This window comes from Neomonachus schauinslandi, chromosome 10 (genome assembly GCF_002201575.2).
Source record: "Neomonachus schauinslandi chromosome 10, ASM220157v2, whole genome shotgun sequence".
NCBI classification, from domain to species: Eukaryota; Metazoa; Chordata; class Mammalia; order Carnivora; family Phocidae; genus Neomonachus; species Neomonachus schauinslandi.
In genome coordinates this window covers 108,193,417-108,263,640 of record NC_058412.1, presented here as the reverse complement: position 1 = coordinate 108,263,640, position 70,224 = coordinate 108,193,417, and the positions used below count along the sequence as shown (strand labels likewise).

The 70,224-nt window shown below is 51.1% G+C and overlaps 1 protein-coding gene across 6 annotated transcripts; it reads left to right on the top strand.

Annotated features, from left to right (window-relative positions):
* The first annotated feature begins 13,884 nt into the window (after nt 1–13,884).
* On the top strand, nt 13,885–51,592 carry SMOX (spermine oxidase). 6 transcript variants are annotated; one of them, XM_021689148.1, is made up of 8 exons: nt 13,885–14,084; nt 38,583–38,816; nt 42,492–42,718; nt 46,790–46,963; nt 47,114–47,873; nt 48,563–48,723; nt 50,585–50,674; nt 51,114–51,564. In XM_021689148.1, the coding sequence occupies exons 2-8, from the start codon at nt 38,609–38,611 to the stop codon at nt 51,249–51,251; spliced, it is 1,758 nt and encodes a 585-aa protein (XP_021544823.1). In that variant the 5' UTR covers nt 13,885–14,084; nt 38,583–38,608; the 3' UTR covers nt 51,252–51,564. The 6 variants fall into 6 exon arrangements, with proteins under 6 accessions (XP_021544823.1, XP_021544822.1, XP_021544825.1 ...); XM_021689147.1 differs by having other exon boundaries at nt 42,471–42,718; XM_021689150.1 differs by lacking the exon at nt 50,585–50,674 and having other exon boundaries at nt 51,114–51,592.
* Nucleotides 51,593–70,224: the final 18,632 nt, after the last annotated feature.

The window sequence follows — 70,224 nt, the reverse complement described above, 5'->3', positions numbered from 1 at the left end:
CACATAAATCTGTATGCAAATGTTTATAGCAGTTTTATTCATAGTCTCCCAATAAGAAATAACCCACATGTCCTTCAACTAGTGAACAATAAAATCTGGTATATCCATATAATGGAATACTACTCAGCAATCTAAAGGAATGAACTACTAATATACATGACATAGATGAATTTCAAATGCATTAGGCTAAGTGAAAGAAGCCAGACTCAAAAGGCTACATACTGTATGATTCCATGTATTCCAGAAGCAAAATTGTGGGGATAGAAAACAGATCAATGGTTTTCAGAGGCTAGAGAAGGGGGAGGGATTAACTATCAAGGGGCACGAGGGAATATTTTGGGGTGATAGAACTGTTTTATACATCAGTTGTGTTGGTGATAACACAACTTACATGTTTCTCAAAACTTGCAGAACTGTATACTAACAAGGGTAAACATTCCTGGATGTACTTTATACCTTAAAAAAAAAAAAAAAAAGAAGAAAAAATCAAGGCATCCTCAGAGTATTTTACAATCTCACTTTCTTTGACATGGAAGTAAATGTGTTCATTACACACTTGTGTGCGATCCCCCACCCCCAACACAGGCCAAAAACTTTGGTTGTTGTCATGTCAAATTTCCAGAACCATTTCTCCCAGCCTTCTCTCTCCTTTTGGCAGATGACTTTCCCACCTACTTCACCAAGAAGGACTGGATTAGGTGAATACATCTGACCTTTCTCTCCTCCTCCTCAAATGTTCTCTCCTTATTTGTATGAGGATTCAAACAACCTCTAAACACCTCAGGGCATTTGCATTCTAGTATGGAAAGTAATTTTCAAATTATTAAAAAGTACAGGGGCACCTACGTGGCTCAGTTGGTTAAACGTAGGACTCTTGATCTCAGTGTCATGAGTTCAAGCCCTGCATTGGGCTCCATGTTGGGCGTGGAGCCTGCTTAAAAAAAAAAAAAAGAAAGAAAAGTAGAATAAACTCACCAAAAAGTATAGTGATTTGGTGGTATGACCAGACACTGACACCCCTTGATGTTTTGAGACAGTTTGAGGACCAATTAACCATTTAGGTTAAGTGAAAGAAGCCAAACTGAAAAGCTACATACTGTACGATTCCAACTATACGACGTTCCAGAAAAGGCAAAACTCTAGAGACAGTAAAAAGATCCGTGGTTTCCAGGGGATTGGTGGGGAGAGAGAGGGGAAAGTTGAGCACAGGGATTTTTTAGGACAGTGAGACTATTCTGTATGATACCATAATGGTGGATACGTGTCATCTATACATTTGTCAAACCACAAAATGTACAACACCAAGAGAGAACCTTAATGTAAACTATTGGATTTAGTTAATAGTAATGCATCAATATTGGCTCATCAATGAAAACTAATGTACCGCCATAATACAAGATGTTCAAAATAGGGAAAATTGGGAGAGAGGGTGAAGGGCTATATGAAAACTCTGTATGTTTTGCTCAATTTTTCCTTTAAACCCACAACTGTTAAAAAGTCCACTAATTTTTTAAAAAGTGATTCAGAAGAGTGGAACTTTAGATGTGAAATTTTAGGAATACTTAACCAATTTTATGTTCTTGAAAGGATGCGCAAGAGTGATAAGCCATAATTCATCAATCCTAAGATAGTTTTAAAAAGTCTCTGAATCAGGTTGCATCTTAAAATTGATGGTATTTTAGGTTCGAGGAAATATGGTATGATAAAATATATGTCTAAAGAGGTCTAAAGGAGGTCTTTTTTAAAAAAAAATTATTTATCTATTGGACAGAGAGACACATAGAGCAGGAACACAAGCAGGGGGAGTGGGAGAAGGAGAAGCAGGCTTCCTGCTGAGCAGGGAGCCCGACGCGGGGCTCGATCCCAGGACCCTGGGATCATGACCTGAGCCGAAGGCAGACGCTTAACGACTGAGCCACCCAAGCGCCCCTAAAGGAGGTCTTTTAATAAGTATTAAATAAAAATCTAATGCTCAACATCGCTCATCATTAGGGAAATACAAATCAAAACCCAATAAGATACCACCTCATACCTCTCAGAATGATTAAAATTAACACAGGAAACAACAGATGTTGGTGAGGATGTGGAGAAAGGGTAACCCTCTTACACCATTAGTGGGAATGTAAACTGGTGAAACCACTCTGGAGAACAGTGTGGAGGTTCCTCAAAAAGTTAAAAATAGAGCTACCCTACAATCTAGCAATTGCACTACTGGGTATTTACCCAAGGGATACAAAAATACAGATTGGAAGGGGTACATGCACCCTGAAGTTTATAGCAGCATTTATCAACATAAGCCAAATTATGGAAAGAGCTCAAGTGTCCATTTACTGATGAATGGACAAAAAAGATGTGATATACATATATATATATGATATCACACACACACACACACACACACACAATGGAATATTACTCAGCCATCCAAAAGAATGAAATCTTGCCATTCACAATGATATGGATGGAGCTGGAGTGTATGATGCTAAGCGAAATAAGTCAGTCAGAGAAAGACAAATACCATATGATTCCATTCATATGTGGAATTTAGGAAACAAAACAGATGAACATAGAGGAAGGGAAGAAAAAGAGAGAGGGAGACAAGCCATCAGAGACTCTTTTTTTTTTTTTGAGAGAGAGAGGGAGAGAGAGCAAGTATGGGGGGAGGGGCAGAGGGAGAGGGAGAGAGAGAATCTTAAGCAGACTCCACGCTCAGCTGGGAGTCTGACATGGGGCTGAATCCCATGACCCTGAGATCACGACTGAGCTGAAATCAAGAGTCTGACGCTTAATGGACTGAGCCACCCCGGTGCCCCCATAAGAGACTCTTAAGGATAGAGAACAAACTGAGGGTTGATGGAGGGAGATGGGTGGGGGATGGACTATATGGGCGATGGGTATCAAGGTGGGTACTTGTTATGAGCACCGGGTGTTATATATAAGTGATGAATAACTAAAAAATAATAATAAAAACAATAGCTTAGGAAAAATAAAAATCTAAGATTAGAAAGTGTTGTGTCATAGTTTGTCAGTGTTTTTCTTTTTAAGTGGGGCTTAAAATAATAGTGCATCTTACAACTGATGGTGTCTCAGATTAGATATGATATAGATTAAGTGTGCACTATAAAAATTGGCTAGATGATATATATTTATTTATTGTTGCCTCTGATGGGGGGAGTTAAAAGGAGATTACAATTTGAATTATAATGTTTTATTTCTTGTATTTGAAAAGGACAAAGCAACTGACATAAAATGTCAACAAAGATAAATCTGAGAAGTAGGAGCATGGTGTTATGTCTTTTTTGACTATTTTATTTTATATGTTTAAAAATTTTAAATAGCGAGACAAATACCTGAAAAAAAAAATTGAGGAACACCTTGGAAACCTTCTCAGAGCCAGCCAACCTGCAATTTATTTGTTGGGGAGTTTTCTCGGGCAGTTGGGTGATGGCAGAACCTGAGGGAAGAAACAGTCATCTGGCAGACACAAAAAAGATAAATATTCCACTTACACGAGGTACCGACCATAGTCAAATTCATAGGGACAGAAAGCAGAATAGTGGTTACCAGGGGCTGAGGGTGGTGGGGGAGTAATCTTAAACAATATTATTTAATGGGTACAGAGTTTCAGTTTGGGATGATGGAAAAGTTCTAAAAATGAATAGTGGTGATGGTTGCACGATGCTGTGAAGGTACTTAAAGCCACTGAACAGTACACTTAAAAGTGGTAAATTTTCTGTTATATACCCACTTTGGGCAGGGGAAATCAAGAGTTTCGTCTGGGCATGTTGTATTTGAGATGCTCGAAGGTAGTTGGAGAAAATCCAAGCTCAGGGGAGTGATCATGGGTTGTAGATGCAGACTCAGCGGACACCACGTTGAAGCCATGAGGCTAGAGAGAGAGAAGGGGAGGCAGTGAGCTCCAAGACCAGGGCCCTCCAACCCTGGGAGGAGTGGGGCCAAAGAAACCACGAGCAGAAAGTCTTCCCAGCGGGAGGCAGCAGTCAGTGGTCTCGAAGGTTTCTGAGAGACTGACTGAGGCGACGCCCCAGATTCGGCAACGTGGGAGTTGTTGGGGTTGCAGCAGAGCGCTAAGAAAGGGAGGCAGACCGAAGTGGGTTGGAAAGGAGGAAGTGGTGATGGGAAATATCCCCAATATTTTGAAGAAATTTTGCTGTGAATATTAGGTGAGGAAGAAGGGGGATAGCTAGAGGCAGATGAGGTGGTCTAGGGTAGCTCACCCCCTGTTTTCTAAAAAAAAAAAATTATTTATTTTAGAGATAGAGTGAGATTAGGGGGAGGGGCAGAGGGAGAGGGAGAGGGAGAGAATCTCAAGCAGACTCTGCTAAGTATGGAGCCTGACGTGGGGCTCGATCTCGTGGGACTGAGATCATGACCCAAGCCGAAACCAAGAGTCAGAGGCTCACACGACTGAGCCGCCCAAGGTGCTGCTCACCCGCCCACTGCCCCCTTTTTTTTTAGAAGATGAGAGATTCCGGAGAATGTTTGTAGGCTTATGGGAATGATCCACTCTTCCCACAAGAGAGGGGTGAGGAAAGGCAGAGGAGAGAAGAGAGAACCAAAGGAGGACGGCCACGGGCCGTGGGAATGGCCTGAGGTGGGAGCAGACGCCTCCTCCATTTCTGAGGAGCATGGGAGAGAGAGTGGGCAGGTGGGGCTGAAGTTTGGTGGTGGGAAGGCAATGAGGTCTGCTTCCTGAACTGAGCTGGGCACATGAGGGGCTGTTGGGGGCTTGGGGGCAGAGGTGAGAAAGGCAACACCCTCCCTCAGGAAGTGCGATGACTCCGCCAGGCAAGGCAGGGTGCCCTGTGGAGCCCTCCGGCCCTGACATGAGGGGGAGACCAGCAACGACCACGAGGTCGAGTGTGATGTTCCCTGGCAGAGAGCACAGGCAGGTGGGCCTCACTCACTCGTGTTCTCAACGTGTGCTTCACGCACCAGCAGCATGAGCATCACCTGTTAAAATGCAAATGACCGGGCACCACCCCACCCTACTGAATCAGAAACCCTGGGGTGGGGCCCACCCACCTGTGTTTTTCACAAGCTCTCCAGGTGATTCTGAGAGTTTGAGAAGCTCTGAACTAGCATGAAGGAGCCGAGGGGACCTGGGGTTGACCTGTAACTTGCAGGTGAGGACGGGCAGACGTTTCTAGTGCTGTGAGCTCCCTGACATCTGCAAGCAAGCCCTGGAGACTGGGCTTTCTAATGAATGATTATTTCTCAAGACAAACAACATCTTTCAAATGTACTTTTTTTTTTAGTCTAAATTTGAATATTGAGTTTCCTGTCCACGGTGGTTTGAAAGGACCCCAGACTCTCTCTCCCCATGTCACGTCTTCTAGGACCTTCTTGGGGCCTTCTCCATCTTTCCACACGGCTTCATTGCAGTTTTCAATTCTGTGGGGGAGATGACGATGAACCGGCCATTCCCCTATGTGTGAGGCCTTTTCCTTCCCTGACGAAATAGAGACAAGGATGAGTCAGCCTCTCCCAACCTCCAGGATCTCCCAGTTGTCTCAGTGACTCAGAGGATGGTCTGTTTCATGGGTAAGTGCTCCTCCCAGGAAGTTGGCAGCCCTAGCCACCCCCTACCTCAATCACCCACCTTCCCCCGCAGTGCTTCCTTCAAGACACATTGCTAGCAAGACCCGGCAGGGGGTGGGGCAGGCCAAGAAAGGTCAGCAATAAGTGGACCAGGAAAGAGGGTGGGAGTTGAAAGGCTAAGATGCAGGAGGCTAAGTTTGTTCCTTATTTGGGGGTGACCTTGGGTGGACCCACAAAGGGCTCAGTGTTTCTATTTGAAAATGGGAAAAATCGTACATCCTACAACATGAGACTTGGTAGTGGCCCAAAAGGAGAGAAGATGAGCCTCTTAGAATATATCTGGCTGGAGACACGCTTTGGAACTTCTCTGTGCAAAAGAGAGGGAGCCCTGGGGGTGGTTTATCCTTGAGGATTTCTAGGACAAGCTGCAGTCTGAGCAGGGCCTGCAGGAGGGTGCGGAGGCCTCCATGGGAGGGCGGGCGGGAAGTCAGATGTGGGAAGACTGGTCAAGGGCAGGGGAGCTTGGCAAGTAGGGGCACCTTGGGGGGCACAGAGCAGCTGGTAGAAACACAGAAACCCCCAAACCGTGGATTCAGTGCTGCCCGTGTTGCTGGGTCTGTGACTCTTCTCCTTCATTCCTGTGTCCATTGGTTTCTCTCTCTCTGTCTCCTCCCCCTTCTCTCCTCCATCACAGAGATTAGTGAAGTCTCCTCTCCCCACGGGTTCTGTGTTTACTTTCCTGTTTAGATGGTGACTGGCATCTATCTGTTTATGGAGTCAGCAGTCAATCCATCCTGTTTACTTGTCGCTGACACAGTGCGTTGTGGTCAGTGAGGCTGTCCACCGGCCCCCAGGGTGGGGTGGGGACCAGGATGCTGACACACACCCAGGCGTACACACTCAGCCATGACCAGATCAGTCTGCCTCACCAGTGCCAGGAGGTCCTGGGCTGTTCTGCTCTGATGTCTGGGATGCTGTGGGGCAGTCAGCTGGACCAAGGTCACCTCCTCCACTGCTGAGGTCCATGGCCCAGCATGCTTGGCACAAACTCAGGGCTCAGAAAAGATCTCCTGACTGAAGCTGAGTGCCCAGTGCACAGTTCCTCAGGGGTGGGGGTGGGGGTCTGAGAAGCGAGAAGGACAGTGCCCAGAAGAATAATGTCCGAAGGCAGCTTGCTCAGCATACCCATTTCTACACGAGGGAGTTAGGAGCAGAGAAGGCAAAGGACTCGTAAGTGGGTCACCATTTACCGCATCCCCTCTGCTCCCCTCTCCCAGCTGGGCCCTTCCTTCCCAATTCATGTGACTTGAGACACACACTTTAGTTTGTTTTGCTTGGTTTCCCCAAATCCTGTGCAGTGGAATTGGTCAGGGTTAGACTGGAGATCAACAAGGTTTCCTGGGGTTTGTGGTATGAGTGGGGCAAGGGGCAGGAATCAGGCCAGACCTGTGGGGAGACGGGCTGGGGGGCGGTGGTCATGGGCATTTAAGTCGAGGTATGGAGGACCCAAGGCCAAGAAGGTGATGCTCTCTGTTTTCAAGGTGCTTGCCCAGGACCTGACTCCTAAACTCTGAGCATAGGGCCCAAGCACGCAAAGATTGTCAAACAAAAAAACCAAGGAACAAACAAAATCCACAGAAGCCAAGAGTCTAGGCGGATGCCCTTTGATGCTTCCAGAGGATTCTCGGAATTCCTGAGGTCATCTGGAGCTCACCAGGGTCTGCCTCATGGCCTAACTGTACACCTACTGTCATGGTGAAGAACCTGACAGACGTGGGCTTGGGGGGGAGGGGGGCTCAACTGTTCCACTCCCTCTCACTGCGTGTGATTGGGGCCCACGCTTCTGTGAACAAATGATTCATTGTTTGTCTGAGATTCAGATTGCACTGAGTGCCCTGTATTTTTATTTGCTAAATCTGGCAACCCTTCTAAGCCCTCCAAAGTTTGGTCCCCACCCTCAACCCCCACCTAGAGGCCCTCAGTAGCAAACTCTGCATTATTCTGAAGTCTGGGATTTCACCTCAAAAATTCACATAAAGTTTAAGCCCACTTCCGTGTTTCTACCCTTGTTTTGCTCTAAAACAGCTATTAAAGTATCCTAGTTAAAAAACAAACATTTCCCACGTACTCACTCTGGGTTGTGGATTAGTTAAGGCCCCGCTCAGCCTGTCGCCGACTTTCCAGTGGATGGAAGGAGCCCGGGGGGGGGGGGGGCGGTCTGCCCTGGGCAACAGAGAATGAGGAAAAGAAGGGCAGGAGAGTGAGATTTTCAAAAGGTCACATTTGTTCAATTTAAAGGACTCCATTTTTGCCTTCCTTTTTTGCCTCTTTGAGATGTCTTTCTCAACATGGGAATCACTTTAGTTAAAAACATTTGATTCCCTTACCTGGCAGGATAAAGGGTGGGCAAACAGAGACCAGAACCTCCAGAAAAGTGGAGAGGAGGCAAGCCAGGACATGTCCCCTGAAAACAGTGAAGGGTGCTTTTAGAAAGTGGCTACATGCTGGGAGGGCTAGGGTGCCCAGGTGCTCCCCAGGGCCCCTACTTCGGAGCCTTTCAGGGGGGGACCCAGGTGTCAGTGCTTTCAAAGGCTTCCCAGGTTATTCCAGTGTGCGGTTGAGACTCATACCATTGCTTTGGAACTTTGCTACTCAAAGTCGGGCCTGAGGACCAAGGGCATCAGTCGCAGCTGAATCTCAGGCCCCACCCCAGACCTGATAAATCAGAACCTGCATTTTCACGAGGTCTCCAGGTGCTTGGCGTGCTGTCTGAGAAGACCTGCTTGAGCAGACCTGTTGGGAACCTCATCTTGATGGGGGTGGTCACAGAGGCAGCTGGCTTCCTTCAGTGGGGGGACCTGAGGGCCACAGGCGCTAGTCTGTCCATCAGAGCCCGCTGCACTGTCTCCCACTCCTGGGTGTACAGAGTTGTAGGCTTACCCACAGCGATGGAACTTGTATTCGGTGCCTGGGTCTGTTAGTGTCTTTTCATTGATACATCCTTGTTCTATCGGGACCACCATACAGTAGCCAAATATGTTGGCTGAAGAGCAGGGACTCCTGTCCTGGTGGAGAAACCTAAGGACAGCAGTCAGAATTTGTGGAGAGGACAGGCAGAAGTATACAGTGTGGCCTTGACCTCAGACGCAATATTCACGTACTGTATGGCTATGCAGGTCTGGTTTTGAGCCACGTAGTCTCTTGTTTTCTAATTCTTTCTTTGGTCAGATGGAATTGCTGTAACTTATGAGAAGCCTGCGTAGGCAAGGTTGCTCTTTGTCTCTCTCTACCAGTTGGCTATTGCTGCGACAGCGCTGCGTAACAACCATGAGACCTCAGTGGCATACAACAATTAGTATTCCTTTCTCATGGGTATGTGTGTGTTGCCTGGGATGACGCTGCTGATCTCATGCATCTGCAAGTTGGCTGGGCATTCGCTGACCTAGGCTTGGATCAGATAGGTGCTTCAAGATATGGTCCGGGTGAGTTTGGCTCTTGGCTCTGGGTTGAGTGCTGGTCTGCTGTTCGTGTGTTCATTCTGCAGTCCCAGGCTGAAGGGCAGTAGCTATCCAGGGGAATGTTTCTAATGGAGCTGGAGAAAGCACTGCAAGGAAATGGAAACATGCAGGAATTCTTCGAGCTGAGGCTCCAAACAGACACACTACCACTTCTACTTTATTTCATTCAAGCCTGACATCAGTGGGTGGGAAAATACACCCCACCTGAGTTGTGACAAGAATATGGATGCAAAATACTACACAGGGAAGTGAAGAATTGTGGCCAGTAAGTCAACCCACTATATCCTCCATCCCGGAATGATGCTTCCTTGGGGATACATGACCCATCCCTTCTAGAACTTTAGAAAGCTCCCTCATAGCAGAGACTGCTGGCCGTTCACCAAAAATCACTTTCCTACCCTTCCTGGATTCCCAGCTAGAGCGTAATTCCCAGCCTCCCTTGTAGTTAGATGCGACCATGCGAATGGTTTTGGCCAATGGTGTGTGAGTAGAAGTAATGTCAGTTTTCAAGCTAAGGCTTTCTTCTGCTGCTGGCTTTGTGCAGATGACTGCAAGACCCTGATGGTTGCTGGAGGCACATACTGGAATGAGCCTTGATCCCTGAATCACAATGTGGAGGAAAGCCATTATGAAATGGGAATACCTCTTTATTGTGTAGGTAAGATATGAATTTCTATTATGTTTGAACCACTGTATTCTTGGGTCTCTTCCTTATAGAAGCCAGCATTACTTAATAATTAATACACTTCCTAAAGCCCTTCTTTGTTACTCTGACCTCTCCCTGTGGTGGCGGGTGTGGAAGTGCTTTGTAAACTCTAAATTGTGCCACACATGTGAACTCTGACTGTGGTCAATGCTTTCCTAATGTTTCAACACAAAGCAGAGTCTAAATCCGCTGTATGGATGTGGCAGACTGATGCTAATGACATCCGGAAGGGGGCTCTGATGACTTGGACATCAATTTTTATATACTTTGTTCTTTTTAATCCTCACCACAAACCTGAGTGACAGGCTCCTAACATTACCCTCATTTGAAGGACTACAAAAGGGAGTTTGCCTAACTTGCTCAAGGCCTCACAGCTGGTCAGGTGCCTACGCCTGACCTCCTTCCCCTCGTTGTTCTGGGAGGAAACAATGAGGAACCTTCTTAGCTCCAATCCACTTTGTGCCAATCAGGCTCCAAAGATGCCCTTGGTCGGGGAGGGGCGGGGGGATAGGAAAACGGGTTGTACCCAAGGTTGCTGGTGATGGTGGAATTATTTGTAAGGAGCATTTAAAATTCCAGACCCTAATCGAAACCATGTACCCCAGAAATCCATTCTCAAAGGTAAGAGAGAGGTATTCCTTGGGGCTTCTGCTGTAATATGGCTACCAAGGAATCCTTCCATTCCTGTATGCTCATTTGCTACAGGTTGAATTATGTCTCCCTGATAGATATATTGGGTATGTTGGAGTTCTAATCCCCAGTACCTCAGAATATGAACTTATTTGGAGATCGTGTCTTTACAGAGGTAATCAAGTAAAAATGAAGCTATTAGGGTGAGTCTTAATTCACTGGTGTCCTTGTAAGGAGGGGAAATTTGGACACAGAATAGGGACAGGCAACTAGGGGGAACTTGTGTGAAGATGAAGGGATGAGGACAGAGATTAGGGTGATGGATCTGTAAGCCAATGACCACCACAGATTGCCAGCAAAACACCAGAAACCAGGAGTCAGCAATGGAACAGATTCTGCTGGTTGAAGGAACCAACCCTGCTGACCTTGATCTTGAACTTCCAGCCTCCAGAACTGTGAGACGATGAATTTCTGTTGATTAAGCCATCTACTTTGTGGGACTTTGTCGCAGAAGTCCTAGCAAACTAATACAACACTGCACCTTTTGTATCAAGAGGTGGAGTCCATTTATCCTCCCCTTGAATCTGGGCTGGCTTTGTGACTTTCTTTAGCCAACAGAATGACGAAGAAATAATGAAATGGCCCTTCTGGGCCTAGGTCATCAATTTTTATATCCTTTGTGCTTTTTAATCCTCACCACATGGTGATGCTGCTTCCAAATGGAAGCTGCTTCCATTTCACCCCAGAGAGAAGCCAGGCTGCTGTGTTGTAAGGAAGTCCAGGCCATTCTGCAGGAGAGGTCCCATGGAGAGAGAAACCATTTGGATTGTTCCAGACCCAGCCAAGCTTCCAGCTGATGTCCCTAATCAACAGCACATGCAGCAGAAGAACTGTCTAGCTGAGCCCGGTGAACCCAAAGAATTGAGAAATAAGGAACTGTTGTTTTAAGCCACTAGGTTATGAGGGTGGTTTGTCAGGCAGCAAGAGGCAACTGAAACGAACTTTGGCAAGTCTTCTAGCACCTCTGTCACAGTTGTCCCTACAGCCAGTTGCCTCCGGTGCCGTCCTTGCTACCATCCTCCCCAATGGATTCTGGGTGCCGCCTGTTTTCTCACGTTGCTCACTTCCACAGAAAAATCTCCCGTGGTTCATCTGGTTGCAGGGCCTGGGTGAAGCCGGCACCCCACTGCAGAGGAGACTGGGAAAGAGCATTTTTGGCTTCGGAGGAGGGGGTGCAGGATTCGTGACATGCAAAGTTCCCCAAACACAGAAGGATGTTCAAAAGGTACTGGGCACCCCTGAAATATGATGAAGGCTCTCAACAAAGGCCAAATATATATATATATTTTTTGTGAACTCTCTGTGTGCTTGGCACACAGCTCTGGGCCCATTCACCTTCTAATTGTAAACAGTGCCCTGACATCACCCTTCCTCACTCCGCATCCCTGTGGTTTGGAATGGACCGACTCCAGGGCTGGGCATGTGATTCAGGCCCAAACAATGATATGTGACCCAGGCAGAGCCAACTTGGTGTAACCTTGGCTTTTTGCTGGGACAGCTGAAAGAAATGAGGACTTGGGTTGTGAGGGTGGGACTTACAGCTGCCGGCAGCCATCTTGCCACAGCAAGGAACAGAGAAGAGAGACGAGGAGGGGAAGACTAAGTCTTGATGATATTTTTAAAGCCTCTTTGTACCCGGATCAGGCAGACCATTGGCGTCTTCTCTTATGTGAACGTATGCATGTCCTATTTGCTGACACCAAGCCAGTCTGAGTAGTTTTCCATTATTCGTCAAGTCCATATTAACATTCTTATTTAGTACAATGACTCTTTGGAATAGGTATTATTTATTAATCCCATTTTACAGATGAGGAAACTGAAGCACAGGGAGGCCACGTGGACGCAGAATTCAAACCCAGGAAATCTAATTCTGAGAGCCCACTCAGAAACCTTCTGCTTCTTCGGTGACAGGGAAGGATTCACAGAGGAAGGTGTGACCTTTAACCTTTAACTCCAAGAGGACATGGGGGTTGGTCAAGAGGGGGCAGAAAGGTTTTCTTGGTGAAGGGACTAGCCTGGGCAATGACAAGGACTTTTCTGCTGAGAAGAAACTTCACCTAAAATTCACCATGTCCCTGCCTTGAAGCCTATACTCACATGGGTTCCTCCTGCAGGGGAGCATCGAACCCCATTTCTGTAGGGACACCTCTGCTCTCCTGGCCTCCACCCATGTGGACCTATGCTCTGCAGTGGGGCCTGCTGGGTCCCCTGTAGGGTCTAGGTTAGGTGAGGCACCCTTCTCAGCCTGAAAGACTGTTCGGGGGGAGAGGCCCGGCTTCCACCCAACGCTTCCGCCCCTTGGACTGGGTCTCTAATCAGCTCCAGGAGGCCTTGGAGATGCTCACAGAGTTAAACAATGAAATGGTACCAGACCAATTGACCTCACCCCTTAAAAGAGCACAAATGAAAAACTGTACAAGGGACCAGAGCGGTGCTTGCAGAATCTCAAAGAGCGAATAAGCAAATAATTTCCCAGTAACTATGATTTTTAAAAGAAAAGAAAAACTGACCCTCACACCTACTTGCTCCGGTTTTTTATTAAATCGAGGATGAGGCAGTGGGCACTAGTGAAGGCTGTTTTCTTTTCTTTCTTTCTTTTTTTTTTTTTAAAGATTTTATTTACTTATTCATGAGAGAGAGAGAGAGAGGCAGAGGGAGAAGCAGACTTTGCGCAGAGCGGGGAGCCCGATGCGGGACTCCATCCCAGGACTCCGGGATCATGACCTGAGCCAAAGGCAGACGCTTAACTATCTGAGCCACCCAGGCGCCCAGCGAAGGCTGTTTTCTTAAAGGCCACTTCCGCTCAGTGGGCGGCGAAGGGACGGGCTGTGGCTGTTTGAGAGCCCCCTGCCCCGACCCCCTACTGTCTAGGGTTGGAGAGTGAGGCGCGGAGGTCTCAGAGGCGTGGTGGCGGGTGGTGGGGTGGTGGCGGGTGGTAGTGGAGGCACCGGTGTTGAAGAGAAAATGAGATTGGCGGTGGCCCCTCGGGACGAGCCCTCTGATCCCAACTGAGATCCAGTGTAGGGTCTGCGCGAGTGAAGGCAGCTCCAGGAGGAGAGAGGGGCGCCCCTTCCCTCTAAAAGCAGGGTTCTGAGCTCCGCGGGTAAACTGAGGCCCGCGTCCTGGCTCCGCGGGTCGTCTTGCAGGCAGCCTTGGCCCGAGTTACGCCCAGCACAGGGCGGGCAGGGCTGGGCTGGCTGCTTTTCTTCTGGGGCTGAGTAGGGACGTTTGGCGCCCAGCTAGAGGAGGGGGTGTCGGGCCCAGGTGCGGAGCGCTGGGCCTGGGGCTCTGGAGGCGGGGGCCCGGCGGTCCTCGGCTCCTGCTGCCCCAGCTTCCCCGCCCCCGGCGGGCCGGGCGGGGGAGGAGCTCGGCGCGTCCCCGCCCCGAGGCGGAGCTGCGGGCCGGGCCCGGGCGGACCCGGCGGGGTGGGCCGGGGACGCGAGGCGGAGCGGGGCCCCACACAGGCCGCGGCGGCTGGCTCGGGCCCCTACGGTCCCAGCGGCGGCTGGAGGAGGAAGCCAGGCGGCTGGAGGAGGAGGGGAGGCGGAGGAGGCCGAGGCTGGAGCGCCGCTCGCCGCAGACTCACTTCCCCGGCTCAGCAGGGAAAGGTACCGCGCGCCCGCTCCCGGCCCCCGGCCCCTGGCCCCCAGTTCTCGCTCGCGCCGGCAGGAGCTGCGGCCGGCACCGGAGGGTGAGGGGCCCCGAGGGCTCCGGCGGCCCCGGGCTGCGGCGGCCAGCGCGGCGCTCGGGCGGGAGGGCTGGGGTGCGCTGTGCCGGGGAGGCTCGCGGACCGCAGTGGGCGCCGCGCCCCCCTCGCTCGCGTCCGGGGAAGCGGTGGTCCGGCCGGGTGGGGTGATCCCGGGGCGGGGGCTGCGCCGGCCAGGCCAGCGCACTGGAGTGCAGGGCAGGCAGGACCCCCGGAGCTGCGTGCTGCAGGGGAGCGCCCGGGGCGCCCGGCGGGCGCGCTCGGTGGGCACAGACAAAGCCGGGCGCCGACGCCCCGCGGCGACTCGGGCGGTCCAGGGGGTGGGCGCTGGGGAGAGAAGAGAAGGCGCCGGGGCGACGGCCGGGACACCGGGAGAGGCTGGGCAGCCCGCCCTCCTCCGGCTCTCCGGGTGGTCTCGAGGAGGGAGGGGGGGCGGCAGGCAGGGTGGGGAGCAGCTCTCTCAGAAGGGCCAACTGGGGAGCCAGGCTGGGAAACGGGTAGGGTGTACTGAGTGCTCACTTTGGGGGGAGGGGCTCAGAAAGAGGCCACTGCCTTGGGGTTGGGGGCTGGGGCTCTGGTAGGGCAGGTGAGGGGCGCGTGGACCCCCTCAGAGCTAGCCCTAGGAATAGGCAGAGCCCCCGTGAGGTAAGTGCAGTGGCTGGCACGAACGCTCAGATGTACCCACAGGTTGTTTGCAGACCGGGCTGGTGGTGACACATCCCGTGCCAGTCCGTGGGGGGCAACTTGGTGTTTGGAGCCAGCAGCAGGCAAGCAGGTGCCGCAGGGGTTGTTGGAGTGGGCATGAATAGAGGGTTGAGTAGGTATGCATCTGAAAGTGTGTGCCGTGAATCTGGCGCTTCTGCCCCCCCCCTTCCTTCTTGTGAGGGGGGAGGAAGCATCTCAGTTCCTGCCACAGGCCCAGGCCGCCACTTGGGCTCCAAGGTGGTTCGCTCCCTGTCCCACACTCTTGGATTACTTCCCCTCTCTGCAGTGTCAGAAGTGGCTTCTTTTCTCCTGGATCATTCACAACAGGATAAGAACACACCTTGATGCCCTCCTTCCCTTACTTATAGCCCCCCTTTTTGGCCTTCATTCTTCATTTTCCCTCACCTACAGACCTACTTCTCCAGTTCTCTGCACAGCAGAACTTCTCCAAAGAGCTGTCTGCACCTGCTTCTCTGGAGCGCATTCCTTCGCTTCAGTCCTAGCACTTCACTGAAACTGCCCCAGTCAAGGTCTCCAGTGATTTCCACGCTCCCACAAGCAGGTCTTCCTTGACCCCCTTGGTCTTATTGATCTTCTCTCCTTTAGAATCAATATCCTCTCTTGACTTCTGGTTTTCCTCCTCCTTCCCTGGCTAGCCCTTCCTTAGTCGTCTTTGGGGACAACTCCTTCACTCAACTCTAAATGTTGGAGGATCCCAGGGCTTTGTCCTCAGTCCCTCCTCTGTCCTGACTCCCGCTATTTACCTATCCTCCCAGCTCTCATTCTTATGATTTATAAAATCAAGCATTAATTTACAAACACACTGATCTTAAATGTACATCGTTTTCCTTCTCATGATCTTAAGTAGCAAATTTTGTCACCAGCCCCAGCTTCTCTATCTAGCCACCCATCTGATGGTTTAGGGTGTCCTGGATGTCTCGTAGATATGAAAACTTCATATGGATGACACAGAACCCTGACGGCACTCCCCAGATGTGACCCTCTGTGGGCCTTCCCATCTCCCTAAACAGCCCATAACCCACCCACCTGTAAAGACAGCTGGTGGCACCAACTCCTCCCTTTGCCTCCGTCCCCACATCTAGTCCAACAGCACGTCCGTTTGGCTTTTTCTGCAAAATCTATCTCAGGCCTGTTTTTCATGCTCAGACTCACTGCTATGGCCCCAGGCTACTGACCCAGGCCAAGCCACCTTTTATGTCTTGCCCAAAAGCTGTAGTAGCTGCTTTCTGCTTTCTCCAAATTCCCATTTGCCCACCTCTAATCTATTGTAACAGAGCAACAAGAATGATTTAGAAAAATAGTGATTAGATAATCACATTCCTCTAAAACCCTTGATAGCTCCCTGTTTCAGTTGGAATAAAATTTCAAAGCGTACTGATTAGACCCTCCATGATCTGGCCACCATTGACCTCCTCCAGCCTTATCCTGACCGCTGTCCCCTTTGCATTCTTCCTGATAGCCATGTCTGAATCACTTCTGCCCCCTGAACACCAGAAGCTTGTTCCTGCCCTGGGCCTTTGCTTGTGCCATTTTCTCTGCCGGGAATGTTCTTCTAGGGTTTTCTACTGGGTTGGTTCTACTCCTTCTTATTTTTTAGGTCTCAACTTTAATGTGCCTTCCCAGTCTTGGTAGAGGCCCCCTCCCTACTCCCCTGTAATTCATCATAGCATCTGGTTTCCTTTTTTCATTATATTTATCGCAGTCCATAACCGTTTGTTGCAGTTGTCTGTTTACTTTGTCCAGCTTCTCAAGGGCTGGACCTTGACTGAATGGCCCACTGCTGTGTCTGGGGCATCTAGCATAGTTCCTGGCATGTAGCTGACTCTTGGGAGGTCTTGAGCCAGGTGGGAAGGTCAGGGCTGGGTTAGGCAGAAAGACGTGGGTATTGCAGTCATTGCAAGAGCCCCCCTTTAAACCTTATGCGACCCTGAGGATTTTTATTTTCTGTCCACTAAAGAAGTTGTGCAAATTGCTGTAAAATCGGGATATGAAATGGAAGTGGGGAAGGTACAGGCAGCTCAAAAGCGGGCCTGTATGCCTAGAGGGGGATCAGGTAGGTTTGGGGGATGTGGAGCTGGTGTGGGTTGTGGTGGGTTGGGCATCAATGATTTCCTTTGCTCTCTTTGGTGGAAATCCAGGCTGGGTCAGCAGAGGGCTCTGTGTGTGTGTGTGTGTGTGTGTGTGTGTGTGTGTGTGTGATCTAACTGAGGAGATGGGGGCAGTCTGGGCAGCCAGAGATTTATTTCAGGCCTATACCTTGGGTGCCTGCTGGCTGCCCAACCCTGGGGGCAGGGAGTTGAAGGGGAGGAAGAAGCTGGGGCTGGGGGTTTTTCTATAGACCCTTGTCTCTCCACCCACAGCTCTCCTCTTTGCACAAAGGAGCCAGCTGAGAATTAAATTGTGTGGCTGGTGCTCTCAGAGTTGAGAGCTGAGAGTCAGGGGACCTCAGCTCTGGGAAGGCCCTGGATAGAGGGACTGGTGATGGACCAAGGGGACACTGTGAGGGGAGTGCTGACATGCCTAGGAAAGGCTTGGAGCAAGGGGAGTATCCTGGGTGGGAGAAATCAAGCAGAGCACAAGAGGCTGGGCCAGGGCCCTGGTATACTCACTGGGTGCCATGCAGTCGTCTAAAGACTTTGAAAATATTAACCCCTTTCATCCTCCTAACAGCTCTATAAGGTAGGTCTTATTCCCATTTTACAGATGGGAAGACTGAGGCAGTCCTCACAGAGTGAGGATTTGAACCCAGGGAACCTGGCTCCAGGAACTGTGCCTTAAACCACTCCACTCTGCCACTTCTCCCATGCCGCTCAGATCCGCACCAGCTGAAGCCTTCTTAACAAACAAGGGCTTTTTCCGGACTCCCAGAGGTGCCTGGCCTTGGGGGCTGGGGAGGTAGGAAAGAAGTCATACCTTCTAAGGTAGAAGGGGTCCTCAGAGTGGGCAGCTGAGGTTCTCTGCTTCATGCCCCATTTTTTCCAGGAGGGGCTCTAGGCCCAGGCCAAGTAGTTGGGTGTCATGCAGACTGTGATTTTGGGGTGCTGGGGAGGTCAAGTGCAAAAACAGCTCCCTGCTTGGGATGCCATTAGAATGTCAACTCTCTGGGTTTAGCATTGCCCATTGCCCTCTTCATCTGCCTCTGGAGAGCTCAAGAGGTCAGGTAGGGGAATCTGCAGATAACCTGCTTCGAATTACTTTTAGAATGTTGTCAGGTGGAGCTTCAGACTTGGCCTTGGGGAGTGTGGATGGAGGTTTGAGCAGAGCTGGGGGCACAGAGAAATGAGACCTGAATAGAGCTTAATCCACATCACTACTGGTCCTGTCCTTACCTCATTTTGTCTGTCTGTCTGTCAAATGGGACTGGAGAGACTTTTTCCTTGCCCCCCAGAGGTTGTGGAAGCTGGGAACTCCTAGAGGTTACATGCTTGAGTGCCTTCTTGCAGACCCAGCATAAAGGAGGGAGGATTTCCCACGAGGTGCCAGCCTCGAGGAACTGGGCCAGGAAGGAGGGAGGCGGGTGGAGGGTGTGGCAGCCCTGTCCTTCGAGGCTTTCCTGTTTGGTCATGAGGACGCCGCTGGGCAGGTGACTTGGCTTCCCCGGGGCCTGGCCGGCTAGCCGAACAAGGGTTGCTGACTATATAGGGATGGAGTCTCTTTGCTTCAAATTCTGAGCCCCACAGACGAAGAGATCTGCTCCTCTATCTCGGCAGATCCTGCCAGTCCCCCCCAGAAAAGAGGGAGGAAGAGTTGGTGGCATTCTTTTCATTTTGGGAAACTGAGGCACAGCGTAAGCACATCGCCGCCACAAGCTCCCCAGGCCCATGGTTCTTGGGAGTGCCCCTTCTCTGGCAGGGAGACTTGTCCGTACCGAGTCCCTGCCTGCTGAGTTGAGGTGAAGACGGTGGCAGAGCCCGAGGCTGGCAGGCTGGAGCCAAGGGTGGACTTGCCCCTCAGCTGGACCTTGTTACCTGTGGTCAGCACCTGTGCCCCAGTCTGGTGCTCAGAGCCACTGGGAACACAAGATAAGATCTCCACTCTGCAGGAAATGAGTGAGCCATGCCAGATGTGATATAAGGGGGTATAGTTCCGCCAGCTATCTGGTGGAGGTGATGCTTTAGAGGGTCCTGAAATCCTGGGCAGCATTAGCCAACAGAGGGGGAGATGGCATTCCCAAGGTGGAGGGGGAACCCAAGCTTGGAGAACTGGTCAGGGAAGGCCTTAAGTGCCAAGCTGCTGAGTCTAGACTTGATTCCCTAGGCCCTGGGGAGCCATCGAAAGTTATAGGCCTTGGGTGCAATGACTTGATTAGACCAGTGCTTCTCAAACTCTTAACACATGGATCACTTGGGCATCCTGTTAAAATGTAGGCTCTAATTCAGTGGGTCTAGGCCAGGGCCTGAACCTCTACATCTCTCACACGCTCCTGGATGGTGGAAACCTGCTGGTCCGTGGCCATTTTTGTGTAGGGAGGGTTGAGACTGGGGACTCAGGGCCCAGGCAGGCAGGCAGGGCCAGGTGCAGGTCAGGCGGGACCTAGAACAGGTAGAGGGGACCATCCTGGGTCCTGTGGGCTCTGTGGTAGGAGGCATAGGAGCTGCATGTGTGGGGTCCTGGGGGAGGGGAGTATGTAGGGGTGTGGGATGCAGGGGCCACTGTGCTGGGAGGTGGGGCTGGGTGGAGGGCCTCTGGGAGTTTGGGTCTCAGACCGGTAATATAGGCCTGATTTTTCTAGTACCTGACTGTGAGGAACTCTCAAGACCACGAGAGGGTGTCTTAGGCGATGGCCACAAGGCAGGGTGACACACTGCCAGTGTGTAGGGCACCTTATCTTTGCTGACAGCTGAGCCCGGCCCTGTGGATAGCCAATCAGGGGTGAGCACTCTTCCTCCAGCCAGGGTGGGGCCAAGAAGATTGGGGAAACAGCTGACTTCAGCCCCAGACATGCCATCCTTTTCTGAAAGTCCCCAGAGTCACCCTAGCCGCTGAGCTGTCACCCCCAGGGTGTGCAGCGTCCTTCACTCTGGCCTGTGTGAGTCCTTGCAGCTGGTACTGATGGTTACCTGAGCCGCCGTTGGGGTCTTATCCCACCTGGCCACCTCCCCGCGTATCTGGGTGCTTCTCTCTGCTCTGCCCCTGACTGGGCCGTGACAGGCAAGTGTCTGCTCCCCTCTGAGGCCCGAGTTTCCTGTAAATTGAAGGACCCCATGCCCTCCCTGGGGAGTTGGGGTTGGAGCGGTGGAGGGTTACAGGGTTTCCTGGGTGGGGCCTGGCATCTCAGAACGGCAGCTTCATACATTTTAATTTTGGTTTAATATTAAAATTCAAGGCTAATGATGGAGTAGACATAAGCAGTTTGCCCAAAAGCACTGTCCAGCTTGCTTTGGGGATTTCCCAGGCCCCTTACTGTCTGGGCCCTACATGGCCTGGTGGGGTGGGAGGAGGGTGGTATCTGAGGGCCCCAGTGAGATGAGATCCCTTCCAGATGCTGGCAGGAGGGGAAGCAGTCACTTCACCCAGAGGAAGGTAGAAAGGACAGGCCCTGAGGGCAGTGCCAAGAGGGGCTCGCAGGCTGAGTTCCCCAAATGTCCCCTATATGTCCTAAAAGGATATCCCCCTGTGATCCCTGCCTGTCTGCCCTGTGCTGGCCAGGCTGTTCTGAAGAGGTGGGAAGGGGCAGCATTTCTCAGACTGTTCTGAGAAGCCCCAGGGGTTCCAGGGCAGATAAGCGTAGAAACTGGCAAATTCATTCCACCAGCCTGTGGGAGATTCAGAATGCATTTAAGAGAATTAAAGGTTCTGACAAGTCCTGCAGAAAAAAAGAAAGCTTTTAGTGTTTCCTAAACTGATTTGACCATGAAAGTCTTTTTTGGGGAAGACTGCCTAATAATATGTCCCACTGACCAGGAAAACACCCGGTGGGAAGGGCTGTTGTGGAAAGATGCTCCTCTGCAAGAGACCACAAGCCCGGGTGATGGGTGGGCCTGGAAGCACCAGGTAGGGAAAGAAGGATAGACGGGTAGTTTCCTGGGGGAGGTAGGCTTGGTGGGGTGGGTACTGTTTGGACCGTCAGTGGAAGAAAAGGGCACTGCAGAGGGAGGGTTGGTCTGAAAGGGATCTGGGCCCAGAGCCAGCCCTGGCTTCTTGTGGCAACAGCTCTGTTCCGCTGCACTGGGTGGTTGAGGAAGGGACCTGGGAGGAGGCTTGTGGTAGCCAGGCCTGGGTCTTTGTGATCCTGGGACGGCTTCCCCCCACTCCTCCCCCACCATCTCCTTGCTCTCCAAGGTCTCCCAGCGTTTCATCTCCCGAGAGTGGGGTTGTGATCTCGGCAAGAAGTTAAACTGCTCTGTGCCTCAGTTTCTTCATTTGGATGATATGACCTCCCTTGTAGGGCCATTGTGACACTCAAATACTGGTTGGCTGCTCTTTGTGTGATTGACATGGCTGTAGGCAGTGTCTCCGGCGGGGGGGGGGGGGACCCAGGGAAGGGGACAGTTGTCAGGGACATGAAGAGGTACAAAGGCCAGCAGAGAGCATGGTGAGGCTTAAGGTGGGGTCCTGTCTGGGGATCTCATCTGACTGGGGCCCTCAGATACCACCCTCCTCCCACCCCACCAGGCCATGTAGGGCCCAGACAGCAAGGGGCCTGGGAAATCCCCAAAGCAAGCTGGACAGTGCTTTTGGGCAAATTGCTTATGTCTACTCCATCATTAGACCCGAGGAGTAATCTTCTGTAGAGGGGAAGAAAGAGGGACGGCGGGGGTAGCCCGGACCTGCTGCTTAGAGGAGTGGCCGGCGGGGGTGGGGGGAGATTTTGACAGAATGAGATGTCACAGGCTTGGTCTGGGTGTGGGAGTCAGAAGGTCCAGTGGGTGCACTTAGGAGACGGGGTGCCAAGGGCAGGGGGAAGGTGGCAGGGGCCTGCCTTGGGGAGCCATCAAAGGTCTTTGAGCAGGGTAGTGGTTTGATCAGAACGATGCTTTAGTGTGAAATGTGGCACGGGTGGGCAGAGATGGTGGGGTGGCAGTGCAGGAACCCCCCCCCCCTTAAAATACACACATTGGGCTTCCTCCAGAATAGCTGTGCCCTTTCCCGGCTCAAAGCACGGGGAGGGGGCAGGTTGCTTATATGACCCTTCTGCTCAGATTCTCAGAGCTCTGAGTCCATTTTCCCAAAAGGTTAAGAATCTGCCCCTGACGGGGCGCCTGGGTGGCTCAGTTGGTTAAGCGACTGCCTTCGGCTCAGGTCATGATCCTGGAGTCCCGGGATCGAGTCCCGCATCGGGCTCCCTGCTCGGCAGGGAGTCTGCTTCTCCCTCTGACCCGCCCCCTCTCATGCTCTCTCTCTCTCTCATTCTCTCTCAAATAAATAAATAAAATCTTTAAAAAAAAAAAAAAAGAATCTCCCCCTGTCACTTTCCAGGAAGGGGTGTTGCCAGTGCGGGAGGGGGAGGGGGAGAGTCCCAGGGCCCTGCTCCCTGCCTCTCCCTTTCTGCTCCCCCGTGGCTGGGGGGAACCTTCAGGGAGGCTACCCTGCTTCGCCCCTTGCCACACCTCATTTCCTCTGAGATGTGAGGGCTCTTTGTTCGGCAGCTCAGGTGGAGGAGACGGGGTGAGGCCGCTCTAGCAGTGACCCAGGAGAAGTTGCTGTCAGGGCGCATGCAGTGATGAAGGCACTCAGGGTGGCCCCTGGCAGAGGATGCTCCCGAGCGTCCTCACCCAGCCCAGCGCCAGGCTCCTGTCCTCCTTTGCCCCGGCTCCTTCCTCCTTCTTGCTCTCTCTACATCAGAGGCTGAGAGGACGGAAGATGAAGAAAAGAAAAGCATTTCGGTTCAGCCACAGCAGGGCAGCTTGGCTCTGGGGGAGGGGGGGAGTAGAGTACCCCTGCCCCCTCACTCCAGATTCCTTTCTCCTCTAGTTGTTTCTTGGGGGAGGATGTTAAGGAAGGTGTGATTTAAGAAGCACTGGGAAATGATTTGTAATTTTTTTTTTAAGATTTTATTTATTTATTTGAGAGAGAGAATGAGAGAGAGAGAGAGAGAGAGAAAGAGAGAGCATGAGAGGGGGGAGGGTCAGAGGGAGAAGCAGACTCCCCGCTGAGCAGGGAGCCCGATGCGGGACTCGATCCAGGGACTCCAGGATCATGACCTGAGCCGAAGGCAGTCGCTGAACCAACTGAGCCACCCAGGTGCCCTGATTTGTAATTTATTAGAAAACAGAAGAAAGAACCTAGCTACCCTCTGCCAACTTTGTGCCAGGCCCTGGCAGACCCATAGCTCCTGTCCTCTCCACACGGCCCCACCCGGCATGAGCTGTTACCCCATTTCACAGATGGAGAAACTGGTAGTGCCAGCAAATGGCATGACTGGGTCTCAAAGCCAGGTTCTCGGACATCTGGTCTGATGCCTTTTCTTTCCCTCACAGCCCCCACAGAGCCTGTCCCCAAATGTGCAACCATGCCTCCCTACCCACAACCAGACCTCCTGCCCAAGCCAGCCCAGCCCAGACCCCAAACTCCAGACCCCAGGGAGGAGGGGCTGATGGGTCCTTCTTTCAGACTGGCCAAAAACGAGACCTCGAGTCAGCTAGATTTTAAGATGACTCAAGCAGGAGACACTCAGGATCACCAATGTGCAGACATCCTTAGGAAAGATTTTTAAATGAGGCTTTTAAATGTTAAACACAGAGAGATCCCTTTTATTCCTTTTTTTACTTTAGAAATTTAAAAAATCATACACAATTAATGGTATGATTAACTTTTGAGTAAATCTGAAAAGGTAACTCTAGAAAAGACAATGAGCCTGACTCATTCCTTGGTTTTACAAAAGAGTAGAACCTGAGCGTTAAGATCCTACTAAGTGAATTCTGGAGCGCATTATGCCAGATGGGGGGGGTTGTGGAAGCTCTCTGAACCTCAGTTTTCCCCTTCTGTGGAATGGGGATATCGATGCGAGCATCAACTGATATATTTCACGGGAAATGCTCAGCACTGTGCTCTGTACCTCACATGTGCTCAGCAAAAGTAGTCATAACGATGATGACAGAATTTATAAGAACAGATGTTTCTTGATTTCAAAAGCTGGTGAGTTATTAATCTGGTGAGACTTTGAACTCAACAAAAGAACTTGAAGAATATGTTTATTGTCCAAGCTCAGCGTCTTAACTCTGTAGGTGTTTTATGGATTAAATCATGGGCTCAGGGCCCACATGTGCCTTTTGAAATGAACACCATTGGCTTTCCAGACCGGGTTCCGGCACTGGTGGGGGCGGGGGTGGGGGGTTTCTGCTTCAGGGTTGGACTTTATGGAGAGCCCTTTATTGGGTGATCCTGTGTTAGGACTCGTTAGGAGAGCACAGTTAAACCGCTCTGAAGTTACCAGGAGGGAGAATGTCTTGGGCCGGTGAGAAAGGAGGGGACTGTCTAGAGGGAAACATGAGTGAGTTGCTCTTAGAAAAGCAATTAGACCCCTGTTTCTGTCCCTGTTTATGGAGGACAAAACCAAGGGCAAAGGGCTGTGGTCCGGCGCAGCGTCGTGCCTGGCAAGCCTTAAGCCAGCCCTCATGGGGTAGGGAGGCTAGGGTGGCATACAGTGCGCCCCACCAGCTCCTTGGCTGGGAGGCAGGTGGCCTCCCAGTGGCAGCCCCAGGTTTTGGCAGTGCAGCTGGGCTGAGCCGCCAGGCCCTGGGATGCCTCCTGCCAGCCCCGAGTGCCTGGCACAATGTGTTCAGTGTCAGTCTGTGGGGAGGGGAAGACAGGAGAAGTGCCAAGCTGAGGGCAGTCCTCAGGCCTGCTGCCTGGGGAGGCTGAGTGGGAGCCTGAGAACCCAGCAAGCATTGGGCAGAAAGAGATGAGCTCAGTGCTGTCAAGCCTTGCTCTGCTCCTCACTCTATCCGGGTGGCCTCCCTCCCATCTGTGAACCTTTCTGAGCCTGTTTTGTCATCTGTAAAATGGGCAGCAGCGTGTCGTATTAAAAAATTCAGTGAATGCCAAGTCCCCAGCATGGGCTCCCTAAATACAAGTTTGCTATGGAGTGTATCTGGTGGCTGGGTGTTTTGAGGATGTTTTCCTTTTTTTTTTTTTTTTTTTCATTTTGGGATCCTGCATGCCACCTTTGCCCTGTGATAAACTCTGGTGAGTGGGGGCCATAGGAGAGGGAGCTTTGCCGGAGGGGGGAGAGAGTCGTGCCAAGCATTTCAGGTCCCCACACACACTGCCCAGACCCCGCCGGCCGCCATGGGCAGCCCGGCTCTGCCGTCGGGGCTGTGGCACCTCTTTGTGGGCAGGGTGTCCCCGGCGAGGCAGAGCGGGGACCCCGTGGCTCCGGAGAGAGGATGGGCTTGCAGGAGACCTCCCTCCTCCCGGGGCTTGGAGCCCAAGCACAGACGGGCTTTGTGCAGTCACGAGGGGCTGGCGCAGGGTGGGGGGGGGGAACGGTGCCCGGGCTGAGTTTGTCTCCCAGCCTCGGTTCTTGTCAGTGGTTTTGAAAGAGTCGATGGAAAGTGCTGACAGGGCTGTCCTCCTTCACCCCAGAACTGAGGCTGCTGTGGCTCCTGGCAGGGAGAGGGGAGAAGCCCCGCGGGGAAGCCACCTCCTCATCCGCCGCCCCCTGTCCCAGGCTTTGAGGGCCCCATCCGCAGAATGGGGGGATCTCCGGGTGCGGGCGGCTCACCGCAGTCAGGGGCTGCGGGGAGCTGGGATAGCCCCCTCCCCTGGGGAGGTGGGGGGGGCTGGGGGGTCCTCCTGCCAAATTCTTTGGTCTCAGTTTCTCATCCTCCCTCCCCACAGGCTTGTCGTGAAGGGGAGAGGAGACAGCCAGTTCACACAGAACTTGTCAGGGTTGATGGCGTCATGACTGGTCACCCAAGTCATCCTGACCCTGCCCTCGCCCTCACCCCCACATCCTGTCAGTCAGCCAGTCCCCAGGAGGTCACGGCAGCACTCTCATCCTCTGCGCCCCTCCTGCTGGTCACTTCCTCTGTGCCAGTGTCCCCTTATCAGCCAGACTTCCCTGACCTCCCCACACAGAGCGGCCGCCTCTCCCCTCACCCTGATTTCGTGTGGTGGCACTTGTCACTCCTGACCTGTTAGAGCCTCTGGGGGGTTGGTGGTGGAGGCGTCCGGCTGTTGCTGTATCCCGAGTACCTGCCACAGAGTAGCACTCACGAATCATCTTTGTTGCTGTAGTTGTTCTTACTGTTTCTATTGTGGTAAAAGATACATAACATTAAATTTACCATCTTACCCATTTTTAAGTATACAGTTCAGTGGTATTAAGGATATGCATGTTGCTATGCTCCAGAACTTTTCTTCATCTTTCAAAACTGAGACTATCCCCGTTAAACACTAGCCCCCCATATCCCGCCCCCCAGCCCCTGGCACCCACCACCCTATTTACTGTGTCTTTGGATTTGACCACTCTTGGTCCCTCATATAAGTGAAATCATACAGTAATTGTCCTTTTGTGACTGGCTTATTTCACTTTTCATAATGTCCTCAGGGTGCATCCATGTTGTAGGCAGGTGTCAGAATGTCCTTACTTTTTAAGGCTGAATAATATTCCATTGTATATGCCTAATGCGTTTTGTTTATCCATCTGTCAATGGACACTTAGCTGGCTTCCAACTTTTGGCTATTTTGGGATAATGCTTCTATGGACGTGGGTGTCCAACTATGTCTTTAAGACCCTGCTTTCAATTCTTTTACATATATACACAGGAGTGGAATTGCTGGATCATATGGTAACTTTAAATTTTACATTCATTCATTCATTTATTTATTTGAGAGGGGGAGGGGCAGAAGGAGAGGGAGAGAATCCCAAGCAAACTCTGGGCACTGAGCTTGGAGCCTGACGCCGGGCTCCGTCTCAGGACCAAAACCAAGAGTCAGCCACTTAACTGACTGAGCCACCCAGGCGCCCCTATGTTTAATTTTTAAAGGAACTGCCACACTGTCTTCCAAGGCAGCCCTACCATTTTACATTTCTATCAACAGTGCACAAGGGTTCCAATTGCTCCACATCCTCACCCACCCTTGTTATTTATTATTGACAGTAGCCATCCTAATGGGTGTTTGGATAAAACATTTTTTTTTAAAGATTTTTATTTATTTATTTATTTGACAGAGAGAGACACAGCGAGAGAGGGAACAGGGGGAGTGGGAGAGGGAGAAGCAGGCTCCCTGCCGAGCAGGCAGCCCAATGCGGGCCCGATCCCAGGACCCAGGGATCATGACCTGAGCTGAACTGAAGGCAGACGCTTAATGACTGAGCCACCCAGGCGCCCCGAGTATAAAATATTTTTGAAGGAATGAATGAAAATCCGTCCTCTGCCTCCTCCTGCCCCCATTTTCTCCCCTCTCCCCTCAGGCCTCATTTTCTCTCCTAACTTGCTGGTGCTTACCTCCAGCGGCTTCCCCACTGGCTACACCCTAGGCCTGGAACGTGCTGCCCCCCCCCAGGTCCTGTGCCCACACAGACTTCTCACTGCTCTTCACCCTGCTCTACGCTGAGTCTGCAGTGCCTGTGTTGTTTGCCGAGGGACTGTGTGACCATCCTGCCCCTTTCTCTGGAGGGCTGGGGTGCTGCCCAAGGAGCCTGGTGCCCTCTGGGGAGCCAGGGCCATCCTGCCCCTTCTCCTGGGTGCCCCTGTGGGGACAAGCTTATGTGTGTGGCTGCGTCACCTGGGGAAGCCGAGGGGTGCCCTGCACGCCTGCCGAGTGGCTCAGGTGGTGGCTGCCTCGGCTGCGGAGGAAGGTCGGGTGAGTGTGGCCACGTGGCTCCGTGGTCTGGAGCTTGGAGGATGAGTCATGGAGGGGGTGGGAAGGGTGGTGTTGAGAGCTGATCTTGCAGACAATGCCTCTGAGCCTTTGCCCTTCCCCCGCGAGAGCTCATTTCTCAGGGCTCTCCTGGAAATCTTCTCTGACTCCTCTCCCTGCCCCCATTAGGTGCCTGTCCCATCTTCTCCCCCAGTCCCCATCATGGCTGTTATCACATCCCTGTCGTACCTTCTCTCTTTTTATTTATTTTTTTAAGATTTATTTGACAGAGACCCAGCGAGAGAGGGAACACAAGCAGGGGGAGTGGGAGAGGGAGAAGCAGGCTCCCCACCGAGCAGGGAGCCCGATGCGGGGCCCGATCCCAGGAGCCTGGGACCATGACCTGAGCCGAAGGCAGACGCTTAACAACTGAGCCACCCAGGCGCCCCGTACCTTCTCTCTTTAATCCATTGCTGTGTCCTCCCCCGGGGCTAATGCAGTGCCAGGCGGGGCCGCGTCTTTCGGGGGAGGCAAAACATATAAATCTCTCTGAAGACATCTGAGGGGGAGCCTAGGACCCATGAGAGAGCAGAGCAGATATGATGGCAATCACCATTTGATAGGTGAGAAAATAAAGTTTTCCGCAGGACCACTGCGAGCTCAACGCTGTCCTGCACGCTGGGTCCTCTCTAAGGGAGCAGTCCTCATGGGCAGAGTTGGACTTGTCCGGCCTGAGGTGCACTAGAGGCGTGGAGCTGGCATTGCAGGGAAGTAGGGGAGGGGAGGTAGAGGGAGACCCTCAGCCCAACCTGGGGGAGGGAGTAGATCTTAGGCACTGCTTGGCCTGGCTGTTCTTTCTGCCTCCTCATCCTGCACAGGCGGACCCTGGATGTTCCGGGCTGGCCTGGAGTCTGCATTGGGAGCCTGCTCTAGAGTGGTAGTTCTCAGCCTTGGCTATATGTAGCATCATATAGGGCCCTTACAATGCTCAGTCCCATCCCAAAGAGTCTGATATAAATGACCCAGCATGGGGGCTGGGTACTGGTCATTTGTAAAAATCTCCAGGTGAGCCTAATGCACTGGTTGGGAAAAGAGTTCCTGTCTCCTGGGCTTGTAGGTTGTAGGGCCTGGGCCAGCCTCTCTTTCACTCCAACACAGCCCTGCATTTCAGAAAGAAAGGGAGCTGGTATCCTGAGTCAAATGGGGAGTCTGCCTAGGGGGGTCTTTACCTTGGGGGTCTCTGGGGAGACAGAATTGCTGACTGTGTTAGTTACCTATTGCTGCATAACAAACGACCCCAAACCATAGTAGCTTAAAGCAGCTACTTACTGTCCTCACAGTTTCTGTGGGTCAGGCATTTGGGAGCAGTCTAGGTGGGTGTTCCTGGCTTGAGGTCTCTCAGGAGGTTGAGACAAGATGTCAGCTGGGGCTGCACTCACTGGAAGGCTTGCCTGGGGCTGGAGGATCTGCTTCCTGGTGGTTCACTCACAGCTTGGCAAGATGGTTTGGCTGTTGGTAGGACTCAGTCTGTTGCATCATGGGCCTCTTGATAGGATTTCTGGAGTGTCCTCACAAGGTGGTGACTGGCTTCTCCTCTGGTAAGCAGTCCAAGAGAGCAAGGTCAAAGCCACAGGGTGTTTTCTGACCCAGTTTCAGAAGTCATGCTCTGTCACCTCTATGATATCCTCTTGGTTACACAGGCCAGCGTGGGAGGAGACTATGTTAGGGTACAAGTAGTAGGAGACGAGGGTCATTGAGGGCCATCTTGGAGGCTGGTGACCACATGGATTGTCTTTTTGTTGCGCTTTCAGCCTCACAGGCCTTGCCTGGGAGGTCCAAGCATCCCCCGTAAGTGGGGTGGCCCTTCTCTCCTAATGCTCTGTTCCTCTCCTGTCATCAGACTGTGTCAGTGTCACTGTGGGGTGGGGCGGTCCTCTCTGGAGGTCTTGCTCTGAAGTCATCTTGCAGGAGGGTCTGTGACTTCTCTACTGGCTCAACTTCCCCCATCTCCACCACATTTGGTCTCCTGGCCCAGGCCACCCTCCCCGTCCCCTCCCCACCGGCCCATGACCCTGACCAGCATGCACTTGGGCCTGTAGGAAAACAAACATAAGAACTATGGCTGCTACATGCCTGGCTCTGGGCTAGGTATTTTGCACTGTCACACTCAGCTCCGTGAGGCAGGCACGCTTTATCCCCATTCTACTGATGAAGGTACCGAGGCTTATAGGTCACTCATCTAATTAGTGGTAAAGATTCAAACTACTGGTATTAAAAAACAAGTGATCTGATCCCAGGGAGGGCCTGTATGAAAACCATGGTGCTATAGCCTGTCCTCAAAGGAGGGACTATTTATCACGCTAGATCATCAAGTGAACCATAAGGAAGTATATTTTTGTGATTGTGTGTGTGTGTGTGAGAGAGAGAGTAGAGGAGGGAGGGTTCCTCTCTGAGGTTCCTCAAGGGCCACAGTGACTTGGGTGCCTCAAAACAGGGCTGGTAACTTGGGCTTGAGGCTAATTTTCTCTCAAGTTCACCCTTTTAGGAGAGCTTCCTCCCAGAAGAGTGAGTCACTGTGAGCACCATCTCCTTTGAGCTCTCCTCTGCCCTCATCTGGTCTGTATCACCAAAGGCAGTCCCACAACAGTGTGGTCACTAGGACAGTGATCAGTTCTGTGGTCTCTTACACTTGGGTGGTTGGTGACTTCCTGGAGGGGGATTCACAGTTTGGGCATGAGGTTCTCTGCTCAGAGGGAGGAAATCCAGGCCATGGGATCCCCTCCTAAGGGCTGCTGAAGGGAGCCACAGTGAGATCTGTGCCCTTAGGACTTTGCTGGGGGACACTGGAGGCTGGCTAATAGGGATTATTGCCATTTTATTATTCTCATTTTACAGAAGGGGAAACTGAGGCTTCAGGGCTCCTGGAGTCTCCCAAGGCCACCCTGGTTGGGGCAGAGGCTGCTGTCTGGGGCAATTTCATCTTCTCTAGGAGCCTCCAGGAGTGGAAGTCATCATCTCAGCCCCCTGACCTCTCTTTGGGCTGGCGGGGGCGCGGTGGGGGGAGGTCATGGTATTTGCTTGCATCTGGAAGCTCTGGGATCTGAGGGGAAGACCGTGGGCCCTGCTTGCAGAGAGGTGGCTGCCTACCTGGCCAGAGATGATGTGTGCACACAGTCAGGCACAGAGATGGGGCCCCAGGGCACGGGCTATGGGGAGCGGGGGTCGGAGATGGAAGCTGGGCTGGTGGGCTGGCCCAGATTTGGAAAGGCTCATCGCTGATTGTTTAGAAGCAGTCATGACCAGCCCCTGATCTGATCTATGGTCAGAGTGTGAACCACTCACTCACTTTTGCTCAGGGTGGGATATCTAGGGCGGGGTGTGGGGCAAAGCCATTTGAGTGTGGCTGTGGGAGCAGGAGTATAGTCCCGGGCTCTGCCCTGGCCCATCTCTACCTCCGTTTCTCTCAGACTGCCAGCTGAGCTTTATGCCCATCAGAAGGACTCTACCCTTTCTCTGGCTTTTTCCAGGCTTGCTTCCCCTCCTCCACCCCCAGCTAGGCTTCTAGCCCGGGTTGGGTCATCTCCACGGTCTGTCTCTGTAGGCAGCTGTAAGCTGGGGTCCTGGAACAATCCTCCTGGATCTGTCGTGCCTTGCAGAGCCTCAAGGGAAGTAGAGGCCAGACCACAGTGCTTATGTCTCCAGGAAGGCCTCCCTCTCCTGCCCACCACTGCCTGTGTGGGCCATGCCACTGGTGTTGTCCCCCTGGACACCCTGTCTAGGGCTGCCTCTCTCCATGCGGAGTGGGCTCCCAGCTTCTCCTGAAAAGGCTTACAAAGACTTTTAAAGCTGTGCTTTCAGGGACTTTACACATCTGGTCATGAGGAAGAAAGATGGCTAACAAAGACATTGTGTTGGGAGAGAAGTCCAAGTGCTAGTAAGGAAGATGGGGCCTCCAGAGCCCTTTCCCCACATTGGCCTTCGAGAGCCAGAGAACACTGCTGGTGGGTGTGCTCTGTGGAATGAGGCTCCCACGCCTTGTCCCTTTTATGAGCTTGGGGTTAGCTGGTGACCATTGTCTCTGATGCCCGACCCTCCAGAACTGGGTAGGATGTAGGCTGACTCAGAGTTGGAGGTCAGCGAAACATAGGCTGTGGTGTACTCTGATTGATGTCAGGGTCAAGGTCTCATCTGATACTAGGGTTGGGGCCAAGGCTGAGGCCTGGGTCTGAGCTCAGACGCTGACTGGGGTTCTTCTAGAAGTGAGATGGTGCCCCCAGGTCTCCCATCTCTGTCCTGGTCTCTTCAGGGGTCTTCCTACCTCTCTGCTCTCTCAGAGATGGCCCTGGCAGAGGGCCACGCCTTTTGTCTGTGCTGTCTCATTGAATCCTCCCAGCTGTCCTACCACATAGCGGTACTGATGCCCATTTTACAAATGGGAAAGCTGGAAGACTAAATGAGGCAGTTAAGCATCAGATGGGGCTCAAACCAGTATGTCCAGGAGGTGGGGTGCCGGTGCTCATCCTTGGGGTGAGTTCAGAGGTATTGGCCAGGGAAGACACTAGTCTAGGGTCACCTGGTAAGTGAAAGACTGGGCTCCCAGGCTGCCGCTGCCCTGTCCCCATGCTTAGACCGTCTCACTGCCCACCCTCATGCCCCTGTGGCTGGCCAGGCCTGGCCCTCCCTCTTTCACTTCCTGGCTGCCTGGCCTGGGTGAGGAGGCCTGGGGAGGGTCTGTCTGGGAGGAGTTTGGGCCCAGCCCCTCCCTGGGGTTGAGGGCTGGGAGGGGCCTCATGTGCAGACACAGAGCCCCTTTGTCTGGGTCACTGTGCAAAGCAGCTGGTCTGGGATTTCTGGGCGTTTTTTACATTTGAAGAATAATTGCATTGTCTGGGGGGCCCAGGAGAATCCAAATCCCTCCCCAGACCTGCCAGGCAGTCCAAAGAGATTCCCCTGGACCAGCCCCCCAGCTTCCCTCCCCCTCCCTCCCTTCTGTTAGAAACCTGAAGCAGAGAGGAGTCCCTCCAGGGAAACTGAGGTAGGGCTGCAGCCCTTGAGCACTAGGAGTATCTGTTCGAAGGAGAGATACTCTCCAAGTCCCCAAGGTTGCTTAGGGGAGGGTCCAGGTGGCCCCCAGAGCCCTGCAGGAGCAAACATGGGGCTTATAGGAAGGGAGAAGGCAACTGATCGGAAGTGGTGGGCCCATTTTGGAGTGCTTCACCTGGAGTCTGGACCGTTAAGGGTGAGGTGAGGTGAGCCAGGTGGGCTAACTGCCTTGGCCATATTGTTCTCTCGGAAATGGGTCATTCACAATGAGGTGACCTTGGGAAAAGGACAGTGAGGCAGACACATTTGGGAGTAGCCTGTGTTTAGAGGGGAGCCAAGGATGGTAAGGGCTTTTTGTTTCTGGTGAGGGGAGACTTTGGAAGGGCGTGGGGCACCTGGGAAACTGGCTCTTGGTGGCAGTGGCCACTGTGGGGGGCGGGAAGTGACCTGCCGATTGCCGGGTGAGCTGAAGCGGACTCCAGTCCTGAGGAGGAAGTGGCGCCTTGCACCGAGCTGGGCCACTGACCGTCCTTGCGGTTCACCCCCACGGCCTGAGGAAGGGTCCCCCGTGTAGCCTGGGACCACACCCTACTCGGTGGTTGTGGGGCTGCAGCCTCATTACTGAATCGCAGCACAGGATTTCCTGGGGTGAGATGTCCCTGCTTTGGGAACAGAAGAGCGATGGCGGCGGGGGCTGGGTGGGTGTATGGGGGTGATCGCGGAGCCCAGCTAGTGCAAGGAACGCACATTTCCAGGGGGTCAGCTGCTTCGGGAAACATCAGTGGAGCAAGCCCTGCACGAGGGTGTGCGTGTTAACAGAGGCCAGAGCCTGCTTCTCTGACGCGTGTGAGGGAGGGGTGTCTCCTCTAGGGCTTCAGGTGGGCAGCGCTGGGGATCCCAAGACTTCAGTGAAGTTGGGGTATGTGTGTATGTTTGGTGGCGTCTGAGCGAGACTTGAAGCCAGAAAGGTCAGCTGGGTCCCGAGGCTAAAGGGCTGACATGCCGAGGCCTTCCCCATGCCTGGTACATGGTTAGTGCTCAGTGAATTGCTGGGTTAGGTTCCTGGTCAGTGAGAGGCCTGGGTGACACTTGGGGCAGGCCCAGCAATTCTCTAGGGGTACAGTTCAGAGGGAGGAGGCAGGCGAGTGCGCGGGGAAGTGGAGAGTGGAGGCCACAGTGATTCTGGCTGCGGGCTGGACATGGCTTGACCTGATGGATAAGGGCGGTCTTCCCTTAAGGGTGCATTCAGCTTGGAGCCTTGGGCCAGGTTGGAGGTCCAGCGGTGTTAACCATGGTGGGGAAGCACATGGAGATATGAGCTGTCCCCAGCTCCGTTCTGGGCATTTCCAAGAGGGGCTCAGGAGGAGGCCAGCACTAAAGCATGTCTCTGGTATTTGGCGATTAGGAGGCACTTCTTGGAGGGTCAGTTTGAGGGGGATGCAATGAAACTGGTGAGCATGTTGAGAGAAGGTGCAGTGGGCCTGGCCTGCTAGTCTTCATCCTTCTTTCTTTGGTGACCCTGCCCCAGGGACAGGGCCTTTCTTCCCTCCGTTCCTCTCTTTTTCTTCTTCTTTTTTTTTGAGATTGTATTTGTTTATTTGACAGAGAGACACAGTGAGAGAGGGAACACAAGCAGGGGGAGTGGCAGAGGGAGAAGCAGGCTTCCCGCTGAGCAGGGAGCCCAATGTGGGGCTCGATCCCAGGATCCTGGGATCATGACCTGAGCTGAAGGCAGAAGCTTAACGACTGAGCCACCCAGGCACCCCTGTTCCTCTCTTCTTCCCCTGCTGCCGCCTGCTTTCCAGATTGGCTTCTTGGGCAGGTTCAGTCAGGGCAGTGTTGGCTTTGGGCAGCAGGGGGAGGCGCTGGCTTGCAGGCCAGAGCAGAGGTCAGGCAGTGGGGCATTCTGAATGAGGGTGGGATGCTTATGCCATGGCGGGGCCTGATTTCTCGAAGCTACCAGGCTTGGCCTGCCTGGGGATATGGGAGCTCCAGGCTCCCACCCTCATTTTGCCATGGAAGCAGGAGCAAGAAGACAAGTGGCTGTTGCCCTGCACCTCCCTCCTCCCCCACCCCTCCTCCTCCTCCTCCTCCCTGCCTGGCTGAACCAGCACTTTTTTCTTCTCTCCTTTATCTGCTCGAAAAGTACAGGGTGTTCTGTTTCTCCTGTGCATACAGATCAAGGAGAGGATGTTATTTATTTATTTATTTCCCAAAGGCGAGAGAAGGACAGGCAGGCATGGAGGAGCAGTAAGTGAGTCTTCTTCCTCAATAAGCCATTTTCTCATAAAATTAAAAAAAAAAAATCTGAAAGGAAAAGATGCCACAAACCAACAGGAAACAAGCTGCTTCTCACCCCCTCTTCTCTACCCTGGCTGGAGATACCAGAGCACTGGAAGGTCCAGTTCAGGGCTTAGCTGAGGGCCTGGCACACAGTAGGTCTTCCTGCCTATGGTTTTCTCTGTCCCTTTCCGTTTGGACCCCAGGGTGTGTTGGCTCCCTGGGTTGATATGGGGGGCCATGGGGTGGACTCCTCATCTCTCTGCCTTCTGTGGGCTGTGTGTAGGGCTTTTCTGGCTCCTTGGGAGTCCCATCTGGGACAAGGCCTGTGGAGGGAACTGGACTGTGGGGTTCCTTGTGAAGATCAGAGATGTAGGTGACCCACATGGCCCTTGCTTACCTACTTCCACCCCTGTGCTGTCTGTTTGAATTTAAGGTCTCTGATACATTGGGAGCTCGGGGTTCTTTCTGTGTTCCTCTTAAAGGCAAACTGCCCACCTGCTATTTCCCACCATGCATTTCTGAACCCTCACCCAGAGGCACTCTGCTTATAATTTAGTTACAGAACTTTACAGGTGATTTTCACACTTGAGGCTCTTACAAATATTGTCAATCTTGTGACATCACATAGGGCCTTATCTGACTATCACAATGTAGTGAGGACAAGCTGGCCCCTTCTGAGGCTAGCCAGGAAGTTCATGTCGCCCGCTGGGAAGGCGCTGCGCCCCAAGTATTCTTTCCCTCTATCAGCTTCCAGCTTAACTGGACCCCGGGTTTTCAGACGCGGTGGCCCACGGAGATTGGGGGTTCTGTGAAGAGACTTCAGAGGGGAGTGGGGACACCCCCACCCCCCCGCCGTTTCGTCCCAGTCACACCCGGGCCCCCCACCCCCTGGAACTTTTCCAAAAAGGGGTCGTCACCAGTCGGATGTGAGACCTCTGAAGCAATCCCCTCCTTTATTGTATAAGCGAGGCGGTTTTGGAGGGTGGCCCTGGGCGGGGGCGGGAGGGGGAGATTGCGGATGGAGCCCGGAGACCAGGACTGAGGCAGCCCCCCCTCCCCCCAGTCCTGGGGACCGAGGCACGCGGGCGGGGCGTGCGGCAGCTCCACGTCGCATCGCGGGGTGCGGGGCAGGTGGCGTCAGCGGCAGCTCTGAGCACCCTGTGTGTGTTTACCAACCTGACACCAGCCCGCGTCGCCCCGCGGACCCTTCCTCCCGCCGGCCGCGCGGGCCCCCGGTGCAGGCAGCCACACCCTCCCCTCTAAATTTAGTCCACCGGAAGGAGAACCCGGGCCAGGGCAGGGTGCGAGGGGAGGACGCGGGCCGCTGGACCCCGTGCTCCCAGATGCGCGCAGCACCTCGTTGGAGGGAGCGGGCAGGGATCGAAGGAGCCCTGAGGGAGGAAGGAAAGGCAGAGCCAGACCGGACTCTTCTGGAAGGGGGCGGGGAGCCCCGGCCTCCAACGGAGACTCGGCCTCGGAGGGGCCGCGGGCGCCACCTTCCGGCCCTCTAGGGAACAGCGGTGGCCGGCCTGGGGCTGGGGGGTTTGCAGGGAGTTTGCGGGCGGGAGTCTGGGGACGTGGCCGTCCTAGCCCGGGTGCCCAGGTGTGGCGTCGGCAGGCGGAGCGGGTGGGGGAGGCGTGAGGAGCAGCTTCGCAGCCTCAGTGTATTCAGAAAAAGGCCCCTTTGCTAATCCTATGATAAAGAGATGTTGGAGGGCGCGGTTCAACGTGGGACGGAAGCTTTAGTGGTCAGACCAGGAGACGCGAGAAGGAAGTCGGTGTGTAGCTTCGCTTCGCTTCTCTTCTCTTTCCCTCTCTCTCTCACCTCCCCACCCCCCCCCACCCCCCGCTTTCGGGCCAGGAATGGATATCTGAATAGTTATTGAGGTACACACACATAACAAATGGCACAAATCTTACATGTCCACAAGTCAGTGGATCTTTATATATACAATGTGTGGCCACCATTCGGATCAAGATACATATTCCTTCCACCCCAGAGAGTTCCGTCCTGACGCTTTTCAGTCATTCCCTTCCTCCCAATCTCTCTTCTCTCGTCACAGGTTCATTTTGCCACTTCATGAGCTTCATGTAAGTGGAGGCATACACTATGTACTCTTTGGTCTCTGACTTCTTTTGTTCAATGTAACTTTCAAGGGTATCAGTAATTTCATTCTGTTTATTGCTGAAGGATATTCCCTTGTACGAAAATGCTACACATGGCACAATTTATTTATCCATTCTCCCATGGCTGGACCTTTGGGCTGCTTCTGTTTGTTGGCCTTTATAAATAAAGCTGCTATGGATTTTCTTTAGCATGTCTCTTTGGTGGAACATGCCCTGCTTCTCTTGGGTTTATTCTTGGGGGTGCGACTGCTTCATCACTGGAAGGATTATGCTGAGCTTTATTAGGTATGGGAGACAGTTTTTTATGTCCCCTGTCCACTCCACTGCCCTCAGCCACCTTCCGCCCACCCTTCCTCCTGTGTTGTTAGGTCCTGGACGCTATTAGAGTCTGGAGTTTCTGCCACTGAAACCTCAGTAAAGACAATTGGAATCAGAGTTGCATGGGTCAGGGAGGGAACAGGGATGGGATCAGAGCTGAGTGGCCCCTTGGGATGGCCCACAGACACCTTCAAACCCTCGTGGTCACTCTGGGAATAGAAGGGTAGCTTCTTCTAGAACTAGGGCGATTCAGGGACCCCCCCCCCCTTGGCCGCCCAGCCGTCAGCTCCCTAGCCTGGCGTCTCTGAACAAGCTGGCTAAGTGTAACTGTCAATTTGACGTCTGGCCTCTGGTGCCATGGGTCCTCACAGTCCACCGTTTCCTGGGCTCCTTGCTGCTTTGCGGTGACTGAGGGGCTGGGTGGCTGGGGAAAACAACCAGAGACCTACCCGGAATAGCAGAGGCTTGTCCGATACCGGCCTCGTGGCACTTTCTGGGGGGAGGGCGGGACTATGTCCTGCCCACCAAATTGCCACTTCGCTCAGGCTGTGAAAGACGAAAGAAAGCTAGAGGAGAAGAGAAGGGGTAAAGGAGAAAGAGTGTCAGGGAAGAACCACGCAAGGGAGGGAAAGTAGAGGCTCCAGCGCTGTGTGTGCAAGAGTCCTGAGGTCTGTGTGAGTGTCTTGGGGTCCGTGTGAGCATCCTGGGGTCCATGTGAGCATCCTAAGGTCTGTGTGAGCAGCCGGGGTTGGTGTGAGCTGGACCACAACAGCTGTGCTGGGGCAGGCTGGCTCAGGGTCAGCAGTGTCAGCTTCTCCTGACTTTGGCTTTTTTGCTCAACCCTTCCTGACTGGCTCTTGTCTCAGGCTCGGGGAAGAGGCAGTGCCGAGCAGGTTTGGGATGGGATTGATGGATTTCGGGGGCTCGGGGCAGGCTCCCAGTAGTCCTGCTTGCATGTGGGGGCCCACGGTGCCTCTTCCCCACCTCTCTCCTTCCCTCTGTCTGTCCTTCTCCCTGGGTCCTCTTGTCCAGGTCTCAGGAGGAGCCCGAGGGCTCGAGGTTCCCCCTTGAGGACAGAGCTCATGAGTGTCCCTTAGGGCATGTGGGCAGTGAAGGCAGAGCAGGTAAGCCGTGACACCCCTGCCCCTCGCAGGTTCCTAGGAGGCCAGTGCGGACGGTATGCAAAGTTGTGAATCCAGTGGCGACAGTGCGGATGACCCTCTCAGTCGTGGCCTACGGAGAAGGGGACAGCCTCGTGTGGTGGTGATCGGCGCTGGCTTGGCTGGCCTGGCTGCAGCCAAAGCACTTCTGGAGCAGGGCTTCACGGATGTCACTGTGCTTGAGGCTTCCAGCTGCATCGGAGGCCGCGTGCAGAGCGTGAAACTCGGTGAGTGTCCCCCCAGCTCCTAGGCCAAGGTCATCTTCTGTCCTTCAGTGCTCTGGCCCTGCCTGGAATCTCATTATTTTGGTTTTTCCCTGCGATAAATGTTCCATCATGCATGCTGCCTGGGCATTTGCCAGAAGCTTCCTTTGCCCTTTGAGCAACCCTCTGAGGTGGGCAGGATGGGGCTCTGGCCTTCGTTTTGGAACATGACCTAGAGTTCACAGTATTTAGGAAGGAGAGGACACCCAGCCAAACCTTCTTGGCAGTGGGTGGACCGGTTTCTACTTCACAAGAAGAGGAATTCTGTAAGTTTGTATTAGTCATTAACTCTTGAGTGTGAATTAGTATATCATGACTGAGAGCTAGTCCTGGGGCAATAGGAGCTCAGGGCAGTAGAGGTGGATGGGATTTGTGGGTGATGGGCAGATCTTAGGATTGTCTGGGAAGAGGATCGGTCTAGGTCGCAGAGTAATGAAGACTCTTGAGAAAGGAGCCAGGAAAGAGACTTACCCCAGGGGTGGGCAGATTTTGCCAGGGGTCCTAACGGGTGGGGAACTTGCCTGAAATGCAGCTGGAGGTCAGCGCTTCCCAGCCAGGGGTCTGGCCAATGAGAGGCTGAGTGGGTAGGGACCACGCATGATGGCCTGAGGCACATGCTACATTGACCCTCCAGAGGATTTTGTATCTGGGTCCATTCCCACATGGGGCAGCAAGGCCATGCAGATATCATGTGCCCACATTTGATGGATGTGGAACCTGGCTCAGAGACGTAGGTGGTCAGGCTTAGAACGAGCAGAGACTGAGGACACACATGGGGCCCTTTTCTCTTTCAGAAACTTTGACACATTGGGAGTCTTCTAGAGCGTTTCCTGGAAGGCGTCTATGAGTTGCGTCTGTCTTCTGCTGGCACACATAGGAGTGTGCTGGCAGTGAGGATGAAGGTGCCATCCAAGGCACTCGTAAACCTGGGGACAGCCAGCGGGGAAGCCCTGGGACTCTTTGCTCAACATCTGATTGGCTGACTGGGAGGCTTCGGGAAGGGGCAGCTCCAGTTGTGGTTCTTGAGTCTTGATAAGACATTCAGTGTGTGACACAGAAGCAGATGAGAGGACACATGGCCCAGTCTCAGTGGTCGCTGACCGCGGAGACACACTGTGCATGGTACAGGCAGTGAGGCGGAAGTTTGGGGCTGCAGGAAGCTGAGGGGATGCACCATCTATCCATCTATTGGTGGCGGAAGCCTTCCTGACCTGGGGGAGCTTGGTGATGGGCGGAGTTGGGTGGGCAGAAGAAGGCGGGGGCGATATGCGTGGAGCGATGGATGTGAAGAAGATCGAGGCAGACCCTGCCAGGAGTGGGGAGAGCACGTCCAGGGAAGGGCAAATCTGCATGTGTTGTGTGTGCAGACTCGAAGGGCTGAATGCCCGGGCTGCAGTTGGGCCTGCTTCAGTGTGAGATGGTGGCTGTGAGTCTCAGGGGGTGTTGGGCAGGTGTTGAAGGCCAGAGGCTCTGGGGACACTGTGGGGCAGATGAGGAGATGGTGCTGGTGCCCTTGGATGCAGGGGTGTCAAGGATCACAGCAGCCGAGGGGCAGGTAGGAGAGGGCAGGAGATATCTTTAGACTGGGGCCTGCTCACCCCACCTCCTTGCAGAGCCTGGCGAATAGAGGTGGGATGCTGACCTTGTGGCCGACCCCAGGCTGCTCACCTTAAACCTGATTTTGCCATGTGTCGAGCCAGGAAGGGTGCCCCGTGCTTGGATGTCGCTACCCAGTGGCTGTGGGATTTGGAGCTCCCTGGCATGCCCTGGGGAGGGCCCAGGCCCCTCCCCAAGGTGTTGGCTCCCTTCTTCTCTTGGGAGCTCAAACCAGGCAAGACACCTTGGGGAACCCCAAGCCTGGAGGCATGGCACTGGGTTTTTTAGCTTCTTGTGCCTTCCCGTCTGCCACTTTTCCTGGACAAAGGGACATACACATTCCTGCCTCCTCCAGAGATAGGAGTAAATTCTTTCTCACTGGCTGCCAGCAGGAGGTTGATTGCTTTTTCTCTTGCTCTGTGTTTGGTACATAGTATATACAGGGCTATTTTTAGTAACTGGTGGTTTAATTAGAAACAACCCAGGAGAGGGAAGGCACACAAAAAAAGAATGTCCATTTTGTGGGGTGAGGGGTGATACTGTTGTCTATTATGGCGTATCAGATAGCTATTGCTGCCTAACAAATCACCCCAAATGTAGCAGCTTGAAACAGCACGGTTTATTTGCTTAAATTGTGTGGGTCAGGAATTTGGGCCAGACTCAGCTTGGTGGTTCTTTTGCTGGTCTTGCCTGGGATCTCCCACTCAGCTGCAGTCATCTGGTGGCTTGACCGGGGCTGGTTTGTCTAAGACAGCCTTACCCATTTGTCTGGTGGTTGGCACTGGCTTTTTGGCTGGGCCACACATCTCCAGCAGGATAAGCCTGTCCACGGTGGTCACATTCTAAGAGGGTGAATGTGGAAGCCCTGAGATCTCTTGAGGCCCTGGCTCTGAAGCCAAAGACATCACTTTCACTGCGTTCTGTTAATCAAAGCAAGTCAAGAGGCCAGCCCTCATTCAAGGGGGTGGGGAAATAGGCCCCACCTATTGATGGGAGGACTGGCAAGGTCACGTTGCAAAGGGCCATGTGTACAAGGATAGGAGGAATTATTGTGATCATCTTGCCAAAAAATTTAACTGCACATATCTTGAGTCAGTCCTCCCAAACAAAACAAAACACAAAAAAATGTTCCTCTCTCTTCTTTCATTGTTTCAACTTCCTTGGGAGCTAGGCAAGGAAGGAGACAATGTGCCACAGTCCCTGTAGCATCAGAAGAGGAAACTGAGGCCCAGGCACAGATGCCTCAGAGCATCTGGTGCCTTGGTTGTGGATGGGGTGGTAGAACCAGCCCCAGCCCTAGCCCTGTCTCAACTTGGGTCCAGGAGTTGCCCCCTTCCCTAGTCAGACTCCCAGGGTTCTGCCACCTTATGTTCTTCTGCCTTAGAATGAGAGAGCTTAGTTTTCTCCGGAAGTCTATTTTAGACTACCCTGGGGAGGAGTCTTCCAGACTGGAATGTTTGCTGTCTCTCCTCTGCCCTAGACTAAGTTGGGAGAGGGGCCACTTTCTGTCTGGGATAGGGGTTTAGACTCTGGGGCCACTGGAGATGTTGAGGAATTGGAGTAAGGTCAGATGAGGACCTTGAGCCAGAGGCCCTCCTCCTGGGTTTCCTTACTGGGTGTTTCAGATAACCTCACTCCCTTCACTGGGACCACTGTACCCTCAGGTGCCCACAGAGTGTCTCCTGAGGGAGGGTCACCAATGAGGAAGGAGGATCCAGTGTCTCGTGTTATGTTAGACAAAGGTAGGATGGAAAAGGAGAGCCTTCTAACTAGTCCAGTGAAGTGACTCTGGAGCAGATCACAAAGTCATTCAGGGGTGGCAGTTATCTCAGCTGAATAGCGGAATCCATTTTGTGCCACATGTGGTTACCACTGGGAACTTTTCACTGAAGACTTTGATTAGTTGCCAGACTGGGACCTAACTCCCTTCTTGCCCTGTTGTGGGGATGGAAGGAGCCTCTTGGAAGAAGAAGGGTGAGGTGGTGTTCTGGCCCTCTCTGAAGAAGTCCCTGCCCCTCTAAGGGCTGTTGTTGTCACCATCAGGACACGCCACCTTTGAGTTGGGAGCCACCTGGATCCATGGCTCCCATGGGAATCCCATCTATCATCTAGCAGAAGCCAATGGCCTCCTTGAAGAGACAACTGATGGGGAGCGCAGCGTGGGCCGCATCAGCCTCTACTCCAAGAATGGCGTGGCCTGCTACCTCACCAACCGTGGCTGCAGGATCCCCAAGGACGTGGTTGAGGAATTCAGTGATTTATACAACGAGGTGAGGTGTTAGCAGGGCAACTGGGCACATGGGTGTGGGAGGCAGGGAGCACCCTGGCAGTGTGGGGAGAGTTGGGTGACCTGTGGGGTCTTCTGTGATTCTGGTCATGTTTTTGCATACTTTCTGGGCCCTGTATTTGGAAAATCAGGACAATCTGAGGATAGAATGAAGATGATGAGTGGGGAAGTACTAGGTAAGAGACAATTGATACAGATGATTAGATATTTCTTCAGAAAGACCCTAAATATCTTTTATTAGGGGGCACCTGGGTGGCTCATTTGGTTGAGTGTCTGACTCTTGATTTTGGCTTAGGTCATGATCTCAGGGTCCTGGAATCGGCCACATTGAGCTCTGCACTCAGCAGGGAGACTGCTAGAAGATTTCTCTCCCTCTCCCTCTGCCCCTTCCCCTGCTCTCTCTTTCTCTCAAATAAATAAATAAATCTTAAAAAAAATCTTTTATTAGATTTATTAGTAGGTGCTTGGGTGGTGATTGTTGTTGTTATTGCTTTTGGGTACTCTTGCAAGTGGTAATTTTTTAAAACTTACCTTCTAATTTTTTCCAGTGTATAGGACTATAACTGATTATTATATATTGATTTTAGCTACCTTGATAAAGTATTATTTTCATGCTAATATTACAGCCATTAACATATTAATTTATATTCTAATAATATTTTGGAATTTTATGTACATACTATACAAAAAGATGGCAATTTTGTTTCCTTCTTTCTAATCCTCAGACCTGCATTGTGCAGTAAAACTCTCTACAATAATGGAGATGTTTTAGACCTGCATTATCCAGTAGGGTAATCACTAGCTACATGTGGCTCTTGAGCTCTTGAAATGTAGCTAGTAACACTGAGGAACTAAATATTTAATTTAATTACTTTTAAATCGCCACAGGTGTTTAGTGGCTACTGTATTGGACAGCACAGTCTAAGACAACTTATTTCTTTTCTTGCCGTATTGCACTGGCTGGTGTCTCCAGTACAGTGTTGGATAGAAGTGGCAATGGCACACATCCTTATCGAATACAGGTTTTTAAAAAAAATGTTCATGTTTTTAGTATCTTTCAGTGGCCCTGTGAACTGCACTTAACAAGCAAGGTAGCACGTAGGTCTTGCCTTCTGATAGCTTGTCATGTGCAGTATAATGACCCTTCGCTCCAGGTCAGCAAGTTGACCAACAAGCACCTATTGCACATTTTCTGTCTCTTGGGCATGGGAAAGGAGAAATGACTCTTGGGGATAGTCCTTGCTCAATGTCATAGGGCTACAGTCACACCGTGACTTCTGTGTATGCACCCACAAGGTATGTTGTGTGCAATCCCATGGTATTGTGTGTTCTCACTCACGTACAAAGAGACTGAATTGTTAACGAGCAGATAAGAACTAGTATTCTCCAAAGTAGACCTTTCTGGTCTCCTGGGAATTAGTCACATCCTTATTTCCAGGTTATTGTGAGTGCTTTAGGCATGGATGCTTCTTGAGAATGACTCTCAGGGTCTATGACTTGCTTGTACTCTTAAATGTGCTTAAAAGTAGATCATCATCGGCTTCTGCTTGTGGGCTTGAGTTTTGAAAGCTAAGAGTGTGAGTTGTGGAGAGTAGGATGGATAAGGTGGGTTATCAGTTGGAGCAGTGATGCTTTGGGTCAGAAGGAAGAGGTGTTAACCCTGAGGAAAGAGAGGTTTCCTTGTGTGGCTCTTAACCAGAGCTGGAGGCCATTCTAAGAGGCACGCTCTAAGCCTATGAAGCCCTGCCTGAGGGTGGCTTCATAAGAAATATGCAGCCTTCCTCCAAAGGTGACGACTTTGAAGGGCTGCTCATTTGAATCCATTCTATTTGTTAACAAATAAATGAGTTCGTGCACTAGTGTCATGCTCCCTGGAGCAAGACTACTTTGATTCAAATACTAGTTCTACCATTTATGAGCTGTATGATCTTGAGCGAGTTGTTGAGGCTCTCTGAGGACTCTTACTTTCCTCATCTATAAAATGGATGCAGTTAAACCTACTTCAGAGCGTCATGAGGATTAAATGAGATCCTGATATAAAGTGCTTAATGAGAATCAGGGTGAGTATTATTGGTTGTTACAGGCCTGTGCCATTTCCCTTGGTCACATTGGGAAGATGTAATTTAATCCAGGGCAGGAGACTGTAGCCCTATGACAAACCCATGTTCAGTGAAGGCTGTCCCAGTTGGGGGTTGACACAAAGAATCATGTAGATGGACTAAATTTATCACTCCCAGCTGCACATTTCGGCCTTTAGTCAACATAAGCTAAGGACTGGCTACCATGTTGCTTATCTATCACCAGAGGAAAAAAACTCAGGGAGGAGGAGGCAAGCCGAAAGCCTGACTCCTTGGCAGTGGTACTGGGTGAGGAATTTGCTGAGAACTCCAGTTAAGGCCAAATGCCCAGCATCTTGTGACTGGACGTCGGAAAAGCAAACAATTTAACTCATTTTCTTCTTTATATTGTATACTTCAGAGACATGTTTAATTCATATTTCTAGCTCATGGGGAGGTTTTTCCCTTGAGTGGGATGGTGGGGGATGGGCAGCGTCACCTTCCTTCCTCTACTGAGCAGCCCAGGGCCCTGTACCAGGGCTGGGTTACAGGGCAGACATCATTCCCATGAATGTGCGCTGACCAAATTCAAACTCACTTTAGGAGGGGAAACAAACCACTAATTGACACCAGCCACAGATGTTTGGCCAAGGAGCCCACATGTGCCAGTGTCCTGGGAGGGAGAGTGGGCGTGTGCTCATGCTCACAACCCTTCAGTGATGCTAGTGTCCAGAGTCCTTGACATGACTCTTAGTCCCTCATGCCCCGCCCCTGCCTGCCTTTTCAAAGTCATCTCTTGTAACTTTCTCTTTCCTCGCTGCCCATTTCGGCAAGCCTGAGCCACTTACATTCTCTCACCTCTCCCTCATCTTTTCCTCTCTCTCTCGCTGCCAACTAGCCAAGGTCATCTGGCTTGATCTCACAACCTCTGGGTTCTTCCCGATCACAGCGCATCATGTAGAAACAGCTCAGTTATGATATCTCCCCAATCTGAGCGAGGGCAGGGGACTTTCCTTCTTGCTCATGATTATAATCTGTGTTGGGTACAGCCCAGTAACTGTTTGTTGAGTGAATGTTGGGGCTCGGACTTGGCCTTCCGGGGATGCCATGCCTGACCCAGGACTAGCTTCCTTTCCTCAGGGAGACTAGCCCAGTGTTTGGTGGGAGTTATGTGCCGGGCAGGCAGGGGACGCAATAGGACCGGGCTCCAAGGGACTGTTTGTTGCTTTCTGTTGATAAGGTGTGGGTTGGAGTTCTTGTCAAAATATGCCTGTGAAATGTATGTTTGTTCCTTGGCATACTGGGGCCTCCCTCCCCACCACACGTCCTGCCCTAACATGGCTATCTTGCTTAAACAAGTCTGGGTTCCACAGTAAAAGGGGCGCTTTGTGTGGACCCGAGCAGGGCCAGGGCGGGTCTCCTGGGAGGTCAGATTTCAGGGCTCCTTCTGTTCCCTCTCCCCCACAAACACTGGCCAGGGCACAGTTCCAGACTCTCCCTCCTGGGAGAGGGTGAAGCAGATACACTTGGGCAGCAGTTGCAGGGAAAGGGTTTGCGCATTTGGTTCTGGGAAGAAGGAAATGTGTGCAGACCTGGGTTCCCCCGTGGTTGGTCTGCTTGGCCACATAGCGCCCTTGGTGGGGGCGATTCCTTTCCCACTGGGCACCAAACATTTGCTTTGTTTTCAGCAAGGGCCCAGCAAGAGAGCCTCCAGGGCTCCCTCCCTCTCCCTCACAGACCCAGGGGGTCTTAGAGGGCCATCTGGAAGCAAGGAGGCTGGCTGCCCCAGGGCAACTTGTCAGCCTGAACACTGGCCCTGTTGGTGCAGCCTGAGTGTGGCACCCAGTGCCACGTTGATTCACCAAGCAAGAGGAGCCGTGAGCTCAGTGTATCTGGGAACACTTGGAAGGTGGGGACTTCTGAGTTGGGGTTCTTTGGTCTGAAATGGAGGTGGGATGAGGGAGTGTGTTTTCAGTCTCCTGGGGTCTCTCTGGCAGGTCTATAACTTGACCCAGGAGTTCTTCCGGCATGGTAAACCAGTCAATGCTGAGAGTCAGAACAGTGTGGGGGTGTTCACCCGGGAGGAGGTGCGCAACCGCATCAGGGATGACCCTGAGGACCCGGAGGCCACCAAGCGCCTGAAGCTCGCCATGATCCAGCAGTACCTGAAGGTATCCTTGTCCACTCAGAGCAGGTGCTGGTGGGAGGAAGACCGATTCTGGGGAGTCTGGGTCCAAGCAGGATGGCACTACTTTGAGGTCCTGTTACGACCCCTGCCTGGCCCTGGTGGTCACCTAGCTCCTCTCTGGCTCTTCCCACAGGTGGAGAGCTGTGAGAGTAGCTCCCACAGCATGGACGAGGTGTCCCTGAGCGCCTTCGGGGAGTGGACCGAGATCCCCGGGGCCCACCACATCATCCCTTCGGGCTTCATGCGGGTTGTGGAGCTACTGGCCGAGGGCATCCCCACCCATGTCATTCAGCTGGGGAAACCCGTCCGTTGTGTGCACTGGGACCAGGCCTCGGCCCGCCCCCGGGGCCCTGAGATTGAGCCCCGCGGCGAAGGTGACCACAACCATGACGCTGGGGAGGGCGGCCAGGGGGGAGAGGAGCCCCGGGGGGATGGGCGGGATGAGGACAAGCAGTGGCCGGTGCTGGTGGAGTGTGAGGACTGCGAGGTGATCCCGGCGGACCACGTGATCGTGACCGTGTCGCTGGGCGTGCTCAAGAGGCAGTACACCAGCTTCTTCCGGCCAGGCCTGCCCGCCGAGAAGGTGGCTGCCATCCACCGCCTGGGCATCGGCACCACCGACAAGATCTTTCTGGAATTTGAGGAGCCCTTCTGGGGCCCCGAGTGCAACAGCCTACAGTTTGTGTGGGAGGACGAGGCGGAGAGCCGTACCCTCACCTACCCGCCCGAGCTCTGGTACCGCAAGATCTGCGGCTTCGATGTCCTCTACCCGCCCGAGCGCTACGGCCACGTGCTGAGCGGCTGGATCTGCGGGGAGGAGGCCCTCGTCATGGAGAAGTGCGACGACGAGGCGGTGGCCGAGATCTGCACAGAGATGCTGCGGCAGTTCACAGGTGTGTCCCCGTGCCTCTGGCCCCCGCCTGTGCCCCCCCCCCCCCCCCCCCCCCCCCCCCCCCCGCCTCTCCTGCACCAGCAGTAGCTCCCCGCAGCCCCTGATCCTGCCGGCCGAGGGGCGCGCCCACTGGGAGAGCCGCCGCACTGCGCCCGGGCTCCCAGATTGCGGGCTCCTCCCCGCAGCCCCCCTCTGGAACTTGAAACACTCAGAACCTTGGGCGCTGTGTTTCTTCTGAGGGCTGATGGTAAAAAAAACTCAGGTATCACCCCCAAACCTCAGATTGCCCATTTCCTACTCATACTGTCCTGTTAGGAGATGGATTAGCGTTTCACTCTCTGATTCTTTTAGTTGAACATTTTTTTCATCCACTACCCCAGAAGAGCCTCACGAGAACCCCTGAAGTGGGAAGGGGAAACTTGATGATCTGGAGTATTTTTTCATACGGGAAAATTAGGGCCCCGGAGGGATGAGCTGTTTTGCCGGGGGTGTCCACAAGGAGGCGCTGCGGGGGTAAATAGCTGGAGCACCCAGCATCCATCCTTCCTGCTGCGTCTTCCATGCCTGCCCGCAGGGGCCTAGCCTTCTTGCAGCCCTGGCTGTGGACTGGCAGTAGCCTGCTCAGGGGTGTCTTCTGTGTCTAGCCATTTCTTATCTTCCTTCCCCTTGGCTCTTCCAACTCCCCAACAGGGAACCCCAACATTCCAAAACCTCGGCGAATCCTGCGCTCGGCCTGGGGCAGCAACCCCTACTTCCGAGGCTCCTATTCGTACACGCAGGTGGGCTCTAGTGGGGCAGACGTGGAGAAGCTGGCCAAGCCCCTGCCGTACACCGAGAGCTCCAAGATGGCGGTGAGCGTGGTGCAGGCTGAGGAGGGCCGGGGGGCTGGGGGCAGGTGTTTTGGGTGCGGGCTTGGTTGGCGGGCAGAGGGCGGGCGGTGCTCACCGAGGGGTGCGAAGCGGAGACGGATGGAGTAGCTCCTGTGATGAAGGAGAAAACAAGGACATGTGCACTTAACATCTGGAAGAAAAATTAGGGTCAAAATTGACATGTTAAACGCTTTATTGAGCTGGTAGAAGCTGAGCCATTCCATGCTCTGCTGTCCGATATGGTAGCCATTAGCCACATTTCATTGAAATGAATTAATTAAAATTGAAATTAATGTGTTAAATATCTAGTTCCTTGGTTGCACTGGCCACGTTTCCCAAGTCTGATAGGCACGTGTGCCTAGTGTTGCTGTGTGGGGTTCTGTAGCAGCCATAAAGCATTTCTCTCACCGTGCAAAGTTCTCTTGGACAGCACTGATTCCACAGAAGTAAGTTTCCCCAACATGATTTATTTACTTCTTTTGCCTAATATGTTTCAGAAAATAAAATTGAGAATACTGACCCTCCCCCAAATTATATCAACTATATAATAAATCATAGAGAAAAAGAATAAATCTGAGAGAAACAATTGTATATATTTCTGGTCTTACAAAGTGGATTTCGAGTTTCCCCCAGCAAGCGCACACATACAATAAATGTTCAAACCCGAACAGAATGATATTTAGAACAATTCTTTGGTGTAAGTGGTGAAGATTTCCAGCGTGTGTTGTGCGTGGCCTGGCTGTGCTCAGCGGGAGAGAGGAAGAGGCCCTCGCTGCTGCCACAGTCGCCCTCCTAAAAACCAAACCTCTTGTCACCGGCATCAGTTAGGACTAGTGCCTACAGCACAAAGCGAAACAACATGAAAATAACTGGGGCTTAAAAACCACACAGAGTTTCCTTCTATCAGACAAGGGGAAATCCAGAGGTAGGTATCAGGACCCAACGTCACTGGCACCTGGCTCCATCTTCCAGGCCACTTTGTGGTTCTAGAGGGCTGCGAGGCTGTGACAGGCAGAGGAGGCAAAAGAGGGGAACACCCCCCGCCCCAAGACTTGCCTCTAAGCAACAGTGCCCTTGGAGCTGATTGGCCAGAACTAAGTCACATGCCTATAGCAGCTGCAGAAGAGGTTGGGAGGCATCGTTTTTTTTTTTTTTTTCCCATTCTGGATGGCAATGAACCTGGTTAAAAATCAGGGCTCTGTGACGGAGGAGAAAGAGGAGAATGGATGTGGGAGGAGGCAGCTTGCCTTCTGCCACAATACGCCTCCCCCCGCCCTCCTCCAGCCCAACTACCTCTTCAGGCTGCTCCCTTGTTGGTGGGTTAAAGCTTCCCTATGCCAAGTGTGTGGTCTGTGGACCAGCAGCGTCAGAATCATGGGGGAGCGCCTTAGAAATGCAGGCTCTCAGCACCCCCTAGACCTGCTGAATGAGAAACAACATACTACAGGGTCCCCAGTTGGTGCCTTTGTACGTTCAGGTTGAGATACAGTGGGATTAAGTCCCAACTCAAGCTTGGGATGCAAGCATTTGTTCTTTGCCTGGACCCCATGTAGACAGCTTGCTTTCTCGAGGGTGAGCCCTGGCTGTACCAAAATATTTCACTGTCCCTTGCTCTGATGCATTTTTGCCCCCATTTTTTCCTTCTTCCTGAAACGTCCTTTGCCTGTTTGTTTACCTCGCATCTTCTGAGAAGGAGCCCAAAGATCCTGTCCTCTGGGAAGCTTTGTGTGATCCCCCTTACAGTGGGCCTCTTTTCTGGGCTCTCGGCACCTTGCCCAAACACCCATCATGTCACACATGACGCCGTTTAGTAATTGGGTTTCGTGTCTGGCTTCCCCACCAGCAAGGAAACTCCTCAAAGCAGCGGCCCGGTCACCTTTTATCTTCCAAGTGCTCAGAACAGTCCCTGGACCCTAATAGGGGCTCCATAAAGGTTTGTTAAATTACCGCCTAACTTTATTGAGTGCTTATGTTCTTCCAGGTTCTAAGTGCTTTAGATACATTATTTCAATTAATCCTTACAGCCACCCTCAGAAGCAGGTGGTACAAACCCATTTGGCAGGTGACAAAATCAAGGCTTAGGAGGTTAAACCACTAGCCCTGAGTTCACTATAAGAGATACAATGAGCCTCTGAGACTGCAGAACCAACCAGGACTCCTAACAGCATCTGAGCAGAAAGAACTGAGGCCTGGATGTCTGGGGAAGAAGCAGGGGAAGGTGGCCAGGTGGGACGGGCAACTCCTCATCCCGCGGAAGCAGCAGTACCTGCTGTCTGACTTGTAGTGTGGATGGGGGCGGTTTCCGGGGGCAGACAGGTAGCCTCCCAGCCTTTCTCGCTCCTCCACCCTCACTTCCCCGTCCCCTGGCCCAGCCCATGCAGGTGCTGTTCTCGGGTGAGGCCACTCACCGCAAGTACTACTCCACCACCCATGGTGCTCTGCTCTCTGGCCAGCGCGAGGCCGCCCGTCTCATCGAGATGTACCGGGACCTCTTCCAGCAGGGGACCTGAGGGCCCTCTTCACTGCCGAGCGTGTTCCTTACAGAGCCACTAACTTGTGACTACCAGCCCTGCCCCTCGCTGCTGTGTGCTCCTCATTTTCTAATCCTCTGTAGACTGGATTTGTATCTTTGGTAGAGGTAGCCACCCGGACTGGCTTCAGATCTGGTCCTGTAGCTTTTCCTTTTCTCCATGCCGGGTGGTGACCAGGGTGGGGCCCGTTGATTTACCTCTGTGCTCTGACCCCCCCCCCCTGCCTTGTTATTGTAAGTGCCTTCAATACTTTGCATTTTGGGATAATAAAAGAGGCTTGCCCTTCCCATGCTCCTCAGCTTCTCTCTATTCTTCCGTTTACCTCAGCCTCTTTATGTGTATGTGTGTCTCTAGTTTTTTTTTTTTTTTTAGCTCATCCTTTTTGAGTGAGGGGATGGTGGGAGGGCTGTGACCTGGCTATGTCCCCAGACGTAAGGTATCTGCCCTTACCGGAAGGAGTAACCCCTCACCTCAGTCTGTTTGTGGTTGTTTGCCTTCCTGCCGGCGAGACCCCTCAGGGATCAGGGCTCCTCACTACTCAGCTCAGCTCCTCCGGGATGGGCCTGTGGCTGCCCACTGGCCCTTTGCTGGACCTCTCAGAGCCCTACTGGGTGGCCTGGCCACATGGAGTGAAGGTGAGTTCCACGGGAGGGGACATCTGTTGTGGCTTCATGTCAAGCTCAGATGTACTAATTATTAGTGAGTGTCACCTGGCCATGGGGCCCTAGGTCTGGCCTTTGGGGTGGTGGCTGCTGTTGACTTCTGGGCAGGCGGATAGTCTGGCCATTCTGGGGGGATGTTCTTAAGTGTTGCCCACCTGCTGTATTCTGAGGGCCTATCACTTGTTGGGGGCGTTAGTTTTTTCTGCTTTTTTTTGCTGAGTGAAAGCACACACACACACACACTCCCCTCCCCCACTTGCACACACGTGCACACATACAGACACACTCACCTGTGTGCGCGCACACACGTACATGCATGCACATACACGTGTGAGTACACACACGCACCCACATACACTCACTCCCACACGATACACCACCCCGCACCCTTACACCAACACACAACCACATGGACACACACACACATAGAACCTTAAAGAACATTCAGTCATGTTCTTACTCCAGATTGCTAATGATAGAGTTCGAACTGCCTAGAATTAAGGGATTTGAGAGGTGGAGGAAGTTGTGAACATCCTGGTGGGCCCCCCGGTCGGACTGTGTGAACTTAGGCTGGGCCGCCTTCTCAGAAGCGCAGGGCCCGGCTCCTGCTATGCCTACGTGCTCTCCCCTGTTGCCTGTGGGTATGATGGAGCTGTCCTCCACATGGACGCGCCTACCCGCCGGCCTGCCTGCATCCACTCACACACACGCCCCTGCACACCCACCCACCACGTGCACGCTGCGCACGGGCATCCTTGCTCTGCCAAGGTGGGGCCGCCTGGTGCTTGGTCAGGGACTCACATCACCTGACACATAACTTAAAAAATTGTAAGTATATAAACATTTTTTGAGAAGAGGTTCTATTGATGTGGTGCAAGCTCAAAGGTCATGAAAGGGTGCATGGGGCCATCTCCTCCCACACCTGTCCCCAGTAGCATGGCTGCTCCCCCCAGCCCATGTTCTTAGTGCCTTGGGCATCCATTTCCACTATGTCAATATAAATATGGGCCCTTCTCGCTCCTTTTTACACAAAAGTGACAAAGTATTCATCCCATCCCGCATTTCGCTTGTTTTAGTTAACGTAATGTATCTTGGAGATCTTTCATAACGGCGCTTATGCAGACAATGTAAATTTGGACTTTACTGTGGCCGGGGGGGGTTGGGGGTGTCTCCTTCCTGGCCCACAGTTACTTTGCAGGAAGCACCGTCTGTTGACTTCACCTTGGGAGGCACTGACCCAGTGCGCTGAACCCTCCCCGTGTCCTAGATTTTCCCCACTGACTAAGGTGGGGTGGATAGAAGTGGCCTGAAACATAAGTATGGGGGAAGAAAGTAATAAGCAGATGCTCAGGATCACTGGCAGAGGAATTTTAAAGGGCTCTGTGAGGGTGAAAGGGCCATAAATGTTTATTCTGTGATTGCATGTTGGGCAGCTTCAGGTGTGGGCAAGGGGGAGGGAGGGAATATTCACTTAGAGCCAGCCACCTGCCAGGCACGGCGTCAGTTGTGAAGGCTGGGCGCATGGGTCTCTTAATTTGATATGGATGCCAACTCAGGCTGGGGAGGGCGATTTATCCCCATGGGGAGACAAATCCTGTAAGAGTTATGTAATGGCCCCCAAGGTCACTGAGTCTGACTGCACATCGCAGGCTCTTTCTATTTATTGCACTGAAAAGAAGAGGCTGGTGCTGGGGGAAAAAAAAAATCTGAGGCCATTGCTGGAGAAAGTGGAAATGGCTGCACCACCCTGGGAAACTGTGTGGCAGATTCTACTAAAGCTAGCATGGGCCCCCCAGCATTTCATTTCCACTCCTGGCTATACACCCAAGGGGAATGAATGCATAAGCCCACCAAACATATGTACCAGAACGTTCATGGCAACATAGTTCGCGATGGCCAAAAACTGGAGATAGCTCAGGTGTCCATCAGCAGTAGAACCAACTGTGGTACATCCATACAATGGAATACTGTGCACCAATAGAAAAAAACAAGCTGATATTTGCAACATCAGTTCATCTCAAAAATATTAGGTTGAATGAAAGAAGCCAGACACAAGGCTATATACTGTATGATTTTTTAAAAAAGATTTTATTTATTTATTTGACAGAGAGAGATGCAGCGAGAGCAGGAACACAAGCAGGGGGAGTGGGAGAGGGAGAAGCAGGCTTCCCGCGGAGCAGGGAGCCCGATGCGGGGCTCGATCCCAGGACCCTGGGATCATGACCTGAGCCAAAGGCAGGTGCTTAACGACTGAGCCACCCAGGCGCCCCTGTATGATTATTTTTTAATATGAGGTTCAAGAACCTACAAAACTATAGTGTTAGATATGAGGGGAGGGGTAGTGCTTGGGAAGAAGTATGGGGGTGCTTTCTGGGTTACAGAAATGTTCTGTATCTTGACCTGGATGGTGGTTGAATGGGTATAGACATTCGTAAAAATGCATTGGGTTATACACTGAAGATTTATGCACTTTTCTGTGTATATGATATAACTCAATTTAAGAAGTTGAAAAAACAGTCTGAGGACACCCATCCCAAAATATACGGTTGTGTTGACCCAGTGAATTTCCTCCTTGCAGCAGAGATGAAGCATCCTGAGAGCAGATAAAGGGAGGAAGGACCTACTTATGTCCCCCTGGCTGCCTGATGATAAGCTCTGGCCTGCGTTAACTAGTATGTCACCTTTATTGGACCCCTTGCCTATGTCCCCCATCTGGGCATCGGCAGCCATGTGAGGGAGGCGGGGACTGTTTCACAGCAGAGGAGATCGAGGGTCCCAGAACAGCGTGGGACTGTTCAGGGCCATGCAGCTTGGAGACCATGCCATCTGAAAGGGAGAGAGCAGCCCTGAGAGGAAGGTGGGGACAGGTGCAGGAGGGGTGGCCCTGGAGAGTTGGCCACAGCCTTCCAGGGTGCCACCTCCACATCAAACAATCACATAACGTGGGGAGCATTTATGGTTTGCAGGTCCACAAACAGATGTGAAGCAGATAGAAGCAAGGGCCATTCAGAAGCAAGACAGACTAGATGTGCCAGGAACAGAGGATGAGTTCCTTGTTGTGACTAGGGCTCTGAGGCAGCCTTGGCATTGAGGGACACTCAGAGGACTCTACCAGGGGTGCCAAACGTGGCATGCACAGGCCACCACCCACGTCAACGCCCGCTAAACAGTTCCTATCCCCCATAGAAAGTCACTTGAGAGGAAATTTCTCCTCTGGCATGGGATTCTACGAGGATGGTTGTATTGGTGTCTTGTGCTGTGGACGTTGGTGGATCCATGAGCAAGGTATTCAGTTGTGGTCTGGTGGAAGCCTCAGAAATGTTCCTTCCCAGGGTACTTGGCAAGTACTGTGTCTTCCCACCTTTGCCGGTATGGGACAGGTTAGCAGTTAGCTCCTACTTCGTGGGAGCCTCGTGGAATGTCTGCGCCGCCCACAAACCAATGTAGGAGAGAAGCGTTTCTGGTTTGAGCCACCCTGCATTTACTTGGGCCTGTTGAGATGAGCACAAGGGTAACCCCAAGGTGCAGAGCGAGGTGGGCTGCTGGCTCAGTTCTAGAAAACCGCCTATTTAATGAATGGTCTGCCAAACATAATGGTAGAGTTACATGCTTTCTCATAATGTTGAGGCTACTCCTGATTGGTGTAGGGTAATCAAATCTCAACAGATGGGAGGAATTGTGGCCCTACTAAGGTGGCATCCAGGACATCTAAGCACATGGTAGGCATGTAATAGAAGAAGGGAAGGGGCTGGTCACAAGCCCTGCTTTATACTGTGTAACAGGAGATGTGGATACAAGAGCTGGTCTCGCCTCTCATGAATCTGGAAGTGGCTGTTGAACACTGATTTTGCAGGCACTGATTTTTCAAAACCTGGCTCTCTGTTAGAGGATGCAAAATGCCAGCATATTTTATTACAGTGAGCTCAGTAGTTGAGCAATTTTGAGACCCCCCCCCCCGCCCTGCCCGGGTTTCCCCTGTCAGCTGTCCCCCTTCATCCTCTGAAGCCCCTGTCTCCTCACTGTCAACAGACAACAATGTCTCCTGTTTCACAGTCTCTGTAGAAGCCACTGGAGGCAACTTCCTTGCCAAATCTACAAATAGCTAGTCTTCACACCCATCCTGATTGGGACCGCCCCCGTCCCCCCCCCCCAAAGGAAGTATGTGACTCTCCACTTGTGCATCTCATGCCCCAAACTCAGGGACCTTCCCTCATCCTTTCCTCTCCCCCTTCTCTCTACTCCATCCTTCCCATCCACATTTCAAGATGCCCTGTCTTTCCCATTGCCCCGTCCTCTTTCTACCATCTTCCCTTGCCTTCCTTTCAGCCAAGTTTCACGCTAGCATTTTCTACACTTGCTCTCTCTGCATTCTCACTGTCCTTACCCTAGCGGTTGTTGGGGGGGGGGGATCCTTAAGTTGCAGAGAGAGAGACACAGGAAGGGCTAGGCCGGCTCCCCTTCTCACCAAGGTTAGGAGACGCGGGGAGGATCCGGGGCTGACTCCAGGGTGTCTGGAAGCAGGGGCAAACTCATGGTCTGAAGCAGTCCTCTGGCGCCATCTGCTGGCCATATGGGACTACAGCCTCCTTGCTGCAGGGAGAACGTGTGTGCTGGATTCTCTGTGGGCTTTTCTGAATTCAACAAGAACATACAACAAATCACAGGTATCTTTAATTTACATTGAATAAGTGAATAAAATAAGATTGTAACTTCTTCTATAGTATCACTTATTTTTCATTCTTAACAGTAAAAAGAGACCTTGTTGGCCCCAAGATAAAATTTTCTTTCTTTCCTCCCCCCTCCCTCCCTCCCTCCACATTTCATTCTTTCCTCCCTCTCTCCCTCTCCCCACTCTTTCCCTTTCTCTATCAGACTTTTAGTGCTTTCCTTTTGTTATTTTTTAAATTATTATTTATTTATTTGACAGAGAGAGAGCACAAGCAGGGGAAGTGGGAGAGGGAGAAGCAGGCTCCCTGCTGAGCAAGGAGCCTGATGCGGGCCTCGATCCCAGGACCCTAAGATCATGACCGGAGCCGAAGGCAGACGCTTAAGGACTGAGCCACCCAGGTGCCCCTAGTGCTTTCTTTTTGTATGCCAGCCTTAAAAAAGATTTAATTATTCTTTAATAAATACATTCACTAAATAAATAGATTAAAAATTGAACTTATTTGTTTCCCAAACAAACAAAAGTTGGACTGTATGATTTAAATCCTTTTAAATTTGTTGAGTTTGTTTAATGGTCCAGGATATGGTCTGTCTTGGTACATGATCTATGGGGCTTGCGAAAGATGTGTATTCTGCTATTGCTGGGTGGAATGTTCTATAGATGTTGATTTGATCCTGTTGGTGGATGGTCTTATTGGTTTCTTCTATATCCTTGCAGATTTTCTGTCTATTTCCAGCAATTGTTGAGAGAATAGTGTTGAAGTATCTAACTATGATTATGTATTTATCCTTTCGGTTCTATCAGTTTTTTTCGTGGTGTCAATAGATTGTTTTAGAACAGTTTTAGACTTAAGAAAATGTAAATATATAGAGTCCCCTGCCTCCAGCCATTTTCCCTATTATTAACATCTTACATTAATACCATATGTTTGTTACAACTGATGAACCAGTGATGGTGGGTTATCGTTCACAAAAGTCTATAGTTGACTCAGATTTCTTTAATTTTTACCTAATGTCTTTTTTCTGTTCCAGAATGCCACCCAGGATACTACGTTACATTTAGTTGTCATGTTTCCTTAGGTTCCTCTTGGTTGTGACATTTTCTCTGACTCTGCTTGTTTTTGACAATGTTATCAGTCTTGAGTGCAGTCAGGTATATTGTAGGATGCCCCTCTACTGGAATTTGTCTGATGTTTTTCTCATGACTAGACTGGGGTTATAGATTTGGGGGAGGAAAACCACAGAAGTCAAGTGCCATTCCATCTCATCATATCAAGGGCACACACCACCAACAGGATTTATGACTGTTGATATTGACCTTGCTCACTTGACAGAGGTGGTGTTGGTCGGGCTTCTGCACTGTAAAGTTATTCTTTCCCCCTTTCCATGTCCCAGTCTTTGGAAGGAAGTCACTATGGGCAGCCACAGATAAGAGTTATTTATGCTCCCCTCCTTTAGAGTATCTACCTTAATCTGTTAGAATTCTTCTGCATAGGAGAATTCTTTCCCCTCTCCCCCAGCCCTTTATTAATTTATTCAGTCATTTCTATGTATCAGAATGGACTCATGGATATTTACTTTACACTTTGGATTATCCAATACTACTTAGTTTTGTTCTTAAATTTTTCCAGCTTTGACCATTGGGAACTCTTTCAGTTGGCTCCTATGTCCCTTTGACATTTGTGTGTGTTTGTGTGTGTGTTTCTTTTTTTGAACAGTTCTTTACTTTTTGGCACTACAAGATGTTCCAGGCTCAGCTTGTCTATGTCTTGCCCCAGTCATAGAAGCAGCCATTTCTTTTTTTTTTTACTTTTATTTATTTATTTATTTTTTTAAATTTTATTTTATTATGTTATGTTAGTCACCGTACATTACATCATTAGTTTTTGATGTAGTGTTCCATGATTCATTGTTTGCGTATAACACCCAGTGCTCCATGCAGTACGTGCCCTCCTTAATACCCATCACCAGGCTAACCCATCCCCCACTCCACTCCCCTCTAAACCCCTCAGTTTGTTTCTCAGAGTCCATCGTCTCTCATGGTTCGTCTCCCCCTCTGATTTCCTCCCCTTCATTTTTTCCCTTCCTACTATCTTCTTCTTCTTCTTTTTAAACATATATTGCATTATTTGTTTCAGAGGTACAGGCCTGTGATTCATCAGTCTTACACAATTCACAGCACTCACCATAGCACATACCCTCCCCAATGTCCATCACCCAGCCACCCCATCCCTCCCACCCCCCACCACTCCAGCAACCCTCAGTTTGTTTCCTGAGATTAAGAATTCCTCATATCAGTGAGATCATATGATACTTGTCTTTCTCTGATTGACTTATTTTGCTCAGCGTAATACCCTCTAGTTCCATCCACGTCATTGCAAATGGCAAGATTTTGGTTTTTTTTTTGATGGCTGCATAATATTCCATTGTATATATACACCACATCTTCTTTATCCATTCATCTGTTGATGGACGTCTGGGCTCTTTCCACAGTTTGGCTATTGTGGACATTGAGAAGCAGCCATTGCTTGATGCAACCCTAGCTCCTTTTGATAGGGGATGGTGTTAGAAACCAAGGTTTGGGTATTAGGTGTGCTTGTTGCTATGGGGGTGACGCTGCTTCTAGGCTCTCTCAGCTAACAGAGCTATGTGTATACTAACCATGTCTATATACATATCTATGGATATTTTAATATGTAACTATCTGTATCTATATTAAGTGAGAATTCTTAGGGATGTCTTCCTCACCACATGGTTCATTCTAGCTGCCTCCCATCCCCTTCATTCCTGAAGGGTATTTTCACTGGATGTAAGATTCTGATGGGCAGCTCTTTTCTTTCAGCACTTAAATGCTGTGCTTTTCTTCTGGCTTCCATGATTCTGATGAATAATCTGCTGTTTTTAGAATTGTGTTTCCCTAGAAGAAGGTGTCATTTCTCTCTTGTTTCTCTCAAGAGTTTCTCTCAAGCTGCCAAAGCTTTCAGACTCAGCATCCAGGTAATCCCCTTTAATGAAGTTTTCTGGTGATGTTACTGTCTTATCTATAACTCCCTACCCCATCTGGTCAATTTCTGTCTTCTGAATTCCCAAAGCACTGCAGTTTTCTTCTTTACTGTACTTCTTCACTGTACTTGTCTTGTTTGCTAATAATGTGACCATGTGTCTTAGGTGGTTCACAGAGATTGCACCTTTGTATCCCCATAGCACCCAAGTATTTAATAAGGGTGCAAAAAAAGTTTATTATGTGGATGAAGGTAATAATAGAACTGGTGTAAAATTCTCAGGTTTTTAAAAAGTAATTTTTAATGACATAACTAGTTGTGAAAATATTCTCCTAAAAATAAAGGAACTTTACAGACAAAGCTAGAGTTTCCTGTGATCATTTCCTTAATTCTGATCCCCCCCTTAAGGATTTGGTGTTTGTCCTACCAAAATATAAAAATCTATTTCTACATCCATAATAGTGTGAATGTAAATTATATTGTGTTTTGTATGTTCGTGTATTTTTAGATAGATGGAATTGCCCTGTACGTATTCTCTTTCAATTTGCTTTTTGTTCACACAACAAAAGGAGAACGCTCTGCTTAAATTATGTATCTCATGTATTCCTTTTAGCTGATAGATAGCATTTCATTGTATGACCATACTTCATTTAAGTATCCACTTTACCAAGGATGGACGTTTTGTTGTTTCTAGTTATTCGTTATTATAAACAATGCTGCAATAACCATAGGGAATGCTCCTGTATGCACATGTGTAAAGGTCTCTGGATCATGGGGCATAGTATTTTCAGTTTTGGAAGACACTGCCAAATTATCCTGAAAAGAGGTTCACCAAATTTATACTCCCACATATGGGGTATGAGAACACTTGTATTTATGCAATTTTGCCATCACTCAGTGTAATGAAAAATTCGTGTTTTTTTTTTTTTTTGTCATCAGGTAGGTAAAACCAGGTGTCTTATTTTTGTTTTAATTGCATTTCCCAACTAGTGATATTTTTTCTTATGATCATTAGACATTTGGGTTTTTTTTCCCCCCTGTGGGTTGTCTGTCCTATCCCTTAGCCCACATTTCTGGTATTGTCTTTTTCTTAGTGATTTGTAGGAGCTTAAAAAAATATATTAAGGATAATAGTCTTTTTGTCCGTGATAGGAATTACAAATATTTTCTTCCAGTCAGCTGCATTGTTTATGGAGTCTTTTCACATATAAAAGCTTTACACTCAGAAATGAACAAACTTATCAACGTTTTCTTTTTTTGTTTTGTTTTTAGAGAGAGAGAGTGCAAGTAGGAGGGGGAAGGGCAGAGGGAGAAGAGAGACAGAATCTAAAACAGGCTCCATGCTCAGCACAGAGCCCAACTCGGGGCTTGATCCCATGACCACAAGATCATGACCTGAGCTGAAACCAAGAGTCGGACACGTAACCGACTGAGCCACCCAGGCATCCCATCAGTTTTGTGCTTTTTATAACCTATTTAAGAATATGCATTTCTATCCCAAGTCTTAAAGCTAGTATTCTATGTTTTTAAAATAATTCTTAAACTTCTTTTTTATATCTTTAGATCTTCAGTGGACTTGTCGTATGAGGCAGGGATGTGGGTTTACGCTTATTTCTCATTGTTGGCTGGTCATCCCAATATTACTTGTTGCATGACCCACCCTTTCCCCACTGATTTGAAATGTCACCAAATGATTATTGCCGGGGAATAAGAGGGCTATTTGTTTTTGAATATTGGTTTATACTTGGCTACGTTGCAAACTCTTTTATTCGTTTCAATTATTTGTCAGTTATTTTTCTTGGGTTTTCCGGGTAGAAGATCATATTACTTGCAAAGTTAGATAGCCTTGTTTCTTTACCGTCAATGTACCTGTTGTTTCTTTTTCTCTTTTCTTATTGCATTAGTATAGCTACCGGCACAGTGTTGAGTAAAGCAGTGACAGGAGGATCATAGCCTTGTTTCTGACTTTAATGGGAATGCTTCTGAAGTTTCTAATAAGTACGCTATTTGTTTTTGGTTTCTGGTGGTACCTTTGATCAGGTTAAAGAAATTCCCTTCTATATCTAGTTCATAACTGTTTTATTATGAATGAATATTGAATTTTATCAAACGCTTTTTCTGTATCTATTGGAGATTATCATAGGGTTTTTCTCCTTTTATCTGTTAATATGTTAATTACATTAATATTTTAATATTTTCCTTGTATCTGGGGGACAGTCTTTTTTTTAAAGATTTTATTAATTTATTTGACAGAGAGAGACACAGCAAGAGAAGGAACACAAGCTGGGGAACTGGAAGAGGGAGAAGCAGGCTTCCCGCCGAGCAGGGAGCCCGATGTGGGACTCGATCCCAGGACCCTGGGATCATGACCTGAGCCAAAGGCAGATGCTTAACGACTGAGCCACCCAGGCGCCCCTCTTGGGGACAGTCTTTACCTTGTTGTATTAGTCAGCTTAAGCTAAATTCTGCTCTGGTATCAAACAATCCCCAAATCTTAGTGAATTACAACAGAAGTTTATTTATTGCTCATGTCATGTGAGCACTAAGGATTGATTTCATGTCTTCTTAATTCTAGGACCCACATTGATGGAGCATCTCATGGTAGATGGAAAAGAGAGATACTGGAACATCTTAACATTTCTACTCAGGAGTGGCATATGTTACTTCGATTCACATTTCATTGGTCAAAGCCAATCAGTGGCTAAGTTTGATGTCGGTGAATAGGCATAGAATCCTCCTGCAGAAAAGTGCCCAGCAAGTTGGGCAGCAGATGTTGTCATAATTATAATACAATCTATCACACTGGTCATGACATAGTATTACTTTAATATGTTCCTGGATTTCATGCACAAATATTTGTTTAGGCTTTTGTATCTATGTTCACAAGTGACCTAAGATTTTTTTTGTCTTGGGCTTTCCAGGGCTTTTTTTCTTCCCCTCTTGGGCTTTTAAAATAATTTGGGTAGCTTTGCATCTTTTTACTATATACATTGGAAAAGTATGAATAGAATGTTAATTATCTGTTTTCTGGAGTTTTAAAGAAACTTACTTGCAAAACTGGTTGGACTTGGTTTTTTGGAAGTAGAACTTTGCAGTCAAAGTTTTAATTTCTTTTATGGTTAACTTTCTTTTGTGGTTAATTTCTTTTATGGTTAACTTTCTGTGAACGTTTTCTACTTTTTGGGGGTTGATGCAATATTGGCGATTTATATTTTCTTAGAAAATTGGCCTTTTCGTGATGGTTTAAACATTTACTGCTTAAAAATTGTTCACAGTGTTCTCTGTGACTTTAGTCGTACGCCCCTTTTGCTTCAGATTTGTTCTTTTTCATTGTGTTTACGTTGACTGGGCTTTTTAAAAAGGTACTGTTTTAAAAGAAACATTCATTCATGCTTGGAAATATCTGCCTCTTGCCTTTATGCCTGAATGATACCCTGTTTAGCTTCAAAAACCACAGTCTCTCTTTATCACTCTTTCTGTTCTTCAAAGCACATGTACAACAGGGCATCATTTGCTTCTCACAAAAAATGTGAGCTGGGCCCCAGTGACAGACCAGGAAACCTAGTGCTGGGGATGGTGGGGTCCTTGTTCTAGGCCAGAGGAGTGGGTGTTCCAGTCTGGACCAGTGTTTGTTCTAGCTCAGGGCAAGAACTAGATTGGTGTTGCTACTTGCGGTAGATGATGACAGTGACCTTGGGTTCTTCCCTTCTCCCCATGACCCCAGGCTTTGCCATGTGACCTTGCCCTCCTGCCCCAGAAGAGGTTACTATGGGCTGAATTGGGTCCCCCACAAATTCATATGTTCTTGTCCTAACCCAGCTACTTGTGATGGATTGGAAGATTAATCAGCAAATATCCAATCACTCTCCTTTCCCTCTGGGAGCAGTTTAGTTTCCTGCCCGTCACGTTAGGCTTGGCCCTCTGGCTTGTTTCACCCAATGGAATGTGAACAAACATGATGTGATATGAGCAGAAGTTTTAAATATGCTTGTACAGCTGGGCTTTGCTTCTCATGTACTTGCCATTTGTCATGAGAAGAACGCGCCCCCGATAGCTGATGTTTCCAGGAGGCTCTGGAGGAAAGGGGAACAGATCCGAACCCATGGAAGCCTGGAACAAACCTAGGACCTGCAGACAGACACATAAGCAAGAAAAACAAAACGCTTGCTCTTGTAACCTGTGCATTTAGGGGTGGCTTTTTTGCAATATTATCGTGGCAATAGCTGACTGATATGCCTCTCTTTGGGGAGTTGCTCCGTCCAAGAGGGTTATTTCTCGGCACTGGTGGTAGGATGAGCAATGGGCCCATAGATGAGGAAGCCACCCAGGGTATAAGGGTGGCTCAATCCTGCCAATGGGCCTGGCAGGAATGGGCCAAGGGATTCAGTTCCCTGGAAGATGCATTCCATGGCTTGACTCTGGCTCAGGGAGCTGGAGACAGAAGCCACTGGGCATTCTTTTAGTTCTGTTTTATCAGTCTGAGGAAAGGTCTTCTACCCCCCAACTACCCAGTTCTCAGCTAATGAGGAAGAACTTCGTTCTAAAAATTCAGAGCTGCTGGCTACTCTTCTATCAAACGGAACATCTGAGAACCTCTACCATCCTATTCTGCTCTCAGGTCCCTTCTGAGCCCAGACCCATAAGCCTGGACAGTCCAGTGGGCATGAAGTCTTTGCTGAAGTTAGAAAGTTCCTGCAGGGAATCAGGAGGATGGGGGCATCATTACTGTGTCCTCAGCTACTCAGAAAGCAGTCCTTGGGCAGTGGAGCAGGGACTGGAAGTTAGATAGTTGGGTGGGCTCTTCTTGGGGTTATGGCTGGGGAGTGGGGAGATATGCAGTGAAGAGGGTAGAGCTTTTCCTTACCAACTCCCAGCCGGTGGTGCCTTTGTTGTAGAGGGCAAAGCTCGGGCAAGGGCCCCTGAGTCTCTTTTCCTCAGCTGAACTTCCTCAGCTCTGGAGTCCCCACTGTTTCCAAATGGTTGGCTGATACCCTTACTTTTCAGACCTGTTTTGAATTTCTATCCTCTTTTTAGGTCTTTGTTGATGTTTTAAGGGGAAGGGGTCTTATAAAGGGCTTGACAGGATGGCATCCTAAGTCGGAAGTCTCTGTCCTTGATTTAAAAAAGGCTTTCCTACATCAACCGTGTGTATGAATTTCAGTAGTAAAGTCAGGAGAAAATTTGTATGTGGACAACCACAGAATTTGTAGTATGGAGATAGTGCTGGGGTTGGAAATGCGGATTTGGGACATGGGCATTCCTATGGATGGCGACACGGAAAGAAAGGAAACCCGAGAATAGAACTTTAGGACATACCTATATGTAGGGGGAGACAAAAGAGGCACAGGAAAAAGAAAAACATGCCTGAGTTGTTAGGGGCTCCTAACAAGGCAGGCAGGTCTAGATGGTAGCTTGAGAATGCTGAGTGTGGGGATTGGCATGTGGAAATGCCATCTGCAAAATCTTCTAGACTCTACCTCTTTTCATCATTCATTTCCATCCCTGTGACCAGTGGCCCAAACACCACCATCTCTTGCCTGGACCATTGCAGTCATCTCTCTCTCTAATTGGCCGCCTGCTTCTGCTCTGGTCCCTCTTTCTCTTTATTAGCCCAACACAACAGCCGGAGTGATCTGTTCCCCCCAAGTCCGTTCCTGTCTCTTCTTTGTTCAAGCCTGCCGAAGGCCTCATCTGACTCACCTTGCCCCACCTGGAAAGCCAGGGTCCTGCTGTGATTTACACAACCCTGTGTACTTTGGCCCTCATCACCTCCTGCAGCTGGCCCCTTCAGCGCCTGCTCCCCTCTTTTGCCTGATAGGCTCTACCTACTCGGTCCTCCTCGCTAATCTTCAAACACACCAGGCCTCCTCCTAAGTTGGGACTTTTGCACCTGCTCCTCCCTCTGCCTGGAATGCTCTTTCCCAGAGATCAGCACGGCTCACTCCTTTACCCTCTTCAGGCCTTTCTCCTACATCACCTTCTCTCTGAGGACCTCTCTGGGTACTTGATCTCAAAGTGCAATCTCCCCCCTTCCCCAACACTTCTATTGCCTTTCCCTGTTATATTTCTTTTGCTTGTCACCATCTACTGTATATTTTGTTTATGTCATTTAGTACCCATCACTCCTGTCTCTTCTGAAATGAGGACTCCGTGGAGGCAGAGATTTTTTTCTTTTGTCCACTGATGCCTCCCCATCTCCTGGGTACGTAAGTAGATGCTCAGTGAATATTATCAAATGCATGCACTGTTCAACGACCATAATGTGGCCATTTGTTATTGGCTGGTGGGGACTAGCTGGTTGAAAGGCATCAGAGGGCACCTGGGCCCCCACCTGTGCAGTTCACATCTGGGGTTGGAGGAACACCAGCTGCCAAATCTGCAAGAGGACCAGGCATTTGACGCTTGTTGGCTTGCCCTAGCTGTTCCCTGAGAGCTGAGACATAAAAGCTGTCAAGACTGGTTTCTGAGGGTTCCAGTCTGAAATGGGTCCATGATGGATGAAACCGGAGACAGGCAAAGTGAACTTAAAGGCACAGAGAGGGACAGAAGGCTGGGACTGAAGCCTGAGTCATTTGGATGGGTGGGCGTATCATGGGAACAGAGGCAGGATGTGCAAAGAGGTGAAGATGTGGACTAGGGATGGAGCCCTATGCCTGGTGCACTCAATCAACAACTCTTCCTATTAACGTCTCTGCTCAGCCTCTGAACTCACTAAGGGACTTTCGGACAGTTTGGCTTCCCATCAAGTTCGTTTGTCATCATGAAGATATTGGCTTGTGTATATAGTTAGGCTCCACTTCCCATTAAAAATTAGTACATTGGTCTTGGGCTTGTGCACTTCACATCCTAGTGAGTTAGGCTGTCTGTGTCAGCTTATATGAGACTGGTAACTGTGGAATCCTGACCAGACCCATTTTCTAGACTTGTAATATCAAGGACCGCACCTTGGCTGGGGGCGAGTTCATGGAGCAAATAATACCTCCTTGAGCCTTTTGAGACATAGCCAGTGCCAATATTTCCCGGATTCTCTTTCAAAATCCTATACATCTGGTCAGTCTGGGAAGATGTCCTCAGGGCTGAGGGCTTCCAGAAAAAGCCCTTTGCATCAGGTTCCTAGTTAGAGGGGGGACTCTGTTTCTGAGAGCTGCCTGCTCCATAGCCATTCCTTCCTTCTTCCTACTGCCACATCCCGATTGTGTTCAGGATAGCAGTGTGCCCAATGAGAGGCAGTGATCCTTGTTGCCCTAAAGCAAGGGTTGACAAACTTTTCCTGTAAAGGGCAAGATAGTAAAATTTAGGCTTTGTGAGCCAAGAGGAAACCTCCGTATAATTCTCCCACTGTGACACAATCTTTTGACTTCCTCCCCCCCCCCATCCTGCCCCAACCATTTAAAAATGTAAAACTCATTCTTAGTTTGTGGGTTGCACAAAATGAGGTGGTGGGCTGACCGCAGACCTCGGCCCCCAAGCACCCAACCTTTGAGGTTAGCAGTCTCCCTTGCAGGTCATGGGATAAAAGCAGACCTTTCTCCTTCACCACCCCCCTCTGTTTTGAATAAGAATGTGGATTATGGAAACATTGATCATGATTAGGCAACAAACAGGATACAAGTCAACACACCAGAGATTAGAATGCAAAGACCTGCAAAGGACAATGCTAGCAGCCTCCCACCTTGTAACTTGTCAAGTGAGAAAAATACTGCCCCACGTTTAAGCAGCTGTCAATCAGCGTCCTTATTACTTGCAGTTGCATTCTTAACCTTTCCAGCATGCTGGAGATGCCCATGGCTGTCTGCCTCTGCCTGATCTGGGAGCATCACTCCAACCGTGGACATTGGTCCCGGACAGCTGTGTTTTGTACCACGTGATCTGACCCACCTCCATCTGCCTGCCCAGCTGATCAGGCACCAAATTAGCCAGTCCAGAGGCTGACCAGTGACCCATGTGGCTTGGCTCAAGAGATCAGTGGGACCAATCTGGGTCACTCATAGGAGTGGGAATGGGGACCCCTTCTTCGGATTTGGCAGGACGGAAAGAGGTAGACACACACAGTATGGTGGAGTTGAGTGAATGGTGAGGCCCTGGAGGGCCGGTCCACAGACCTCACAGGGGAGGGCCCTGCAACTAACTGCCTCCGATGCATCCCTCCCTTCGGCTCGGGAGCTCAGGCTGTCGAGGCCCCAGCTCCTGGATTTCTTCTTGATTCTAAATGCATCCTGCCATTCCTGCTTAGTTCTTCCCCAGACCAGAGCAGTTTGAGAATGTAGGCTGGGGTCCTGTTCAGCATGCCTTTTGTTTCCTTGCTCCTGCCAGGGTGTGGCTGGGGAAAGGAAGAAACCCAGCTCCGAATGGTGGGAGAGTCCTGGGCAGCCCCCCTGCCCGAAGGCCCCACCTCCAGCACCACCTGGGTCTGCAGGGCTCCCCAGAGATCTGTTCTGAGCAGAGCCTGTGGACCTGTTTAGCCCTGACAAGCATCTGGTTTTGTGCTTCGCTGGAGCCACAAGAAGTAGAAGGAAAAAAAAAAAAAGGAAATTCTTTCCAAGTGGCCGGTGAACATGTAACTCCCTGGGGGTGCAACAGGATGGAAATAGAAACAGGGTCAGGAGGGCACTGAGGAGTCGGGGCTCTGACAGGTCACTGAAAGGAGGGCGACTGAGGTCCCAAAACTTTTGCCAGGACCTGTCAGCGCCTGGAGCAGGAGGGATTAAGGGCTTGGGGTGGGGCTCCAGGTGGAGGGTTGGGTGGGCTGCAAGACCCATAGAGCAGGTGTTCTGTAGAATTCCCAGGCACAGCTTGCTCTCTGGCTGGGGGAGGACCAGGCTCCAGCCTTGTGAGGGCTGGTGGAACCAGTGGGGGTGAGGGTCTTGCAAAGACAGTGATGTTGAGCATTAGGTGGGCAGTGGGGCAGTGTCCCAGGGAAGGGTCAGTGGGCCAACTCCATCAATCCAGGATTTAATGAACACTCACACCCAGCCCTGAGCAGCTCCGGGGACAGGGAGCTCTCTCCCCATACATAGGTATGGATTCTATCAGTGGGCTCTAGGCCAGGATGACCTTGGTATGAGCCACCAGTGAGGCCGAGGGACACTTGGGGTTTAGTTTTGAGCAGGGGATCTAGGAAGATCTTGGGAAGATGAAGGAGGGGAGAAGGTGGGTAGTCTCAGGGCTTCCGGGAGCTTATGGCCTCAGCACCAGTGGCCTCGTCATGCCCACATGGAGTTGAGGAGACGGCCTTGCGGGAGGCGAGTGGGCTTGTATTTGGGGTGCTTGGGAACCACCAAAGGGGAGGGTGAACACACATCTGGAGTTACGGACAAACCCTTGGGAGCCATTTATGTACAAGTGGTCATTGAGATGATTTGGAGTGGATGGGATCACGTGGAGAGTTGAGAAAAGGGAGAGGAAAACCTTGGGGGACATATAAGGGCAGAGAGAGGCGCCCGCCTGCACAGGAGGCAGAGAGAGAGAGAGTAGTCAGGGGACCAGAAGAGATCCCAGGGGCGTGGCTCGGGCAGGGAGAGGAACATTGCAGCCACCAGCGTGGACTGTGGCAGAGACAAAGGAGATTGAGGAAATGGGACGTCCCAGGTGACTTGCAAAAGCAGCTCTGGGGGCTGGGGACAGAGGTCCCTGAAAGAGTGTGGGAAGCAAGGTAAGATGGGTGGCAAGAGACCAGCTCAAGAGGAGGGCGGGCAGACTGGACTGGGGCCTGGAGCGGACAGCAGGAAGGAAGCTTTCTACGGTGGTGAGGGGCAAAGGGCTCAGGCAAATGCCAGTGTTCTTGGAGGCTCGTTCTGTCCCTGTCCCATCTCACAGGGCCATCCCCTTCCCACTCACAAACTCCCTCAAGGCCTCACCCCATTCCTTGAAGATCGTGTAAAGGAACACTTATTCCCATTTTGATGCGTACTGAGAGAGTCTTCCCACTCTCCCGGTCACCCTGCCATGTCATAGGCCTTCCTGGAGATAAGGGCTTCATTTTCTGTATGTACCTCAGAGACAATATCTCTGATCAGATGTGTGGACTGGGGTGCCTGAGGACTCAGGAAATGATGCAGTGAATGCACTTCTTCCAGATGTCCCAAAATCACTTGCAAGAGGCTCCCTCCTCTAGAAGGGCTCTTGCTAGTCCCTCCATCCCTCTGGGCCATTCTACGACACTTTGGCACGTCCTGACACCAGGTCAGCAACTCAGTGCTTTATTGATGATTAGAACTGGGTCCCTGGAGGGTCCCTGTGGCAAGCCTCTCTGGGGGCTCTGTAGCTCTCCCTGATCTCCTGAAGGCTTCGTATGGGGGTACAGGAAGAGACAGCTGTGTGCAGAGGGCCCTGTGCCTGGGAGATGGGGGCTGAGGCTTGAACAGCAGATACATTTTGCAGATTAATCATTGCGCCTAGAGAAAGTACTGGGCAAGCTGCCAGCCCTACCTGCCTGCACACCTACTGGGTTATCCAGGGCAGGTAGGGGCCCTAAAATCCCCCTTATGAAGGTTCCCTCCCCAACCTGCTCCCTTGTCCGCACTGTTGACCTCCTGTGGGCTCAACTGCCCTGGCACATGGGAGCCCACGTTCGCCTGCTCAGAGACCCTCCCCTGCTATTGGAACCCCTGCCCAGGAGCCCAA

What these genes read in the sequence shown, in the direction of transcription:
- SMOX (XM_021689147.1), top strand. Translation starts at nt 38,609, where the DNA reads ATGCAAAGTTGTGAATCCAGTGGCGACAGTGCGGATGACCCTCTCAGT. An exon ending in CGTGCAGAGCGTGAAACTCG is followed by an intron (nt 38,817 to 42,470) that starts GTGAGTGTCCCC and finishes TGCCCCTCTAAG; the next exon opens with GGCTGTTGTTGTCACCATCA. An exon ending in CTAATAGGGGCTCCATAAAG is followed by an intron (nt 50,675 to 51,113) that starts GTTTGTTAAATT and finishes CCCCTGGCCCAG; the next exon opens with CCCATGCAGGTGCTGTTCTC.